The sequence below is a fragment of the Staurois parvus genome, unplaced genomic scaffold, assembly GCF_062004578.1.
Source record: "Staurois parvus isolate SC_StPar_1 unplaced genomic scaffold, SC_StPar_1.0 ptg000470l, whole genome shotgun sequence".
NCBI classification, from domain to species: domain Eukaryota; kingdom Metazoa; phylum Chordata; class Amphibia; order Anura; family Ranidae; genus Staurois; species Staurois parvus.
In genome coordinates this window covers 282,794-354,882 of record NW_028318266.1, presented here as the reverse complement: position 1 = coordinate 354,882, position 72,089 = coordinate 282,794, and the positions used below count along the sequence as shown (strand labels likewise).

Sequence of the window (72,089 nt, the reverse complement as noted above, 5' to 3'; positions counted from 1 at the left end):
GGACTGCAGCACCAGCAACTTGGACAGGAGGACGTTCAGCTTTTGCACCGTCGGGTGCGTGCTCGCAAACTGTTGTCTCTTGGAAACGGATTCCAAAAAAGACTGCTGACGGAATCCGTGAAGAGGAGTAGCAGGAGAAGGAGCATCTGAACGAGCGGAACAACTCCCCTCATCAGAGGTGTTGGAGCCTTGACTGGCTGATAGAGGGCGATTGACGTCGGGTGACGGAGCAAGTAACGGAGCGGGTGATGGAGCGGGGGCTGGGGCAGGCAGAACCGCCGTATCTTTATCACGGTTTTCCCAGGCCACCAAATGGCGACGCTGCATATGCTGACGCAACGCTGTAGTCCCAACATGGGCCCCCTGGCAACGCTTGACTTTCTGGCCACATAGTCGACATACGGCTACGTTTACTTCCTCGGGCGGCTTGATGAAAAATTGCCACACCGCCGAGTAGGAAACTTTGCCCCCGCTACTCCTCAATGGCTGACTGCTACTTCCTCCGTGCACACCGGCACCACTACTGGCCGTGGTGGTAGGCTGCAGTGGAGCTGGTGCTCTACTCCGTGGCCGTTTGCCTCCACTGACACTGCTGCGACCCTGCTGCCTCCTGGGCAACCCACCGACTGTTTTGCTCGCTGCCAAGCTGGCACCCTCTTCTCCTGATGATGCGGAAGCAATAGCCTGATGACAACGAGGCTGCCAAGTGCGATCAGCCTCATCATCATCAATTAGGGTCTCCGCCTCACTACTAGCCCCCTCGGCTGCATGTGGGTCAGGAGACAGACCTGTCTCTAGACCGGCTACCAAGCCACTCTCCTCACCAGTACTTGTTCGCCTGGCTGCTGAACAGGCGGATGTCTCCCCCCGTTCCTGACCGCCCTCTGTTAGCTCTTCCTCACTGTACAGTGGGGCTGAGCCCACAGCATGCGATACTTCACTTGGTGAGGGAACAGCAAAGGACAGGGGCAGGTAGAGGACACGTGATTTCAGTGGGCTTGCTCCCGGGCCATGCCAACTAACGGTTGTGTCTGACGTACACACCGACCGTTGGCTGTAGGTGTAAGAGGTGACCTGGGAAGAGGAAGACGACCGAGCCAACCAATCGATGACGGCAGGGTTGTCGGTGGAGACACGACCGCTGGATGACACCGGAAGCACTGGCCTCTGGCTGCGACTAGTGCTGCCTCGACCCCTTCTTCTGCTGCCACGTCTGCTCGCTCCTAAAACATTGCCTCCTCTGCCACTCCTCTGCGTGTTGTCTGACATACTCTTTAATTCAACGATTCTGTGTCCCTGAGTAACAATTCTGTGTCCCTGAGTAACAATTCTGTGTCCCTCAGTAACAATTCTGTGTCCCTGAGTAACAATTCTGTTTCTGTCCCTGAGTAACAATTCTGTGTCCCTGAGTAACAATTCTGTGTCCCTCAGTAACAATTCTGTGTCCCTCAGTAACAATTCTGTGTCCCTCAGTAACAATTATGTGTCTGTCCCTGAGTAACAATTCTGTGTCCCTGAGTAACAATTCTGTGTCCCTGAGTAACAATTCTGTGTCCCTCAGTAACAATTCTGTGTCCCTCAGTAACAATTCTGTGTCTGTCCCTGAGTAACAATTCTGTGTCTGTCCCTGAGTAACAATTCTGTGTCCCTCAGTAACAATTCTGTGTCCCTCAGTAACAATTCTGTGTCTGTCCCTGAGTAACAATTCTGTGTCCCTGAGTAACAATTCTGTGTCCCTGAGTAACAATTCTGTGTCCCTCAGTAACAATTATGTGTCTGTCCCTGAGTAACAATTCTGTGTCCCTGAGTAACAATTCTGTGTCCCTGAGTAACAATTCTGTGTCCCTCAGTAACATTTCTGTGTCCCTCAGTAACAATTATGTGTCTGTCCCTGAGTAACAATTCTGTGTCCCTGAGTAACAATTCTGTGTCCCTCAGTAACAATTCTGTGTCTGTACCTGAGTAACAATTCTGTGTCCCTGAGTAACAATTCTGTGTCCCTGAGTAACAATTCTGTGTCCCTCAGTAACAATTCTGTGTCTGTCCCTGAGTAACAATTCTGTGTCCCTGAGTAACAATTCTGTGTCCCTCAGTAACAATTCTGTGTCCCTCAGTAACAATTCTGTGTCCCTCAGTAACAATTCTGTGTCTGTCCCTGAGTAACAATTCTGTGTCTGTCCCTGAGTAACAATTCTGTGTCCCTCAGTAACAATTCTGTGTCCCTCAGTAACAATTCTGTGTCTGTCCCTGAGTAACAATTCTGTGTCCCTGAGTAACAATTCTGTGCCCCTCAGTAACAATTCTGTGTCCCTCAGTAACAATTATGTGTCTGTCCCTGAGTAACAATTCTGTGTCCCTGAGTAAAAATTCTGTGTCCCTGAGTAACAATTCTGTGTCCCTGAGTAACAATTCTGTGTCCCTCAGTAACAATTCTGTGTCCCTCAGTAACAATTATGTGTCTGTCCCTGAGTAACAATTCTGTGTCCCTCAGTAACAATTCTGTGTCCCTCAGTAACAATTCTGTGTCTGTCCCTGAGAAACAATTCTGTGTCCCTGAGTAACAATTCTGTGTCCCTGAGTAACAATTCTGTGTCCCTGAGTAACAATTCTGTGTCCCTCAGTAACAATTCTGTGTCTCTCCCTGAGTAACAATTCTGTGTCCCTCAGTAACAATTCTGTGTCCCTCAGTAACAATTCTGTGTCCCTCAGTAACAATTATGTGTCTGTCCCTGAGTAACAATTCTGTGTCCCTGAGTAACAATTCTGTGTCCCTGAGTAACAATTCTGTGTCCCTCAGTAACAATTCTGTGTCTGTCCCTGAGTAACAATTATGTGTCCCTGAGTAACAATTCTGTGTCCCTCAGTAACAATTCTGTGTCCCTCAGTAACAATTCTGTGTCTGTCCCTCAGTAACAACTCTGTGTCTGTCCCTGAGTAACAATTCTGTGTCTGTCCCTGAGTAACAATTCTGTGTCTGTCCCTGAGTAACAATTCTGTGTCCCTCAGTAACAATTCTGTGTCCCTCAGTAACAATTCTGTGTCCCTGAGTAACAATTCTGTGTCCCTCAGTAACAATTCTGTGTCCCTCAGTAACAATTCTGTGTCTGTCCCTGAGTAACAATTCTGTGTCCCTGAGTAACAATTCTGTGTCCCTCAGTAACAATTCTGTGTCTGTCCCTGAGTAACAATTCTGTGTCCCTGAGTAACAATTCTGTGTCCCTCAGTAACAATTCTGTGTCCCTCAGTAACAATTCTGTGTCTGTCCCTCAGTAAATATTCTGTGTCCCTGAGTAACAATTCTGTGTCCCTCAGTAACAATTCTGTGTCCCTCAGTAACAATTCTGTGTCCCTCAGTAACAATTCTGTGTCTGTCCCTGAGTAACAATTCTGTGTCCCTGAGTAACAATTCTGTGTCCCCGAGTAACAATTCTGTGTCCCTCAGTAACAATTCTGTGTCCCTCAGTAACAATTCTGTGTCTGTCCCTGAGTAACAATTCTGTGTCTGTCCCTGAGTAACAACTCTGTGTCTGTCCCTGAGTAACAATTCTGTGTCTGTCCCTGAGTAACAATTCTGTGTCTGTCCCTGAGTAACAATTCTGTGTCCCTCAGTAACAATTCTGTGTCCCTCAGTAACAATTATGTGTCTGTCCCTGAGTAACAATTCTGTGTCCCTGAGTAACAATTCTGTGTCCCTCAGTAACAATTCTGTGTCCCTCAGTAACAATTATGTGTCTGTCCCTGAGTAACAATTCTGTGTCCCTGAGTAACAATTCTGTGTCCCTCAGTAACAATTATGTGTCTGTCCCTGAGTAACAATTCTGTGTCCCTGAGTAACAATTCTGTGTCCCTCAGTAACAATTCTGTGTCCCTCAGTAACAATTCTGTGTCTGTCCCTGAGTAACAATTCTGTGTCCCTGAGTAACAATTCTGTGTCCCTCAGTAACAATTCGGTGTCCCTCAGTAACAATTCTGTGTCTGTCCCTGAGTAACAATTCTGTGTCCCTGAGTAACAATTCTGTGTCCCTCAGTAACAATTCTGTGTCCCTCAATAACAATTCTGTGTCCCTCAGTAACAATTATGTGTCTGTCCCTGAGTAACAATTCTGTGTCCCTGAGTAATAATTCTGTGTCCCTGAGTAACAATTCTGTGTCCCTCAGTAACAATTCTGTGTCCCTCAGTAACAATTCTGTGTCTGTCCCTGAGTAACAATTCTCTGTCTGTCCCTGAGTAACAATTCTGTGTCCCTCAGTAACAATTCTGTGTCCCTGAGTAACAATTCTGTGTCTGTCCCTGAGTAACAATTCTGTGTCCCTGAGTAACAATTCTGTGTCCCTCAGTAACAATTCTGTGTCCCTCAGTAACAATTATGTGTCTGTCCCTGAGTAACAATTCTGTGTCCCTGAGTAAAAATTCTGTTTCCCTCAGTAACAATTCTGTGTCCCTCAGTAACAATTCTGTGTCTGTCCCTGAGTAACAATTCTCTGTCTGTCCCTGAGTAACAATTCTGTGTCCCTCAGTAACAATTCTGTGTCCCTGAGTAACAATTCTGTGTCTGTCCCTGAGTAACAATTCTGTGTCCCTGAGTAACAATTCTGTGTCCCTCAGTAACAATTCTGTGTCCCTCAGTAACAATTATGTGTCTGTCCCTGAGTAACAATTCTGTGTCCCTGAGTAAAAATTCTGTTTCCCTCAGTAACAATTCTGTGTCCCTCAGTAACAATTCTGTGTCTGTCCCTGAGTAACAATTCTGTGTCCCTGAGTAACAATTCTGTGTCCCTGAGTAACAATTCTGTGTCCCTGAGTAACAATTCTGTGTCCCTCAGTAACAATTCTGTGTCTCTCCCTGAGTAACAATTCTGTGTCCCTCAGTAACAATTCTGTGTCTGTCCCTGATTAACAATTCTGTGTCCCTGAGTAACAATTCTGTGTCCCTGAGTAACAATTCTGTGTCCCTCAGTAACAATTCTGTGTCCCTCAGTAACAATTCTGTGTCTGTCCCTGAGTAACAATTCTGTGTCCCTCAGTAACAATTCTGTGTCCCTGAGTAACAATTCTGTGTCCCTCAGTAACAATTCTGTGTCCCTCAGTAACAATTCTGTGTCTGTCCCTGAGTAACAATTCTGTGTCCCTGAGTAACAATTCTGTGTCCCTCAGTAACAATTCTGTATTCCTGAGTAACATTTCTGTGTCCCTGAGTAACAATTCTGTGTCCCTCAGTAACAATTCTGTGTCTCTCCCTGAGTAACAATTCTGTGTCCCTCAGTAACAATTCTGTGTCCCTCAGTAACAATTCTGTGTCCCTCAGTAACAATTCTGTGTCTGTCCCTGAGTAACAATTCTGTGTCCCTGAGTAACAATTCTGTGCCCTTGAGTAACAATTCTGTGTCCCTGAGTAACAATTCTGTGTCCCTCAGTAACAATTCTGTGTCCCTCAGTAACAATTCTGTGTCTGTCCCTGAGTAACAATTCTGTGTCCCTGAGTAACAATTCGGTGTCCCTGAGTAACAATTCTGTGTCCCTGAGTAACAATTCTGTGTCCCTGCGTAACAATTCTGTGTCCCTCAGTAACAATTCTGTGTCCCTCAGTAACAATTCTGTGTCTGTCCCTGAGTAACAATTCTGTGTCCCTGAGTAACAATTCTGTGTCCCTCAGTAACAATTCTGTGTCCCTCAGTAACAGTTATGTGTCCCTCAGTAACAATTCTGTGTCCCTCAGTAACAATTCTGTGTCCCTCAGTAGCAATTCTGTGTCTGTCCCTGAGTAACAATTCTGTGTCCCTGAGTAACAATTCTGTGTCCCTCAGTAACAATTCTGTGTCCCTCAGTAACAATTCTGTGTCCCTCAGTAACAATTCTGTGTCCTTCAGTAACAATTCTGTGTCTGTCCCTGAGTAACAATTCTGTGTCCCTGAGTAACAATTATGTGTCCCTGAGTAACAATTCTGTGTCCCTCAGTAACAATTCTGTGTCCCTCAGTAACAATTCTGTGTCCCTCAGTAGCAATTCTGTCTGTCCCTGAATAACAATTCTGTGTCCCTCAGTAACAATTCTGTGTCCCTCAGTAACAATTCTGTGTCCCTCAGTAACAATTCTGTGTCCCTCAGTAACAATTCTGTGTCTGTCCCTGAGTAACAATTCTGTGTCTGTCCCTGAGTAACAATTCTGTGTCCCTGAGTAACAATTCTGTGTCCCTCAGTAACAATTCTGTGTCCCTGAGTAACAATTCTGTGTCCCTCAGTAACAATTCTGTGTCTGTCCCTGAGTAACAATTCTGTGTCCCCGAGTAACAATTCTGTGTCCCCGAGTAACAATTCTGTGTCCCTGAGTAACAATTCTGTGTCCCTCAGTAACAATTCTGTGTCCCTCAGTAACAATTCTGTGTCTGTCCCTGAGTAACAATTCTGTGTCCCTGAGTAACAATTCTGTGTCCCTCAGTAACAGTTCTGTGTCCCTCAGTAACAATTCTGTGTCCCTCAGTAATAATTCTGTGTCCCTCAGTAACAATTCTGTGTCCCTCAGTAACAATTCTGTCTGTCCCTGAGTAACAATTCTGTGTCCCTCAGTAACAATTCTGTGTCCCTCAGTAACAATTCTGTGTCCCTCAGTAACAATTCTGTGTCTGTCCCTGAGTAACAATTCTGTGTCTGTCCCTGAGTAACAATTCTGTGTCTCTCCCTGAGTAACAATTCTGTGTCTGTCCCTGAGTAACAATTCTGTGTCCCTCAGTAACAATTCTGTGTCCCTCAGTAACAATTCTGTGTCTGTCCCTGAGTAACAATTCTGTGTCTGTCCCTGAGTAACAATTCTGTGTCCCTAAGTAATGGTTCTGTGTCCCTAAGTAACGGTTCTGTGTCCCTAAGTAACGATTGTGTGTCCCTAAGTAACGGTTCTGTGTCCCTAAGTAATGGTTCTGTGTCCCTATGTAACGGTTCTGTGTCCCTAAGTAACGGTTCTGTGTCCCTAAGTAACGATTCTGTGGCCCTAAGTAACGGTTCTGTGTCCCTAAGTAACGGTTCTGTGTCCCTAAGTAACGGTTCTGTGTCCCTAAGTAACAATTCTGTGGCCCTAAGTAACGGTTCTGTGGCCCTAAGTAACGGTTCTGTGTCCCTAACTAACGATTCTGTTAGACAGGTCTGCCTCTCTTGAATGACTGGAGGCTAATGGAGAATTCTAAAATGGCCGCAATTTATAGCTCGACCATTACACAGTGCTGGCTGGCTGGCTGCTGATTGGCTAATGCAATCACATGTCATGAATGAATGCATTATGGGTCAGCGCGCCTTGTCTGCGCGCCTTCCCAGAGATCCCCGCTCCGTCGCCGCACATGTCGCCGCCATTTTAGGAAAAATTCCGATTCGCGCATCCGAAGTCTGCTAATTTTCGGATTCGGTGCGAATCGAAAATTTCCTAATATTCGAAACGAATTCCACTTCGCCTACTTCGATTCGCTCATCTCTAATCTTATATATATATATATATATATATAGATGTAATCTTTGGTTACTGACTAATTTTGTAACATTTATGCAAATTATCTAGGTGTCTATGTGCATCACAATCGGCTATTACCGTATTTTTCGCTCCATAAGATGCACCTGACCATAAGACATGCCTAGGTTTTAGAGGAGAAAAACAAGAAAAAAAATATTCTGAACCAATGGACTGCAGATGTAGTACAGGAGATGACCAGAGACTGCGGACACAGTACAGGAGATGACCAGAGACTGCGGACACAGTACAGGAGATGACCAGAGACTGCGGACACAGTACAGGAGATGACCAGAGACTGCGGACACAGTACAGGGATGACCAGAGACTGCGGACACAGTACAGGGGATGACCAGAGACTGCGGACATAGTACAGGAGATGACCAGAGACTGCGGACACAGTACAGGAGATGACCAGAGACTGCGGACACAGTACAGGGGATGACCAGAGACTGCGGACATAGTACAGGAGATGACCAGAGACTGCGGACATAGTACAAGAGATGACCAGAGACTGCGGACACAGTACAGGATATGAGCAGAGATTGCGGACACATTACAGGGGATGAGCAGAGACTGCGAACACAGTACAGGAGATGACCAGAGACTGTGGACGCAGTACAGGGGATGAGCAGAGACTGCGGACACAGTACAGGGGATGAGCAGAGACTGCGGACACAGTACAGGGGATGACCAGAGACTGCGGACACAGCACAGGGGATGACCAGAGACTGCGGACACAGCACAGGAGATGACCAGAGACTGCGGACACAGTACAGGGGATGACCAGAGACTGCGGACACAGTACAGGGGATGACCAGAGTCTGCGGACACAGTACAGGGGATGACCAGAGTCTGCGGACACAGTACAGGGGATGACCAGAGTCTGCGGACACAGTACAGGGGATGACCAGAGTCTGCGGACACAGTACAGGGGATGACCAGAGACTGCGGACACAGTACAGGGGATGACCAGAGACTGCGGACACAGTACAGGAGATGACCAGAGACTGCGGACACAGTACAGGAGATGACCAGAGACTGCGGACACAGTACAGGAGATGACCAGAGACTGCGGACACAGTACAGGGGATGACCAGAGACTGCGGACACAGTACAGGGGATGATCAGAGACTGCGGACACAGTACAGGGGATGACCAGAGACTGCGGACACAGTACAGGGGATGACCAGAGACTGCAGACAGTACAGGAGATGACCAGAGACTGCGGACCTTTGGGGAGTGAGAGCGGGTACCTTAATTTGAAAGGTACCCGCTCCCACTTACGCGGAGTTGTCCTCCCTTTAGTGTGGACACCCGGCAGTGACAGCCGGGTGCCCACTGCGCATGCGCGAGAAGCGCTGTGCTTTGTGAATGGCCCGGCGTCTTCTGAGACCTGTCATGTGTCCCAGAAGATGCTGTACCATTCACAAAGTACTGCTCTTCTTGCGCATGCGCAGAGTGCACCCGGCTGTCACAGAAGCCAGCGCAGGAAGAAGCCGGCGCGGGAAGACTACCCAGCTCTGGACCGAGGAACAGGTAAGGTCCTACAGCAGAGAAGAGCTGAGCGGCCGGTCCGGTATTCTGACACGGTGACGGCGGCAGCGGCAGCAGAAATACCAGACCGGCTGCTCCATAAGACGCACTGATATTTTCCCCCCTTTTTTTCGGGGAAAAAAGTGCGTCTTATGGAGCGAAAAATATGGTATATTATGTGTTGCAAGTGACTTATGTAAATAAATATTCATTTATTTCATAATCAAATAATTATTCACATAGATCTGATTTGTGTTCTTAAAGGATTTTGTTTGGCTCAAAATTAACTCAGAATTACTAAATAAGCCAGTTAAATTATTATTATAATTTATTGTTAAATTTGGAAACACATTTTGCTGACTGAATTAATTGTCCAGGCGTCTCCTGACATAACAGAATATAATAGAATAGAAAAAATAAAATAGATTAGAACAGAATAGAATAGAACAGAACAAATATAGTTGTCTTCCAAAATGAAAATTTCTAATTGATTTAAAAATAACTAAAAAAAACGAATACGAAACGAATGAGAACATACGAAACGCATTCCAAACACAAATCATTCTAACATAACGAATGTGTTGAAACAAAATTATTAATGAACACATTTTAAAAGAGTTTTTGACATTGGGCACATCTCTACATACCATTACCTGAGCAAATGAGAACATTTACATACATAATATGGAGATCATATCCCCCCTTATGTATTATACATGGAGATCATATCCCCCCTTATGTATTATACATGGAGATCATATCCCCCTTATGTATTATACATGGTGATCATATCCCCCCTTATGTATTATACATGGTGATCATATCCCCCCTTATGTATTATACATGGAGATCATATCCCCCCTTATGTATTATACATGGTGATCATATCCCCCCTTATGTATTATACATGGAGATCATATCCCCCCTTATGTATTATACATGGAGATCATATCCCCCCTTATGTATTATACATGGTGATCATATCCCCCTTTATGTATTATACATGGAGATCATATCCTCCTTATGTATTATACATGGTGGTCATATCCCCCTTATGTTTTATACATGGAGATCATATCCCCCCCTTATGTATTATACATGGTGATCATATCCCCCCTTATGTATTATACATGGTGATCATATCCCCTCTTATGTATTATACATGGAGATCATATCCCCCCTTATGTATTATACATGGAGATCATATCCCTCCTTATGTATTATACATGGAGATCATATCCCTCCTTATGTATTATACATGGAGATCATATCCCCCTTATGTACTATACATGGAGATCATATCCCCCTTATGTATTATACATGGAGATCATATCCCCCCTTATGTATTATACATGGAGATCATATCCCCCCTCATGTATTATACATGGAGATCATATCCCCCCTTATGTATTATACATGGAGATCATATCCCCCCTTATGTATTATACATGGAGATCATATCCCCCCTTATGTATTATACATGGAGATCATATCCCCCTTATGTATTATACATGGAGATCATATCCCCCCTTATGTATTATACATGGAGATCATATCCCCCCTTATGTATTATACATGGTGATCATATCCCCCCTTATGTATTATACATAGAGATCATATCCCCCCTTATGTATTATACATGGTGATCATATCCCCCCTTATGTATTATACATGGAGATCATATCCCCCCTTATGTATTATACATGGAGATCATATCCCCCCTTATGTATTATACATGGAGATCATATCCCCCCTTATGTATTATACATGGAGATCATGTCCCCCCTTATGTATTATACATGGAGAACATGTCCCCCTTATGTATTATACATGGAGATCATATCCCCCCTTATGTATTATACATGGAGATCATATCCCCCCTTATGTATTATAAATGGAGATCATATCCCCCCTTATATATTATACATGGTGATCATATCCCCCCTTATGTATTATAAATGGAGATCATATCCCCCCTTATGTATTATACATGGTGATTATATCCCCCCTTATGTATTATACATGGTGATCATATCCCCCCCTTATGTATTATACATGGTGATCATATTCCCCTTATGTATTATACATGGAGATCATATCCCCCCTTATGTATTATACATGGAGATCATATCCCCCCTTATGTATTATACATGGAGATCATATCCCCCCTTATGTATTATACATGGAGATCATATCCCCCTTATGTATTATACATGGAGATCATATCCCCCCTTATGTATTATACATGGAGATCATATCCCCCCTTATGTATTATACATGGAGATCATATCCCCCTTATGTATTATACATGGAGATCATATCCCCCTTATGTATTATACATGGTGATCATATCCCCCTTATGTATTATACATGGAGATCATATCCCCCCTTATGTATTATACATGGAGATCATATCCCCCCCTTATGTATTATACATGGTGATCATATCCCCCCTTATGTATTATACATGGAGATCATATCCCCCCTTATGTATTATACATGGAGATCATATCCCCCCTTATGTATTATACATGGAGATCATATCCCCCTTATGTATTATACATGGTGATCATATCCCCCCTTATGTATTATACATGGAGATCATACCCCCCCTTATGTATTATACATGGAGATCATATCCCCCTTATGTATTATACATGGTGATCATATCCCCCCTTATGTATTATACATGGAGATCATATCCCCCCTTATGTATTATACATGGAGAAACCGCAGCTTGGCATTGCATGCCATTATTAAGCTTGTGATCTACCAGAACCCCCAGATCCTTCTCCACCATTGACCCCCCCAGATCCTTCTCCACCATTAACCCCCCCAGATCCTTCTCCACCATTAACCCCCCCAGATCCTTCTCCACCATTGACCCCCCCAGATCCTTCTCCACCATTGACCCCCCCAGATCCCTCTCCACCATTGATTACCTCAGATCCTTCTCCACCATTGAACCCCCCAGATCCTTCTCCACCATTGATTCCCCCAGTTGTACTCCCCCAGATCCTTCACCATTGACCCCCCCCCCAGTTGTACCCCCCAGTATGTATGATGCATGCATATTCTTAGCCCCCAAGTGCAGAACCTTACATTTATCAACATTAAACCTCATTTGCCACACAGTTGCCCAATTACACAGAGCATTGAGGTCGGCTTGTAAGTTGGAGACATCCTGTAAGGACGTTATTCCACTGTACAGCTTGGTGTCATCTGCAAAGACTGAAATTTGATTTATAATCCCAGACCCTATATTGTTTATAAATATATTAAACAGTAAGGGTCCCAACAGTGAACCTTGGGGTACCCCACTAATAACACTGAACCTTGGGGTACCCCACTAATGACAATGAATCTTGGGGTACACACTGACACCCCGGGACCATTCAGAGTATGAATCATTGACCACTACTCTCTGAACACAATCTTTTAGCCAGTTTTCTATCCATTTTCATACAGATTTTTCCAAACCTGTAGGCTTTACCTTACACATTAGCCGTATGTGGGGAACTGTGTCAAATGCTTTCCAAATCCACCGCCACCCCTCTGTCCAAGTATACCACATCTGCCGCCACCTCTCTGTCCAAGTATACCACGTCCACCGCCACCCCTCTGTCCAAGTATACCTCGTCCACTGCCACCCCTCTGTCCAAGTATACCACGTCTTCCGCTACCCCTCTGTCCAAGTACACCATGTCCACTGCCACCCCTCTGTCCAAGTATACCTCGTCCACTGCCACCCCTCTGTCCAAGTATACCACGTCTTCCGCTACCCCTCTGTCCAAGTATACCATGTCCACTGCCACCCCTCTGTCCAAGTATACCATGTTCACCGCCACCCCTCTGTCCAAGTATACCACATCCACAGCCACTCCTCTGTCCAAGTATTCCACGTCCACAGCCACTCCTCTGTCCAAGGTTTTTCTGACCTCCTCATAAAAAGAAATCAGATTTGTTTGACAACTTCTGTCTTTCATGAATCCATGCTGTTTGTTGCTTAAAATATTTTTTTCCAGCAAGAACTCATCTATGTGGTCTTTCATTAAACTCTCCAGTATCTTCCCAATTATAGAAGTTAAACTAACAGGTAAACTAACAGAGTCCCTAAAAAAAGTGTGTGAGAAAATACCAATGTGGGGCCGGGAACTAACTAAGAAAATACCAACATGTGTGGGTTGTGGGATCCTACTGTGGAAGACCACTGTATGTGCAGAAGGTGGAAACTCTCACTGGAGAAAGACCAGTCTGTGTTCGAGGGGTGGGATCTCACTGGGGACAGACACATCCGTGTGCTGGTGGTGGAATCTCACTGAGAAAAGACCAATGTGTGTGAGCTGGGTTAGGAATCTCACTGGAGAATTACCATTGTGTTCAAAGGGGTCGTATCTTGCTGGGGACAAACAAATCTGTGTGCTGGAGGTGAGAAAAGACCAATGTGTACATGAGCTGGGTAGGGATTTCACAGGGGAATGGTCTACATGCTTAATACCACTCATTATTCAATTGGCCAACTTGTTTGCTGGGGGTGGAATCTCACTGAGAAAAAAGACCAATGTGTGTGCTGGATTTGTGATCCTACTGCGGAAGACCAATATGTGTGCAGAGGATGGTAAGTCTCACTGGGGAAAGATCAATCTGTGCTAAGTAGGTGGAATCTCCCTGGGCAATGACCAGTCTGTGCTTGAGGGGTGGGATCTCACCGGGAAATGACCAATGTGTAGCTAAACACCAATAAATATGCAATTTGTTAGGTGGATTGTAGTTAGTGTACATCAGGCACATGCTGTGAATAGGATCTCACTGTGGAAAAAGACCAATCTGTGTTCAGAGAGAGGAATCTCATTCGGCAAAGACCAATCTGTCTGTGGTGGGTTGGATCTCACTGGAAAAAGACCAACCTTTGTGCAGGGGTGGGATCTTTTTTGAGAAAACCAGTGAACACTGTTCAATTTATGTGGTGGATTGTGGGTACTGCCTGCCATGTACATGCTGGGGGTGGCATCTCACTGGGGGAAAGACGAATCTATGTACAGGGGGATCTTGCTGATAAAAGACCAATCTGTGTGTATTAGTGGGTGAAGGGGGATATCACTGGGGATAGTATAACGTATGTACACTGATAATTAAAGGAACACTTTGAAAACACATCAGATCTCAATGGGGAAAAAAAATCTCCTGCTGGATACTATACCGATATGGACTAGGTAATGTGTTAGGAACGTAAGGACGTCCCAACGTTTGATGGAAATGAAAATGATCGACCTACAGAGGAGTGAATTCAAAGACACCCTTAAATCAAAGTGAAAAAATGATGCAGCAGGCGAGTCCATTTTGACCAAATTTCATTGCAGCAACTCAGAATGCTACTCAGTAGTTTGTATGGCCCCCACGTGCTTGTATGCATGCCTGACAACGTCGGGGCATGCTCCTAATGAGACGACGGATGTTATCCTGGGGTATTTCCTCCCAGATCTGGACCAGAGCATCACTGAGCTCCTGGACAGTCTGAGGTGCAACCTGGCAGCATCGGATGAACCGAAACATGATATCCCAGAGGTGTTCTATTGGATTTAGGTCAGGCAAGCATGGGGGCCATTCAATGGTATCAATTCCTTCATCCTCCAGGAACTGCCTGCATACTCTTGATGATGGGCATTGCCATGCACCAGGAGAAACCCAGGACCCACTGCAGCAGTGTAGAGTCTGACAATGGGTCCAAGGATTTCATCCTGATACCTAATGGCAGTCAGGGTGCCTTTGTCTAGCCTATAGAGGTCTGTGTGTCCCTCCATGGATATGCCTCCCCAGACCATCACTGACTCACCACCAAAATGGTCATGCTGAATGATGTTACAGGCAGCAGAACGTTCTCCATGGCTTCTCTAGACCCTTTCACGTCTGTCACATGTGCTCAGGGTGAACCTGCTCTCATCTGTGAAAAGCACAGGGCGGCAGCGGCGGACATGCCAATTCTGGTGTTCAATGGCAAATGCAGGCTGAGCTCTATGGTGTCGGGCAGTGAGCACAGGACCCACTAGAGGACGTTGGGCCCTCAGACCACCCTCATGAAGTCTGTTTCTGATTGTTTGGTCAGAGACATTCAAACCAGTGGCCTGCTGGAAGTCATTTTGTAGGGCTCTGGCAGTGCTCATCCTGTCCCTCCTTGCACAAAGGAGCAGATACCAGTCCTGCTGATGGGTTAAGGATATTCTACAACCCTGTCCAGTTCTCCTAGAGTAACTGCCTGTCTCCTGGAATCTCCTCCATGCTCTTGAGACTGTGCTGGGAGACACAGCAAACCTTCTGGCAATGGCACATATTGATGTGCCATCCTGGAAGAGTTCGACTGCATGTGTAACCTTTTGTAGGGTCCAGGTATGGCCTCATGCTACCAGTAGTGACACTGGCCCTAGCCAAATACAAAACTAGTGAAAAACAGTCAGAAAAGATAAGTAGGGAAAAAATGTTAGTGGCCTCCACCTGTAAAACCATTCCTGTTTTGGGGTCATCTCATTGTTGCCCATCTAGTGCACCTGTTGTTAATTTCATTAACACCAAAGCTGCTGAAACTGATTAACAAACCCCTCTGCTACTTACCTGACCAGATCAACATCCCAGGAGTTTAATTGACTTGATTCTATATTCTGATTAAAAAGTGTTCCTTTAATTTTTTTGAGCAGTGCATTATATCTTGAAGCATATTTCACACCAAATGTTATATTTCCATTCAATTTTTATATGTCCCATTCCAGTTCTGTTTATGCTATGTGATACTTATCATATCATATCACTCCTCATTCCATAAAAACCCAAATGAAATATTGAAAACGAGAAAACCCATAATGCCACTAGTGTAATGGATGCACCCTGCACTATTTCTTTGATGTAAAAACAATATAAATAGTAAAGCATTGATACAAAAAATACTTTTAAAACATAAAGATTTCTGTATAATAATAATAATAATAAAAAAGATTTCAAAATAAAGACTGAAGTGTTTTTTTAATTTAGAAGATATGCTTTGAGCTTGGTTTAGGCTTTCTGGTATTATCTATAGTAATCACAACATTGACCATTTCATCTGCTTTCTTTATTAAAGTATAATTTATTTAAAACAGCGTAACTAATTAAATATAATAGTGCAAATTATTTTATTTCAAGCAAATCTTCATGTTCCTCTTCATTTTTTCTTTTTTAGAATTGTGATCCTGAATTTACCAGCATGTGAACCTGACATAATTCAGGGCCGTGTCATCTTCACCTCCTTGAGAAGCCTCCATTTTGGTTTTGAGATCACAAATTCCATTGTCGCAGACATCACTCCACCCTCCAAATGTTCCCTATTGTCCACCATAACCTGTCAGGATCAGAGCATTGGAACATGATATCGTTGGCTGCGGTATCATCACCGTTACCAGGAAGGGAACGTCAACTTGTAGAGCAAAGCTGATGAGATTCCCAGAGAGAAACCATTGAGTACCAGTCCAGCTTCCCCATCTGTATTAAAAACAATATATTATGTATATCATCTCATTTCTGATCTGCGGAGGTATGCTTATTTTGCCCTGCAGCAATACTAGGCAATTTGATTTTTAGATTAGTTAGATTTGGACTTTGACCCTGCTTACACCTGCTGCTTATAGGTGCCTTCCTGTTTGATGTTCTGCTACTCTGAAAAGAAGAGCCCCGATGTAAGTCAATCTAAGGACTGTCTTGCATGGAAAAATCACAAATCCACTTTAATAGACAACCAGACCTTCAGGGAAGTTGTCCTTTAATCAATTCCCCAATCCACTCTGATAATGTACAAACCTTCAGCTCTAATCCAGCAATGCTTGCTGTGTGGCCCAGTCTGGTGCCACATGTCCTTCAAAAAGAAAGTCTCTGGCCAGCTCTTCTTCATACTGTGGATGAGCATCGCACCCCTTTTCATTCTTACAGGGCAGTTGTGCTCTGTACGACCACTGATGGTCATCATCAATTCAGCTATCCCATTGGAATGAATGAGGCTAAGGTCACATGCACAGTGTGAATAGGAGCCAATTATTCATATGCTTATGAAGGCTATGTGAACCTGAACAAAGCCATAAAGCAAAAATGACTGGATTTAGGCTAAAGGTAAGCATGTTATCAGGTAAACTGAACTCAATGGGGTGAGGGGAATAATTAAAGGACAACTTCACCAAACACGGTAACCAAAACTAATTCTATCTGATTGGGGTTGGCATTAGCACAGCAATGAACTAGGGCAAGCAAGTAGCTTGTATCACAATCCACTGCTCACCTTAGATCTGTGATTGAGGGATTCCCCTGGGAATGTTGGAGAAGAAGGCAAATCCAGAATAAGCACTGACCTTGTTGAATATTATTATATATACCTAATAATATTATTTGTCCAAAAAAGTTTGAAAAGCCATAAAATGTGATGACAGGTAAACATAATCCCCTGAAGAAGACCCCAGATGAAATGTACGTAGGACAGGTCATCTCAATGAAGTCATCATGTTCTACTCATGCAGTTAGTGTTTCAGTCCAACACTATCTCCTGGTAGTGCTGCAGTTGAGGTTTGGTTAGTGTTTCTGATCAATGCTACCTCCTGGTAGTGTTGCAGATGAAGTGCTCGTTATTATTAAAATATTATAAATACCTATTAATATTATTCAAAAAAGTTTGAAGACTCATAAAATGTGATAAGCCACTGACGAAGTCCACAGATGAAATGTATCTAGGGCAGGTCCTTTCAGTGACGTCATCACTTTCTACTCATGCATTTGGAATTTCTGGCTAACACTATCACCTGGTAGTGTTGCAATTGAGGTCTATTGAGGTTTACTGAGGTGTTTCCATGTGCAAATGTTAGGGCTGTTGGATGCTCTATGGATTTTGTTTTTTAAATTAAGTATGCATAGTAGTTTTTTGCTATGAGATTTTTTCTTTTCTGGGTATATTGCAACAAATGATTTCTAAACGAACTGAGAGTGTTCCTGCTTACTATAAGAAGTGAAGATTCTGACACCCTGAGTAGGGATGAGCCAATGGTTTGCTCAGAATCTAGGTTTGGACTAAACTTTCTAAACAATTAAAGGGACAATTTTTAATCAGCGTATAGCATCAAGTCAATGAAACTCCTGGGATATCTATCTGGTCAGGTAAGTAGCAGAGGGGGTTGTTAATCAGTTTCAGCTGCTTTGGTGTTAATGAAATTAACAACAGGTGCACTAGATGGGCAACAATGAAACAGCCCCCAAAACAGGAATGGTTTTACAGGTGGAGGCCACTGGCATAATTTTCCCTGCTCATCTTTTCTGACTGTTTTTCACTAGTGTTGTATTTGGCTAGGGTCCGTGTCACTACTGGTAGCATGAGGCCATACCTGGACCCTACAAAAGGTTACACATGCAGTCCAACTCTTCCAGGATGGCACATCAATATGTGCCATTGCCAGAAGGTTTGCTGTATCTCCCAGCATAGTCTCAAGAGCATGAAGGAGATTCCAAGAGACAGGTAGTTACTGTAGGAGAGCTGGACAGGGCCGTAGAAGGTCCTTAACCCATCAGCAGGACCGGTATATGCACCTTTGTGCAAGGAGGAAAAGGATGAGCACTGCCAGAGCCCTACAAAATTACCTCCAGCAGGCCACTGGTTTGAATGTCTCTGACCAAACAATCAGAAACAGACTTCATGAGGGAGGCTTGAGGGCCCAACATCCTCTGGTAGGCCCTGTGTCACTGCCTGGCACCATAGAGCTTGATTGGCATTTGCCATCGAACACCAGAATTGGCAGGTCCACCACTGGCACCCTGTGCTTTTCACAGATGAGAGCAGGTTCACCCTGAGCACATGTGACAGATGTGAAAGGGTCTGGAGAAGCCATGGAGAACGTTATACTGCCTATAACATCGTTCAACATGACCAATTTGGTGGTGGGTCAGTGATGATCTGGAGAGTCATATTCATGCAGAGACGCACAGACCTCTACAGGCTAGGCAATGGCACCCTGACTGCCATTAAGTATAGGGATGAAATCCTTGGACCCATTGTCAGACCCTACGCTGGTGCAGTGGGTCCTGGGTTCCTCCTGGTGCACAACAATGCCCAGCCTCATGTGGCAAGAGTATGCAGGCAGTTTCTGGAGGATGAAGTAATTGATATCATTGAATGGCCCCCATGCTCACCTGACCGCCTAACCTAAATCCAATAAAACAGCTCTAGAAGATCATGTTTCGGTCCATTCGACAACGCCAGCTTGAACCTCAGACTGTCCAGGAGCTCAGTGATGCCCTGGTCCAGATCTGGGAGGAAATCCCCCAGGACAGTATCCGTCGTCTCATTAGGAGCATGCCCCGAAGTTTTCCGGCATGCATACAAGCATACAAACTACTGAGTACCATTTTGAGTTGCTGCAATGAAATTTCAGCAAAATGGACTAGCCTGCTGCATTATTATTTTCACTTTCATTTTCGGGATGTCTTTGAAATCAGTCCTCTGCAGGTTGATGATAATCATTTCCATCAAACGATGGGGCATCCTTATGTTCCTAACACATTACCCAGTCCATATCAGTATAGATATCCAGCAGGAGACTTTTCCCCATTGAGATCTGATATATTTTCTTTTTCTATTTTTTGTTGATGAGTGTGTGTATATGGTGGTGTGTATGAAGATTGTATCTTGTTGGAAAGAACTTAGAACTGAAGAAGTGGCTTGGATGACCTCGGAAACATCTTCAACATTGCAGAACAAGTCTAGTTGAATGTGACTGACTACTACTATATATACCATGACCTGGACAAATGGGAACCTTCACAGATAAACTATGGTAAGACTTTAGTTTTGTTAATTTTGTTTTAAACTTAAGACACTTTAAATAAAAGAATAAAAAAATATGTGCTGTAGGTGGGATCTCACTGAGAAAAGACCAATGTGTTTGTGAGCTGGGTTAGGGATCTCACTGGGGAATTGCCATTGTGTATACTTAACACTGTTCAATATTCAATTAGGCAGTGTCTGTGCTGGGGTTGGGATCTCTCCGGAGAAAGACAAATCTGTGTGCTGGGGGTGGAAGCTATCCGGGGAAAGACTAATCTGTGTGCTGGGGGTGGGATCTCTCCGAGGAAAGACAAATCTGTGTGCTGGGGGTGGGATCTCTCCAGGGAAAGACAAATCTGTGTGCTGGGGGTGGGTGTGACGATTGTGGTGTCAGACCCCCAGCTCTTCTCACCAACTCGTGACCGAAGGACTAGCCAATCTAAAACCACGCTGTCACGTGCGTAACAATGCCACGCCCAGCTGCACCGTGCACAAAGATTTTCCAGCTAATGGACCACAATCTGTGTGCCTGCAGCCTGAGAGCGACTGTTACTGGGTCAGGTTAATTACACAATAAACCCTTCACACTGCCACCACCGCTTTTTGGTACAGAGAAGGAGGAAACTCGCCAATATTAGCAATAACACTGATGTTTGAATAATTGTCTGTATACCACTGTCACCACAGGCAGAGATATATAGAGGTTTAAACACACAGTAGCACTCTTCAGAGACAGGGATTCTTAGTTTGCATTAAAGAGCTTTAGAAACAGTTCAACACTTTTCAGAATATATATATATATATATATATATATATATATAAATACAGAGAGCAAAAACACAGCAAAGAGATAACAGAAAGAAGTTTAGAGAGGTAGAGTACTTGCCAAAAGTCCTGGCTTAAGCAGATCAAGTTTCCTGAGCAAAAGGGTGCCTTTTCTCCCAAAGTTCTTTCTGATGTTAAAAGGGAGAATTCTTCAACTTCAACTTACTGCTCTCAGCATAACAGCCTTTTTCTAGGAACTCAGCAGGGTGTCTCCTTAAAGCAGAGAACCAATCGCCTCATTTGGGGAGGGATGTTGTAGACGGGGAACTCAGGCTATGACCAAACCCCTCACAAATTATACTATGGTCAATAACCTTCCCTAGGTACATGTAACATTTTATCCAAGTGTAGATTAATTTGCAGAATCATTTGCTGACTGTCTAGATATGAGACATGCCATAGTTCACCATTCCAGCTAGAACTATATGGCTTTCTGCTCTCCTGTAGACTTCAACTAGGGGTTGTAAGATATCAGACGACTCGCATTAAACTGAGCTATCCGAATATATGCTTTATGTTTATGTAATTATTTCCAGATTTCCAATCTGTGTGCTTGGGGTGGGACCTCTCCGGGAAAAGACAAATCTGTGTGCTGGGGGTGGGAGCTCTCCGGGGAAAGACAAATCTGTGTGCTGGGGGTGGGAGCTCTCCAGGGAAAGACAAATCTGTGTGCTGAGGGTTGGAGCTCTCCGGGGAAAGACAAATCTGTGTGCTTGGGGTGGGACCTCTCCGGGGAAAGACAAATCTGTGTGCGGGGGGTGGGATCTCTCCGGGGAAAGACAAATCTGTGTGCTGCGGGTGGGATCTCTCCAGGGAAAGACAAATCTGTGTGCCTGGGGTGGGACCTCTTCTGGGAAAGACAAATCTGTGTGCCTGGGGTGGGATCTCTCCGGGGAAAGACAAATCTGTGTGCTGGGAGTGGGAGCTCTTCAGGGAAATACAAATCTGTGTGCTGAGAGTGGGAGCTCTCCGGGGAAATACAAATCTGTGTGCTGGGGGTGGGATCTCTCCGGGGAAAGACAAATCTGTGTGCTGGGGGTGGGAGCTCTCTGGGGAAAGACAAATCTGTGTCCTGGGGGTGGGATCTCTCCGGGGAAAGAGAAATTTGTGTGCTGAGGGTGGGAGCTCTCCGGGGAAAGACAAATTTGTGTGCTGGGGGTGGGAGCTCTCCGAGGAAAGACAAATCTGTGTGCTGGGGGTGGGATCTCTCCGGCGAAAGACAAATCTGTGTGCTGGGGGTGGGATCTCTCCGGCGTAAGGCAAATCTGTGTGCTGGGAGTGGGAGCTCTTCAGGGAAATACAAATCTGTGTGCTGGGAGTGGGAGCTCTTCAGGGAAATACAAATCTGTGTGCTGGGGGTGGGATCTCTCCGGGGAAAGACAAATCTGTGTGCTGGGGGTGGGAGCTCTCCGGCGAAAGACAAATCTGTGTGCTGGGGGTGGGATCTCTCCGGCGAAAGACAAATCTGTCTGCTGGGGGTGGGATCTTTGCGGGGAAAGACAAATCTGTGTGCTGGGGATGGGATCTTAATATGAAAGACCAATATGTGTGCAGAAGGTGACTACTCCCACTGGGGAAAGACTAATCTGTGTTCGAGAGGTGGGATCTCACTAGGGACAGACAAATCTGTGTGCTGGGGGTGGGATCTCACTGCAAAAAGATGAAAAAAATGAAAATGTGAGCTGAGGTTAGGCCAGGGGCATTTCTGCTGGGAGGAAAACAAAGCCTTTGTCTTGAGCAGAATTTTTCAGGGGGGTGGCACCACAGGGGGGCAGTTGTTCCCTAGGCTAATCCTTGCCCCCCCTGCCAGGAGCAAACCATATTGGGAGGGCTTGGCTTGATTAGAGAGGCGATCTCAACCCTGAGTCTGCAGTCTCTGGGCTGTGCTCGTGCAGGGGGGTGGACTTGTCTTGGCGGAGGGGTGGATGTCACGGATCGCACGATCGCCACCCTTAACATGTGACAATCGCACGACCGCGACCAACAATACGTCACGACCGTGGCGTCAGACCCCAGACCTTCTCACCAAACTCGTGACCAAAGGACCGGACGATCTAAAACCACTATGTGATGTGCGTAACAATGCCACACTCAGCTGCGCCCTGCACAATGATTGTCCAGCTAATGGAACGCAATCGACGCACTGAATGCGCTTGTTACTGGGTTGGGTTAATTACGCAACTAACCCTTCACACTGCCACCACCCCTTTTTGTACAGAGAAAGGGGAAACTCTCTTTATCCAATATATACTTTAATGGTTGAAAAGTCGCCTGTCCAATACGGTCACCGCAGGCCGATTGGGCAGAGGAATAAACAAACACAGTAGCGTCTCTTCAAAAGGCAGGAATTCATGAATTGCAAGTAAGCGCTTAGAAACAGTTTAACACTTTCAGAAAGAAAGATTTATTACTAAAAGAGTCAAACAGGTGTAATAAAAATATTTACAAAGAAAATGTAACTAAAATATATATATATATATATGCATAGAAAACAGCTCAGCACAGAGATAACAGGGAGAAGTTAAAAGGTTAAGTTATTAGCCTTAAGGTAAGCAGATCCAAGTTGCAGAGCGAAGGGTCTTTGATCTCCTGCTGTTACGATGTTAAAATTGGGAGATGTGTTTAGCTTAACTTTTTAGTCTTGCCAGCCTGTCTTTTAAACTCCCCCAGCAGGGGGGGTGGCTCTGAGTAACTGGCCAATACCCTGTTTTGGGCGGGATCGTCGGATGGGCTCTGCATTAAAACTGACAGCTTCATAATCCATGATATGAAACATAGGTGACAGCTGACCTGACGAATGTTCATTTAACTTCCGTCACCTGGCTGGTAGGGTTTATGAGGTTCCAACTTCTTTCAAGTCCAGGGACAACTACCTTATCTTGGTTAGGAGGTGTGAGTTTACACGGGCCTTGGGACAAGCTCCATGGGGGGCTTTGTAGCTTTGGGCCTCCTGCTGTTCTAGCCTGCCAGCCACTTTTAACACACACACATCTGTCCCTGTGCCTCTCAGGAAGGGAGGGGGTAGGGAATAAAGGATTGAGAAATACTTCTAATAAAAAAGGGGAACTCCGCATCCATCCCTGATGAGCAAGTTTGCTACAGTGGATATCAGCTGTGCTTGGGCGGGAGGGCAGGCTTGGCTTGGGTGGGGCCTCAGCTCAGCTTGGCTGGGTGAGCAGCCTCGGCTCGGGTGTGGGGGGCAGGCCAGCAGTAATGTAATGGTGCTTTTTATGAATCACAGCAGCCAGGACTGCTGCCTGGTGGCGCTGGGTGCCTTGATGCGTAGTACTGCTTTCCTTGGACTCCTCTGTAATGTGTGACTAGATCAAGTCATCTACTATACAGAGAGGTGAACAAGTATCCTGTCCGCAGTCTCTGACCTTCTCCTGTATCCTGTCCGCAGTCTCTGACTGTCTCCTGTATCCTGTCTGCAGTTTCTGACTGTCTCCTGTATCCTATCCACAGTTTCTGACTGTCTCCTGTATCCTGTCTGCAGACTCTGACTGTCTACTGTAGTATGTCCGCAGTCTCTGACCTTCTCCTGTATCCTGTCCGCAGTCTCTGACCTTCTCCTGTTGTATGTTTGCTGTCTCTGACCTCCTGTACCCTGTCCGCAGTCTCTGACCGTCTCCTGTAGTATGTCTGCAGTTTCTGACCTTCTCCTGTCCGCAGTCTATGACTTTTTCCTTTAACCTGTCGGCAGTCCCTGACTGTCTCCTGTATCCTGTTCACAGTCTCTGACCTTCTTCTGTATTATTTCCGAAGTCTCTGACCGTCTCCTGCAGTATGTGTGTAGTCTCTAACCTTCTCCTGTATCCTGTCTGCAATTTCTGACCTTTCCCTTTATCCTGTTGGCAGTCTCTGACTGTCTCCTTTTTCCTGTTCTCAGTCCATGACCATCTCCTGTAGCGTGTCTGCAGTCTCTGATCTTCTCCTGTAGTGTGTCCGCAGTCTCTGACCTTCTCCTGTCTCCTGTCCGCATTCTCTGACCATCTCTTGTAGTGTGTCCACAGTCTCTGACCTTCTTGTTTTTACTGTTCGCAGTCAATGACCATCTCCTGTAGAGTGTCTGCAGTCTCTGACCTTCTTCTATAGTATGTCCGCAGTCTCTGACCATCTCTTGTATCATGTCCACAGTCTCTGACCATCTCATGTAGTATGTCTGTAGTCTTTGACCTACTCCTGTATCCTGTTCGCAGTCTCTGACCGTCTCCTTTATCCTGTCCGCAGTCTCTGACCGTCTCCTTTATCCTGTCTGCAGTCTCTGACCTTTTCTTGTCTCCTGTCCACAGTCTCTGACCATCTCCTGTATCATGTCTGCAGTCTCTGACCATCTCCTATATCCTGTCCGCAGTCTCTGACCGTCTCCTGTATTCCATCTGTAGTCTCTGACCATGTTCTGTATCCTGTCCGCAATCTCTGACCATCTTCTATATCCTGTGTGCAGTCTCTGACCTTATCCTGTATCCTGTCTGCAGTCTCTCAACTTCTCCTGTAATAAATCAGCAGTCTCTGACCGTCTTCTGTAGTATGTCTGCAGTCTCTGACCTTCTCCTGTATCCTGTCTGCAGTCTCTGACCTTCTCCTGAGGTGGCGCTCTAATAGGAAGAGGTGGAACCTAACACGGAAAGAGTGGAGTTTACAAATGAAAGGGTGGATCTTAAACAGGAAGGGGTGGGGCAAATTTAGTTGAGGGGGGGCCGCCTGATTTTAGTCTTGCCTAGGGCAGCAGTAAACTAAAACACACCACTGGGTAAGGCCATTGTGGATGATTGACACCACTCAGTATACAATTGACCAATGAGTGTGCAGGAGTGGGATCTCACCAATGTGTATTTGTGGTCAATAGGAAGAATTCCCTACTTACAGATAACTAAAACCATCTTTGGGTTCAGTGGCTTCTGATTTGGGAGGCAGAAATTGCTCATTGCCTAAGGAAGCCCTAGCACCTGCGGGGGAAACCCATGTTGAGAATGGCTGCCCTAGTTAATATTTAGGCCTCATGCATACTGGAAGTTTTTTTTCTCCTGGAAGCCTCCTCCTGGCAGCAGCATTTTGGCAAAAAAACTGACGCTTGTAAAAGTGCTAACGTGTTTCGCTGTGTTTACCTGCTGTAGCCTCCCTGGCGGTATTCCCGAGTGTAGCTCGGGGTAAAGTTTCAGCACCACAAGTGGTAACCCTGAGCTACACTCGGGAATACACTGCAGCGTTGCTCCGGGATCCCTCAATCACTTACCTTGTCCTGCGCTCCCGCGTTGTGCCCCCTGCAGTGTCCCCAGCAATGTAATCCGGCGAATGTCGGCATCTGTCATCTGGGTTCCGTCCCCTGCGAGTGTCGGCATGTACGGGGGACGGAACAGCGGGAAATTTGAAAATGATAAAAAGTGACATTCGCTAAAATCACATAGTATTCCATTCCTGTATCAAACCATTTCACATACATTTTGTCCCGAGTGCTTTGTCCGGCGCCCTGCCTGCATTTTTACTGTTCTTTCTGTCTAGAAACTGAGAAACGTCCATGGCGTCCAAAAAGCGTCCCTTTAGGTCAAAAGCGGTTTTAGACCGGCTAGAGAACAGCGATAGTAAATCAGAACCACTTGCAGATTTGAGTGATAATGATTCGTGGGGGAAATTCCTCATCAGACACTGAAAACGATTCTGCGACTTTGCTCAGCGATGTGCGAACTTGGCGCTATATTTCACATTACAGTGTTTTTGGTTTGATTATATTATTGAATTAAATTTATTATTATTATTTTTTATGATTATTTATTAAATTATAATTTATGATTTTCTGTTTCAAGTTTTATCATCCCCGGGATGTTTACTAGACTCTTGTTTGGACAGATTTCAGTGAGTTTTTCCTAAAAATTACAGGCCGACAATAAAAAAAAATACATATTTCCATGCAAAAAAATGTACCGCTTTGAGCACAGAAATACTGACATAATCAGACCGCTAGGGAGGTTAAGCATTTGGGCATTCATTAATTTAAAAAAAAAATAAAATAAAAAATTATTCTAGCAATTGAAATGAATTAACACTCAATCGCTAAACACGCCTAGCGTTGTCGCACAATTAGACACCTTTACGCGCATTAACACGCGTCAGTCATTTTTTCTCCCAAAGCGCCGCTGCTCCTGGACGCACTGGCAGCTGTTTCTATTTCCCTGCCTCTGAACTCTCCTGCTACTAAATGCTTGATTCAGACCAGATGCAGTCCAGTGCGTCCCCCCCCCCCCCCCAGTTCACACCAGTGCAATCAGTTCCAGTTTCCAGTGCAGAAAGACAAAAGTAGAACAGGCTGCTTTTTTTCTGCACAGAACTGTACTGGAACGCAGCAAAATGCAGTAAAAATGCACCGGAATGAAGTGTGGTGTGAAATGTAAGCAAAAACATATCCGAAACGCAACCAGAGTGCATTTTTGTGGTGTAAACTGGCCCTAAGTCACCGGTCACTCCGCTGCAATTTAAATTCGCGTAACTTGTGTGGCATTTCAGCACGATTTCTGAAGACTTTATTGCTACTTGTGAAGATTTTCAATGATTTCTTGCAGTTTTCAGTGTGATTTCCATTGTATTCTATGTATGTGAAATTGCAAGAAAACTGCAGAAAAGTCACGTAAAAGCACCTTTAGGAATCACGCTGCAGCAAATCGCATGTTAAGACACTGACCTTCACATTCATTAGATGCGATTTCAATTCCCAAATCACTCTGGTATGTGACCGGGCACTTAGGGCCGGTTCACACCATAAAAACGCAGTCCGGATGCGTTCCGGACGCGTTTCTGTATGCACGTTTTTGATGTGTTTTTGATGCATTTTTTATGCGTTCCAGTTCATTTTCCCCTCCTTTTCTTCAACTTACATAGGGACATGTGCGTTCCAGTGCATTTTTAGTGCATTTAGGTGTGTTCTAGTGCATTTATGGTGCATTTTAATGTGTTTTACTGTGTTCCAGTACAGCTCAGCGCAGAAAAAATCCAACCTGTTCTACTTTTTTTTCTGGAGCAGTGGAACTGACTGCCCTGGTGTGAACTAGAACATTGGAAACCATGTAACCTACTATCTATGCGTTTTGGTACAGAAAAAATTGCACTGGACTGCATTTGGTGTAAACTGGCCCTAAGGGTCAGTTCACACCATAAAAATACAGTGTGGATGTGTTTCTGTATGTGTATATTTTTTGCATTCCGGTGCATTTTTGATGCGTTCCAGTTCATTTTTCCCCCTCTTTTTCTTCAACCTAAATAAGAACATGTGCATTCCAGTGCATTTTTAGTGCATTTAGATGCTTTCCAGTGCGTTTATGGTGCATTTTTAATATGCTTTACTGCATTCCAGTACAGTTCAGTGCAAAAAAATGCAGCATGCTCTACTTTTTTTTTTTTGGAGCTGTTACGCACTGGAACTGACCTGCACTGGTGTGAGCTATGCCATTGGAAACCATGTAACCTACTATCCATGTGTTTGGTGCAGAAAAGAAAAAAACGCACTGGACTGCATGTGGTGTGAACTGGCCCTAAAAGTTCATGTATGAATGGAGACATAGGCTAGCATGCAAAAAGATTTAGAGATAAGCAGTAAAAATACGCCAGATGGCTAGGAGCAGCTATAAAAACATCCAGTGTGTATGAGGCCTCACATGTACCCTTGCAATTCTCTTTATGCTACGTGTACTATTTGTTTGATTGTAATCCAGGTTGTAGATAAATAGAAAAACTTAGATACAATATACAGCGCCTTGAAAAAGTATTCATACCCCTTAAAATGTTCCCCATGTTACAACCAAAACAAAAATTTATTTTATTGGGATTTGATGTGACCAACACAAAGTGGCACATAATTGTAAAGTGGAAGGAAAATGAGAAATGGTTTTCAACATTTGTGACCAATAAATCTGCAGAGATCCACAGCTCAGGAGGGAGAATCTGTCCACAGGACAACTATTAGTCATGCACTCTACAAATCTGGCCTTTATGGAAGAGTGGCAAGAAGAAAGCCATTGTTGAAAGAAAGCTATAAGAAGTCCCATTGGCAGTTTGTGAGAAGCCATGTGGGGGACACAGCAAACATGTGGAAGAAGGGGCTCTGCTCAGATGAGACCAAAGTTGAAGTTTTTGGCCTAAAAGCAAAATGCTATGTGTGGCGGAAAACTAACACTGCACATCACCCTGAACACACCATCCCCACCGTGAAACATGGTGGTGGCAGCATCATGTGGTGGGGATGGTTTTCTTCAGCAGGGACAGGGAAGCTGGTCAGAGTTGATGGGAAGATGGATGGAGCCAAATACAGGGCAATCTTAGAAGAAAACCTGTTAGAGTCTGCAAAAGAGTTGAGACTGGGGCGGAGGTTCAACTTCCAGCAGGACAACGACCCGAAACATCCAGCCAGAGCTACAATGGAATGGTTTAGATCAAAGCATATTCATGTGTTAGAATGGCCCAGTCACAGTTCAGACCTAAATCCAATGGAGAATCTGCGGCAAGACTTGAAAATTGCTGTTCCCAGATGCTGTCCATCCAATCTGACAGAGCTTGAGCAATTCTGCAAAGAAGAATGGGCAGAAATATCCCTCTCTAGATGTGCAAAGCTGGGAGAGACATCCCCAAAAAGAATTGCAGCTGGAATTGCAGGGAAAGGGGGTCCTACAAAGTATTGACTCCGGGGGGCTGAATACAAATGTCGCCACACTTTTTACAGATTTATTGGTCACAAATGTTGAAAACCATTTCTCATTTTCCTTCCACTTCACAATTATGTGCCACATTGTGTTGGTCTATAACATCCAATCCCAATAAAAAACGTTGTAACATGACAACATGGGGGACATTTCAAGGGGGGGTAGAGACTGTTTCTACTGTAAAAAATATAGACTTACAAATAAAAGAAGGTGACTAAGAACCCGAAACCAGTAAAGTTGCTCTCTGAATACACTGTTTTTTTTATTGATAAGATATACTTTAGGTTTGTTTTAGGCTTTCTGGTATTGTTTATATTAAACACAACGCATTGGCCATCGCATCTGATTTCTTTATTATAGTATCATTTAATTAAAACAGATTTTTTTGTAATTAAACACAATCACATTCATCATTTTATTTCAAAAGCAATCTTAACATTCTTCTTTTTTTTTGTTATAATTGTGATCCTGATTTTACAAGCATAGAAATATGACGTTATTCAGGGACGTGTCATCTCCAGGTCCTTGGGGAGGCTCCACTCTGGTTTTGATGCCAACAATTCCATTTACGCAGATTGCACTCCACAGTCCCCATGTTCCCCATGGTCCTCCAATACCTATCAGGACAGTGTTATCGGAGCATCGGAACCTGATATTGTTGGCTGCAGTATCGTCACCGTTACCAGGAAGGGGCTGTTCAACTTGCAGAGCAAATTGTATGATACGCCCTGAGGGGCACCACTTTATAGTAGTCCAAGTTCCCCATCTGTAGTGAAAAACAAAAATGTATATCATCTCATGGTTTATGGAGATCTGCTTACTTTTCCCTGCAGCAATGCTAGGCAATTGGCTTTCCGATAGATTTGGACTTTGACCATACACTTAGATGCTTACAGCCACTGCTTGTGTAACCAGGGCCGTTGATAAGGGGGTACATCCGGGCCTCCTGTAGGGGCCCAACCTCCTCACTTTAACAAGGGGGCCCGCCAGCAGCAGCGTCCAGCCTCATAATGTAGTACACATGGGCATAAATAATGTGAACACCTATTGTTCCCCTGGGGCTCCCAAGTAATAAATCCTATTCCCTGGGCTGGGGGGCCATCAGTTCATCCAGTGGGGCCCGGGAGACTGTAAGATAAAGGGACTTTTTTTTCTTTTTTCGGCACAGACGGACTCACACAGCAGCCGGTGCGCTATTGACTCATAAATGACCGACTCACACTCCCTGCTGCTGGCAGAGTGATATAATTTTCTTTCCTGCCTGCTGAGAAGAGGGCGGGCTCTGGCTGAGAAAAGGGCGGGCTCTGGCTGAGAGGAATTCATCAGGAGGAGGTCTTATGTTGGAGGGAGGCGGCATACAATGAGTGACAGGAATATCTGGGGGAATCCTCCCTGTGTGTTCTCCTCAGCAGGTGCGGTATGGCTTTGTCCCTGTGTGTTCTCCTCAGCGGGTGCGGTACGGCTCTGTCCCTGTGTGTCTCCTCAGCGGGTGCGGTACGGCTCTGTCCCTGTGTGTCTCCTCAGCGGGTGCTGTACGGCTCTGTCCCTGTGTGTCTCCTCAGCGGGTGTGGTACGGCTCTGTCCCTGTGTGTTCTCCTCAGCGGGTGCTGTATGGCTCTGTCCCTGTGTGTCTCCTCAGCGAGTGCGGTATGGTTCTGTCCCTGTGTGTCTCCTCAGCGGGTGCTGTATGGCTCTGTCCCTGTGTGTCTCCTCAGCGGGTGCTGTATGGCTCTGTCCCTGTGTGTTCTCCTCAGCGGGTGCGGCTTGGCTCTGTCCCTGTGTGTTCTCCTCAGCGGGTGCGGTATGGCTCTGTCCCTGTGTGTCTCCTCAGTGAGTGAGGTATGGCTCTGTCCCTGTGTGTCTCCTCAGCGGGTGCGGTACAGCTCTGTCCCTGTGTGTCTCCTCAGCGGGTGCGGTACAGCTCTGTCCCTGTGTGTTCTCCTCAGCGGGTGCGGTATGGCTCTGTCCCTGTGTGTTCTCCTCAGCGGGTGCGGTATGGCTCTGTCCCTGTGTGTTCTCCTCAGCGGGTGCGGTACAGCTCTGTCCCTGTGTGTTCTCCTCAGCGAGTGCGGTTTTGTTCTGTCCCTGTGGGTTCTCCTCAGCGGGTGCGGTACGGCTCTGTCCCTGTGTGTCTCCTCAGCGAGTCCGGTATGGTTCTGTCCCTGTGTGTCTCCTCAGCGGGTGCTGTATGGCTCTGTCCCTGTGTGTTCTCCTCAGCGGGTGCGGTTTGGCTCTGTCCCTCTGTGTTCTCCTCAGCGGGTGCGGTACGGCTCTGTCCCTGTGTGTCTCCTCAGCGGGTGCTGTATGGCTCTGTCCCTGTGTGTCTCCTCAGCGAGTGCGGTATGGTTCTGTCCCTGTGTGTCTCCTCAGCGAGTGCGGTATGGTTCTGTCCCTGTGTGTCTCCTCAGCGAGCGCGGTATGGCTCTGTCCCTGTGTGTTCTCCTCAGCGGGTGCGGTATGGTTCTGTCCCTCTGTGTTCTCCTCAGCGGGTGCGGTTTGGCTCTGTCCCTCTGTGTTCTCCTCAGCGGGTGCGGTACGGCTCTGTCCCTGTGTGTCTCCTCAGCGGGTGCGGTACAGCTCTGTCCCCTGTGTGTTCTCCTCAGCGGGTGCGGTATGGCTCTGTCCCTGTGTGTTCTCCTCAGCGGGTGCGGTACAGCTCTGTCCCTGTGTGTTCTCCTCAGCGAGTGCAGTTTGGTTCTGTCCCTGTGTGTTCTCCTCAGCGGGTGCGGTACGGCTCTGTCCCTGTGTGTTCTCCTCAGCGAGTGCGGTACGGTTCTGTCCCTGTGTGTTCTCCTCAGTGGGTGCGGTTTGGTTCTGTCCCTGTGTGTTCTCCTCAGTGGGTGCAGTATGGTTCTGTCCCTGTGTGTTCTCCTCAGCAGGTGCGGTATGGTTCTGTCCCTGTGTGTTCTCCTCAGCAGGTGCGGTACGGCTCTGTCCCTGTGTGTTCTCCTCAGTGGGTGAGAGAGGGGGGGTGAGGGAGATAGAGGGGTGGAGAAGGTGAGATGAGAGAGAGGGGGGAGTGAGAGAGAGGGGGGAGGGTGAGAGAGGGGTGAGGGGGGGGTGAGAGAGAGGGGTGGGGGGTGAGGGGGGGTGGGAAAAAAAGGGGGAGGATTATTGAGAGAACCCTAGCCCTGTCTGTAGTTCCTCCTGTGCCTCCCTGTCCCAGTCCCCTTCTGCGGGTAGGTGTGTGTAAGACCTTGTACCTGGCATGACAGCAGTGAGCAGGGTCAGTTCTCTCATTCTGGAGCGATGGAGCGATCTGCTCCTTACTCTGATCTGCAGTCTCTGGTGGTCTGCTCTACCGCTGTCCTTGTCCTCCGGGCCCCTGGTCAGCCTGTCCTCCAGGCGGTCGTTACTGTTACTGTTGCAGCCGCAAGCTGGGAGGTTGGAGGAGTCGATGCTCTGGGAGGCACCACCACCGGTAATGCTGCTTCCGCTGCTGCTCGCCTCTCCGGGTGTCAATGGAGGTCGTCTCACTCACGGGCTCTCAATCCTAGGGGCCCTCTATTACTGGGAATTTATTTATTGCTGCACTGATTCAGAAGTAGGTCCTAAAGTGTATTTCCACTTTTGCAGCCAAACTGAGATAACACCAACTATATATTTGTAACTTAAAAATATATTTAAAATGATACTAAAGGTTCTTTTTTTTTTTTTGTAAAATAACAAACATGTCTATACTTACCTGCTGTGTGCAGTGGTTTTGCACAGAGCAGCCCGGATACTTCTCTTCTCGGGTCCCCCACAAGCTCCCCTGGCTGCTCCTTTCTGTCAGGTGCCCTCATAGCAAGCAGCTTGCTATGGGCGCACCCGCTACTCCGTGTGTCCATTCACACACGGAGCCGCAGCTTGACCCCACCCAGTTTTTATCCTCATTGGCTGGCTGACTGTGATTGACAGCAGCAGGAGCCAATGGCTCCTGCGTGCTGTCTCAGCCAATAAAGAGGGCAGAGACCCGGGAGAGCAGAGTCTGTTGTGCATATCGTTGGATCGGGATGGGGCTCAGGTAAGCATTGAGGGCGTTGGGGGCGCTGCTGCACACAGAAGGTTTTTTTTACCTTCTTGCATAGAACGCATGAAGGTAAAAGACCTTCAGCCTTTACAACCACTTTAAAGATTTACCTACCTAACAAACTTTACGTTTCCCTGCTTTGTGATGTTTAGATATGGGGCTATGGAGTAATGTTTACCATAATGAACCCTGTCTGTACTGTGTTCACAGTTCTTCATTATCAGTTGGATTAGATTTGAACACTGTCTGTCCTAACAAAGGGTCAGAAATTTAGAAGTGTAGCTCAGCCTGTGTGGGGACAAAGACAATATATGACTGTCCAGAAATACTGGGTGCACATGGATCAAAATTCGGCCAGGTCAGCAGGGACTGGACAACTTTCGATCTGTGTGTGGCCTTTCCTGCTCACCAAAAGTTGATTGGTAGATTAAATTGTCTTGGATTGGACTGTTGGAAAGCTTTTATATGATCAGTAGCTCCAGCCAATCATTTGCAGCACTGATCAATGTGTTCTGACAATGTGTTCTGACATGGGTGGAATCTCCAATAGTCTTGGGCTTTGTCACAGAGCTTTTCTGCTGCCTGCCACACCCCCACCCCCAGCAGCCCCTCACTCTTCTGTTTCTGGCAATCTGGCCCCCTGCCAAGGGAGCATCCTGTTCCACTGGCCGAGCACTAGACAGTCAGTCCCCCTGCTGTGGGAATCCACATGCAGGCTCCCTCCTTCCCCCCCTCTCATTGTCCTCATGTGCACGGCATGATCCCGTCCTCCCGCGCTCCATGCGGCAGCGCTGCCCCCGTGTATTGGGTGTGGGCAGGTGCAGCTTGGCTCGGGCGGGGGGTTTGGTCTGTGATCGGGTGGGCGGCTCCTCTGTGCTCAGGCTGGGGGGAAGGTTTATCTGTGCTCAGGTAGGTGTCGGGTTCGGCTATGGTCAGGTGAGAGTGGGTGGGCTTGGCTCGATTGTAGGGGCGGGCCCGCAGTGAAAAACAGAGGTTTTCTATATATTTCACAAAACTGGCATCTGATGGGTCCTCACAGAGGCATTTTTTTTTGCTCCTTCAATACATCAATAGGATACTGACCGTCTTCTGTATCCTGTCCAGTCTCTGACCATGTCCTGCATCATGTCCACAGTCTCTGACCATCTCCTGTAGTATGTCCGTAATCTCTGACCATCTCTTGTACTATGTCTGCAGTCTCTGACCATCTGCTGTAGTATGTCTGCAGTCTCTGACCATCTCCTGTAGTATGTCTGCAGTCTCTGACTGTCTCCTATACCATACCTGCAGTCTCTGACCGTCTCCTCTAGTATGTCTACAGTCGCTGACCATCTCATGTAGTATGTCTGAAGTCTCTGACCATCTCCTGTAGTATGGCCACTAACACAACAAACACTTTACTCCTGCCCTAGGAAAGGACTCAGTAGACCCAATAGGAATGTTCTGGAATTTTCTGGAATATGCTCGCTGCCCTCAACAGACCGGGGTGGTCCAAATGCACTGGATACAAATGAAGAAACAGAAAAAGGGCGCACCGACCTAGTGCATTATCGTTTAAAATAATTTATTGAAGAAACAAATTAGGTATCATACTCACAATGGACAAATTAACACAGGCATGTCAAACTGAACAATATGTATGATCCAAACAACATCTGAGTCCATACGATGGAACCCTGGATGACCAACTTGCTTCGAGGACACAACCTCTTCCTCAGAGCCAACACTACAGGAGTCTGCACTTCTTCTGAGGAAGAGGTTGTGTCCTCGAAACGCGTTAGCAGGTTGTTCATCCAGGGTTCCATCGTATGGACTCAGATGTTGTTTGGATCATACATCTTGTTCAGTATGGCCACTAACTCTGACCATCTCCTGTACTATGTCTGCAGTCTCTGATAATCTCTTCTATCCTGTCCACAGTCTCTGACCAAATCCAGAGATGGAGCTCTAATAGGAAGAGGTGGAACCTAAAGAGGAAGGGGTGGGGTTAACTGATGAAGGGGTGGATCTTCAACAGGAAGGGGTGGGGCTCCTGATTTTAGTCTTGCCTAGGGCAGCACAAAACCAAAATACATCACTGCTTCCAGCCCCACTTTGATCTCTCCTGGACCCGCTGTTTCCTCTCTCCTGGCCCCACTGTTCTCTCTCCCATCCCCGATTTGATCTCTCCCGGCCATGCTGTTTCCTCTCTCCTGGCACCACTGCGCTCTCTCCCGGCCCTCCTTGTTCCCCCCCAGATCCCCTTCAGCAGCTGGCAGGAGAGGAGGGAAGCAGAGGTGTGGGGAATCCATCGGGATGGATAGTGGGTAAAGAGCTGGTAAATATGTAATTTACCAGCCCCTTTGTTGTCTGAAATGAAAGTACCGATCACTGACTGGTTTTTTTTTTTTCATTCATAATTGAGGTATAGTAATCTGTGTTTACAATGCCTCAGTTTATGAATGAACAGAAAGCCTCTGTACAGAGTTATTCCTGTTCAGCCATTCTGTTCTGCTCAGGCTGCAGAGATGGAGAATGAGGGCTGTGTCCTCAATCTCCTTTCTCTGTCTCAATGGTGAAACATCAGAGGTCTGTTTAGACCCCTGATACCTCACCAAAACCCCCCTGCTTCCCACTGGCGCCCATGTTTCCCAAACACTGCGCCCATGTTCTGCATACTTCTGGGTGCTGCAGGATTGAAAGATGTTATCTGGAGAAATTTAGCAGTTTCATGTTTTGTTGATTTTTTACTGTTTTAAAAAATGTTGATGTTTTGGCGGGCAGTGATGCAAGTAGCTGGTCTTGCCTAGGGCGCAAAATAGTCTAGCACCGGTCCTGCTCAGAAGTAGAAGTAGAGTGGCTTCCCTCTTTGCCTTCAGGCTGGACAAGGTTAATAGTACAGTGTGGTGTGCCATGAGGAGCTGGTGGAGACAAGTCCGTTTTCTAGGCTACTTTTCTCAAAATGATTTTGTAGGGCTCTGGAGTATGGTATGGCCTCCAACCATAGAGTTCTGCTGACCCACAAGGAACTAGTGTAAATTCCTAAAGACCTATTGTTCCCCAGTAGGCTTTGGAGGCACCTGCTAACACATGTGTGACCAGCTTTGCTATCTCAGAAAATCACACATGTATGTGCACCAGCTATTGGAATATCTTCTGATCCTTTCTGCACATTTTTAATTGTTTTTTAGAGTAATAATAAACTTATCTTCAACCGTTTAGAATCCAAGGGAACTGTGGGGATTATGTGATTCCCAAATTGCCCTGAAGAGAAAATATCAATTATTTTATGGTTGTGTTTTGCATAAGTTATGTAGGTTTATGGACATACCCTCCAACCGTCGACATTATTTGAGCTTCAATGACTCTGGAACCAGGTTTTGTACAGAGCAGTCTGATGGCATTTAGCGCTGTGTCATCTCCTGCTCCTTGAGGTGGCTCCACCTTAAGAGGAAACAAAAGATTTATGAAAATACATTTTTGTTTAGTTCAGGGAGAATTATTTTTAAGTGATATAGATGTAGCGCTGCCCTTGTGAGGATAATAAGGGAGAAAACAAAAGAGAGGCGCCTTCTAAGTGCAGTATAAAAGTAATTTAATAAGCCACAAATGATAAAACTCACAATGCGGAAGTGTTAAAATAGCCCATCAGTATGGCTGTGATCCTAGTAGAGGCTGTGACCCTTCTAGAGGCCTGTAGGAGGAGCAATCAGCTCTGAGCGCGTAGCCTAGTTTCTCTCTTTCTGTCGGCGAAACTCTTCCTGTATGATGTCATGTCCACCTGGCTTGCAGTTCACGCTGCTTACAGGCACTTCTGGTTCTGGAAGGACGATGGTGCCTGGGATTCTTGACCATCCAGAGCAGCCTGGGATCCCCTCTACCATCCACAGCGGTTAGAACCCCACCGGACAGATTCCTGCAAGACTAGGATCACAGCCATACTGATGGGCTATTTTAACATTTTTTTTTCTCTCTTTTTTTTTTTCCTTGTTATACATACAGAGTTGGCTCACTCTGGGACGGCTGCCACCTAAAGCGGTTACCAGCCATAGACTTTATTGGGACTTATGGACTCATTACAATATACATTTGTGCGCTGATATTTTCTTTATTGTTGCTACCTTTGTGAGAGCAGCTGGAAGATGAGGGTCCCCAAAGGTTGATCCAATCTTAGTAGTGCTACCCTTGTGAGGGCAGCTGGAAGATGATGGTCCCCAAAGGTTGCCCTGATCTTAGTAGCGCTACCCTTGTGAGGGCAGCTGGAAGATGATGGGCCCAAAAGGTTTCCCTGATCTTAGTAGCGCTACCCTTGTGAGGGCAGCTGAAAGATGATGGTCCCCAAAGGTTTCCCTGATCTTAGTAGCGCTACCCTTGTGAGGGCAGCTGGAAGATGATGGGCCCAAAAGGTTACCTTGATCTTAGTAGTGCTACCCATTTGAGGGCAGCTGGAAGATGATGATCCCCAAAGGTTGCCCTGATCTTAGTAGCGCTACCCATGTGAGGGCAGCTGGAAGATGATGGTCCCCAAAGGTTGCCCTGATCTTAGTAGCGCTACCCTTGGGAGGGCAGCTGAAAGATGATGGTCCCCAAAGGTTTCCCTGATCTTAGTAGCGCTACCCTTGTGAGGGCAGCTGGAAGATGATGGGCCCAAAAGGTTTCCCTGATCTTAGTAGCGCTACCCTTGTGAGGGCAGCTGAAAGATGATGGTCCCCAAAGGTTGCCTTGATCTTAGTAGTGCTACCCTTGTGAGGGCAGCTGGAAGATGATGGGCCCAAAAGGTTACCCTGATCTTAGTAGAGCTACCCTTGTGAGGGCAGCTGAAAGATGATGGTCCCCAAAGGTTTCCCTGATCTTAGTAGCGCTACCCTTGTGAGGGCAGCTGGAAGATGATGGTCTCCAAAGGTTTCCCTGGTCTTACAAGCCTCCCAACACCTCTGACACCCTGGGTTCATAATTCACAAGAGATCACAGTTGCAATGAAACCAGACTATAGTAAAGCAACAAAGTATTTACTAAGGGTTCTTCAGTCAACACACAGTAAAGATTGTTAATACAGATACTGTATCTCCCAATGTAAACCTTTTTTTTAGTCACGGGATACAGAATATAGTTACTGTATATAATGCAAGAATGAAACACAGTAGATCAAACCTTGATTTAAATATGCTCTGTAAGAACCTGTGACCCCAGGTTAGAAAAGGGAAGAGAAATACCTTTTTGTGTCAGACTACCCCCTTAGAATCCTGATGCCATGGGCCCAGAAAATAAGAGCGCAATTTATAAGAGTTCAATATGTGAACCATGTAATTTGCAAATTCTGAGTAAGAGTTCCCTTTAACGCACACAGATGTAGTGCATTGAGTTCTTTATTGAGAAAGGAAAAGAAAGAGAGAAAAAGGAGGTCTTAGTGATGTAGGTGTTAAGAATCTTCAGCTAGATCAACAAAGGCCCAGAGGAATTGCTGTGCAATGGCGACCAGCAATAGCGGATAACATATGCAAAGGGTTTCCTGTTGAGGGATTTGTTTGTGCAGAAGTGTTGGATAAAGGCGTCTGCATGCAATATCCCTTTTGTAGGATGTACACAGTGTAGGCCTCTGCCCGCTCACCAATCCTGATGGTACCGTGGCTCAAGGGATTGGGATGTCCTGGAATAGCCTCTTGCAGAATCTGTAACCAGAGAAGGGTGCCTGTCCAAGCACCTAGCGATGCTGGGATTCAGCTGTGATGATGGAAGTGACCCTGGACAGCTACTGAGCTGACAGGAAGCTAAAGATGGATGATCTGCCTGCAGATATGTAGCACTCCGGCTGAAGATTCTACACCGTCTGGACCGCAAGGCCTGATCAACTCTCCAGAGCAGCTGAGTCCCTGCTCTAAGCTTCAGTCCGTGGTCCCAAAAGTGAGAACTTTTCCCGAGCCGGGCTATGCAATACCTTGGAAAAGTATTGACACACCTTGCAATTATCCACATTTTGTCATGTTAATCAAAAACATCAATGTATTTTATTGGGATTTGATGTAATAGACCAACACAAAGCGGCACATAATTGTGAAGTGGAAGGAAAATGAAAAACGGTTTTCAACATTTTTTACAAATAAATCTGTGAAAACTGTGGTGGCATTTGTATTCAGCCCCCCGGAGTCAATACTTTGTAGGACCCCCTTTGGCTGCAATTCCAGCTGCAAGTCTTTTTGGGGATGTCTCTACCAGCTTTGCACATCTAGAGAGGGACATTTCTGCCCATTCTTCTTTGTAGAATCGCTCAAGCTCTGTCAGATTGGATGGAGAGCGTCTGTGAACAGCAATTTTCAAGTCTTATAAATACAAATATGCTCAGTGATAATCAATAAAATAACTTTTCTTATGTAATAATCTCCAAAAAAATCCAAAATCTGTAATTATTCAAATAAAGTCCAAAGTCTAAACGCTAAGTCTAAACGCTATGACGTAATCATAAAGGGTACGTCCAATGACGAAACGCGTCAAAGGGAGGTGACGTCAGACGCATACGAGAATACCGGAAGTAGAGTGGCGGCCATCTTGGAGAGGGCAAAATCTCGGCTGTGAGTTGCGATTAGGACTCTCCTGGATTCCGGATGGCAGACAGGTCTTTATATGCTATGTGCGATTAAAGATGTTTTTAATGTAAGCAGGATAATTAAAAGCTTTTGATCTGAGTATGTGGCAGTATTACGCTATGATTTGTTCCTTGTATATGGGTATCTGGCTGACGTATATGGTGGAAGCATTTCTCAGTTGCTAGGGTGGAAGGATCCATACAAAGCAAACCCTGAGGACATCTATAAAAGGATTTATATCACCAGACAAATTTTCTGTGGATTAAGATCAAAAACATAAATTGCTTTGAACATTGGTAAGGGTATTCATTCCTTACCTCGATAGAAGTGTGCACTGTGTTATGAGTTTCTAGCACAGCAGAGTGTTTCACATGCATGGTTTTGCACAGTATATCACATGTGTATGTGGTTTTGATATATACACGTGTTTTCACTTGGGTGAATATTATTGGATTGATTTTATATGTTAATTTTTATTTATAAAGGATAATGCACTATGTATATTTTTTTGTTTTTTTGAGGTAATCAAGGTTTTGCAAGCAGCGGAGAGTTTGTTACATTTGAATCAATTTTTGGACTACACGTATTTGTTTATTGGACTTTAATTTAAAATTGGACTTTATTTGAATAATTACAGATTTTGGATTTTTTTGGAGATTATTACATAAGAAAAGTTATTTTATTGATTATCACTGAGCATATTTGTATTTATATTTGTACACCTCTAAGGGTAGAGGTGAAGCGTGCTTATAAATAGTTGGGAAAATTAGTGATTTACATATATTATAATTTTCAAGTCTTGCCACAGATTCTCCATTGGATTTAGGTCTGGATTGTGACTGGGCCATTCTAACACATGAATATGTTTTGATCTAAACCATTCCATTGTAGCTCTGGCTGGATGTTTCGGGTCGTTGTCCTGCTGGAAGGTGAACCTCGGCCCAAGTCTCTTGGGGCTCTTTTGCAGATTCTAACAGTGTTGTTCCAAACAGGGGGTGGACTGACAACTCATGGGACCCCCGGGCAACAGGGGATCATGGGGTCCCTGTGTTCTTGCCCAAACTCAAAAAAGCCTATGAAAAAGGTTCCAATGGCATCTCATGGGGCCCCCTACTGACCCCGGGCCCTCGGGCAGTGTTCGAGTTTCCAAATGGTCAGTCCACCCCTGGTTCCAAATCAGAATTCGGACTAAATGTTTATTATTTGGTGATTCGGTTATATCTAAATTTCTGAATTATAATAGGAATGAATTTTAACGAATCCAAAATAAGAAAACTAAATTCTGTCTGAAATAACACATTAACTGAATTTGAATCAAATTTGAAACAAATTAAAAAATGAAATTGAATTCAAAAACAAATTCGAAATGTAAACATATTGCTGACTATTGCAGATTTCTTTCAAAGACTGTGTGTATTAGTGTTAATATAGCCGTAGTCTGAAATTTGAATTTTGAAAAGAATAGAATGGAATAAAACAGAATAGAAAAGAAAAAAAACTAGAATAGAAAGAATATAGCCATCTTCCAAAAATCAAATTTCAAATAAAATGAAATAGAAAGAATTTATAAGTCTTTCAAAATTTGAAATTCCAATTTCGAATACAATAGAACCAGCTATTTGTCCCAATGAATTTGGATTGATTCAATATTTTTTAATCGAATCCATTGAATTTGGTCGTAAATGAGCAAACAAAACTAAACTAAACGACTTTTATTACGAATGCAACAGAATAAAATTAGTAACTTAAACCAGAACTCCAGGAAAAACTTCTTTACATAATTTTATTGCTGCTTTCCTACCTTCCTAGAATATGTATTCCATCCTCTGATTGACTCTGTAGTTTCTGAGAAACAGCATATGCATGTTTTAAATTCGGGGTCAATCCCCTGTGTCCTCCTGTTTGTAAGACCGGTGGCTGCTATGCCTTTATTCCCCCAGTCACTGGTCTTGGCACATCCCTCCTGTAGTTCTCATGTCAGCAGCAGTGATGCAATTCCTGCTGGCTGAAGGGGGCAGACCAGTCTGAGACTCCCGGTCTGAACCTGCCCACAAAGGCAGTGTGCCCCTCCTCCCATCCAATAGTAACAGCTGTTACCAACCCTGGAGCTGAAATCACTTAACCCCATACATGCCTGACAACAAGACAGGCAGGCTTGGGTACAGGATTTCACAGGGGATTCAGAAGGCATTGGACTGCCCAGCAGGGAGACAGACATCAGTCACCGATCCCAGGACAAGCAGGTAGAAAGAAGGGATTCCATGGCCATTCTGTATAAGCAGAGGATAACAGGGGAGAGAGCTGAGCTGCTATACAGACTTAACCCCATAGCTGCTGGGGAGGGAGCTGAGCCTGTGGCTAACAGGTAACCCCTCAGTTGCCAGACACCTTTACATTGTACTACTAAAAGCACCCATTAGCCATAGGCTCAGCTTCCTCTCTGTCAGCGATAGGGTGATGGAACATCTGTGCAGAGGGGGTACAGGGATGGAACATGTGTGCAGAGGGGGTAGAGAGATGGAACATGTGTGCAGAGAGGGTACAGGGATGGAATATGTGTGCAGAGGGGGTACAGGGATGGAACGTGTGCAGAGAGGGTACATGGATGGAACATGTGTGCAGAGAGAACACATTTTTGTAAATATTTAATTCTATCTTTTCATGTGACAACACTGAAGAAATGACACTTTGCTACAATGTGACGTAGTGAGTGTACAGCTTATATAACATGTAAATTTGCTGTCCCCTCAAAATAACTCAACACACCGCCATTAATGTCTAAACCGCTGGCAACAAAAGTGAGTCCACCCCTAAGTGAACATGTCCAATTTAGGCCCAAAGTGTCAATATTTTGTGTTACCGCCATTATTTTCCGGCACTGCCTTAACCCTCTTGGGCATGGAGTTCACCAGAGATTCACAAGTTGCCACTGGGGTCCTCTTCCACTCCTCCATGACGACATCACGGAGTTGGTGGATATTAGAGATCTTGAGCTCCTCCACCTTCCGTTTGAGGATGCCCCACAGATGCTCAATAGGGTTTAGGTCTGGAGACATGCTTGACCAGTCCATCACCTTTACCCTCAGCTTCTTTAGCAAGGCAGTTGTCGTCTTGGAGGTGTGTTTGGGGTCGTTATCATGTTGGAATACTGCCCCGTGTCCCAGTCTCCAAAGGGAGGGGATCATGCTCTGCTTCAGTATGTCACAGTACATGTTGGCATTCATGGTTCCCTCAATGAACTGATGCAGTGTGCGGTGTATGGTCTGAGCACTGACAAGCTGACCCCCCCACCCCTTCAACCTCTGCAGCATTGCTGGCAGCACTCATACGTCTATTTCCCAAAAACAACCTCTATATGACGCTGAGCACGTGCACTCAACTTCTTTGGTCGAGCATGGCGAGGCCTGTTCTGAGTGGAACCTGTCCTGTTAAACCAGTGTATGGTCTTGGCCACCACGCTGCAGCTCAGTTTCAGGGACTTGCCAATCTTTTTATAGCCTAGGCCATCTTTATGTAGAGCAACAATTCTTTATTTCAGATCCTCAGAGAGTTCTTTGCCATGAGGTGCCATGTTGAACTTCCAGTGACCAGTATGAGAGAGTGATAACACCAAATTTCACACACCTGCTCCCCATTCACACCTGAGATCTTGTAACAGTAACGAGTCACATGACACCGGGGAGGGAAAATGGCTAACTGGGCCCAATTTGGACATTGTCACTTAGCGGTGGACTCACTTTTGTTGCAAGCGGTTTAGACATGAATGGCGGTGTGTTGAGTTATTTTGAGGGGACAGCAAATTTACATGTTATACAAGCTCTATACTCACTACATCACATTGTAGCAAAGTGTCATTTCTTCAGTGTTGTCACATGAAAAGATATAATAAAATATTTACAAAAATTAGAGGTGTGGACTCATTTCTGGGAGATACTGTACATATAGAGATTTGTTGGAAAAAATATTATAGATTATAAAACATTACAAAATTGCAAAATTTGTTAAATTCAGACTACTCTCTATATATGTTTAGCAAAAGCCACAGGTGGGTGCCCACTTACAGGGAGACTAAATTATCAGCAACACAGAATCAGGTGAAAGCATAAAAAATGTCCTGTAAAAACAGATTTAATCACTGCATTTCAACAGTTATGGACTAAAAAAGTATTATATAATTCCCGAGAATTAAATATTATAAATAAGGCAGGACCTCAATCAATGCATTACTCTTTAAACATATCCATTCACAGAGAAACACAGTCCAGTGTGAAGTATAGCCACAACTATGAAGGACCTGCTCCTGGCACAATACATTTAAAAAGTATCAAAGATTCCATGTTTAGATTCCATGTTTAGATTCCATGTTTAGCAAAATTAAAGTCTAACCAAGCAAGCTCGAAGTTGATCTAACAGGACTGACCTCGTGGCTCCAACGAGATGGCCACCAGAGATGTCAGCCTTTTATACCCCCACCCAGCATCTGACATCACCAGCAGGGCATGGACGCAATTGGCTGGCACTGTGCATGCACCGGGGAAGCTTAACCATCCCCGCAGGGTAGCAAGGCACATATTTTGGAGATGTTGCCAAGGTTGAGGAGGAAAGCTTTAGACAGTGATTGAATGTGGGTCCAAAAGGATATTTCAGAGTCCAGGACAATATCTAGCACCCTGCAATGGGGGGACGTTTTGAAAGTTGTGCCATCAATTTTAACAAAGAAATCAGGGGAAGAGGCAGGTGGGGGAGGAAACATTATGACCTCAGTTTTGGACTGATTGAGTTTGAGGAAGTGGTGTGACATCCAGTCTGATATGCCTGTTAGTAAATTAGTTATGCCTGTAGAGACTGATGGAGTGAGCTGAGGGGCGGAAAGATAGATTTGAGTGTCATTGGCATAGAAATGGTATTGAAAGTCATGGGAGGCTATTAACGGACCCAAGGAGGAGGTGTAGATCAAGAATAGGAGAGGTCCAAGAACAGAACCTTATGGTCCCGACACAGAATGGAAGAGGAGAGGAGGAAGTAGAATTGTAAGTGACACTTAAGGTGTGGTGGGTTAGGTAGGCTGAGAACCAACAAAAAGTACAGTCACAGAGACCAAAGGAGTGGAGTTTTTGAGGAGAAGGGGGTGGTCCACTGTGTCAAAGGCCACAGAGAGGTCCAGGAGTAGGAGTAGAGAATAGTGCCCTGTGACGATCGCGGCGTCAGACCCCAGCCCTTCTCATCAAACTCGTGACTGAAGAACTAGCCAATCTAAAACCGGGGATAGATTTTCCAGCTAATGGACCACAACCTGTGTATTTGCAGCCTGCGAGCGATTGTTACTGGGTCAAGTTAACCCTTCACACTGCCACCACCTCCTTTTTGTACAGAGAAAGAGGAAACTTGGCAATATTAGCAATACACTATGATGTTTGAATAATCGTTTGTATACGCAATGTCACCGCAGACAGATGTATGCAGAGGTTTAAAACACACAGTAGCGTTCTTCAGAGACAGGGATTCTCAGTTTGCATTAAAGAGCTTTAGAAACAGTTCAACACTTTTCAGATAATAGGATTTATTACTAAAAAGGTCAAAAGGGTGCAATAAAAATATTTACAGCCTTGGGTTAAGCAGCTTTCAGGTTTTCTGAGCAAACAGGGCCTTTTTCTCCCAAAGTTGATTCCGATGTTAAAAAAGGGAGAATCTTCAACTTCCACACCCCTCAACTCAGCTTAGCTTAGCTTTTTCTAGGAGCTCCACAGGGTGTCTCCCTGAAGCAGAGAACCAATCGCCTCATTTGGGGAGAGAGTGGAAGGTGGAGACCCAAGCTATGACCAAAGCCCTCAGAAATTATACTATGGTCAATAACTTATTCTCGGTGCATTTAGCAGCCTGGCCACTAGTAGAGTAATATGCAGATGCATCTGCCGAATGGGTAGATATGAAATATGACATACCTGCTTGAATGGTTAAGGAGATATAATTTTCTGCTCTCCTGTGTATGCCAGCTAGGGGGTGTAATATACCAGGTGATTTGTATCAAAGTGAGCCATCCGAATCTGTGCTCCATGTTTGTGTAATTATTTCCTATTTGGAGATATAAAATGATATGGAAAACTGGGTTTTAAAATGTAAGTCTGTTTTTACGACTACCTGGAATGTCTTTTGAAGCTCAGTGAGGGCTCGGTTTATGGCTTTACGACCCCTTCTCCAGCAAGAGTCTTGCAGACAGAGGGACACCTAGCTTGTGTGGTTTATAGCCATGACGCCCTCCAAATGCGTTTTCTGCCTGTGATCTCTGTCATCAAACAGACCACATGTCACTCAACAGAGAGGGAGGGGGATATCGGAGGAATCTGACTTGGGAGAGAGAGATACAATACGGAGCAGTTTGGAGCAAAATGGATGACCGTGTCCATCTCTGTGTGCATGATGCTACATGCCCATTAGTAGACTTTGAGTTTTAAGAGAGCAGTTTCTGTGAAGTGTTGAGGTTAAAATTCAGGCTGAAGGGGATCAAGAAGGTTGTACTCAGTGAGATAATCGCTCAGTTGGTTGCTACCTAGATGTTCAAGAAGTTTGGAGGAAAAGGGGAGCAAGGAGATGGGGCATAGGTAGTTAAGACTGGTGAGACTTTTTAAGTATGGCGGTGACTAGTGCATGTTTTAGAAATTTGAAGAGGATGCCAGATGAGAGAGAGAGATTGAAAATGTGAGTTATAGAGTGTAGGATAGAGCCAGAGAGTGACCTTAGCATTTGCAAGGAAACAGGATACAGGGGGCAGGTGGTTAGGTGGATATGATGGATCGCCTGGCACCCAGCTTGAGTGCCTCCATCAGAGAACTACTTCCTTGCCACTGGGACACAGGACCAAGGTATTATAGCTGAGCATTGCACATGAGGACTAGACGACACTAGCTTAGGTTTTTATACACTTCAGAAATAGGGGCAGTCCCCACATGAACAATAGAAACAAATATTACACATTTGGATAAACATTCCACACTGATTAGATAATGAGGTGAAGCTGACACCAGACTAATCCCATCATGTAGGAACCTCCAGGAGAACTAGGCAACATACAGAAACAACAGGGGACTCAATTAATTCAATTAACAATGGGAGAAAGTCACAGTTAACACCTCACACCTTAACAAAGTTTACAGCAAGAGACTTCAGCATCAGGTTGTTTTGAGCTGATTACATTAACATCTGCTTAGAGTCTTTGAGTCTAGGAGTGGGGTTGGAACAGTCAATGCTAGGTTGGGCACAGAGGACTCAAATCTGTATCCTGGTCCTCCATTTCTCAGAGTCTATGTGTTTTGGGGAGACATGGACTTGAATCAAAATTGAATTAAAAATACTCCAAAAGGTCCCCCAGGCACACACCTCCCAAAGAATAGATCCCCCTCAGATGCCAGGCACAAACCTCCAAAGAACAGAGCCCCCTCAGATGCCAGGCACACACATCTCAAATAATAAAGCCCTCTCAGATGCCAGGTCCTATGGTCAGCAGGCAAGAGTCTAGCCTGCAGTCCCTCCCAAAAGATCCTGTCCTGGCTGGGTCTGTCACAGTGGGTGTTAAAACATAGTTTAGCAACTTTGTCTGTGGTAGGGAGGTTGAACGAGGGATTTAATGATTGCACCTTTGGACATGAAGTGTTAAGTGGGGGAGGTATCTGTGCAGCAAAGATCTCCTCATGAATTGTATTAATCTTATTTTTTAGGTGACTGGCGATCTTCTGAGCAAGGAATGCATTGGTAGGTGGAGGCAGTGGAAGACAAAGTAGAGCGTTGAAGGTAGAAAGGATTTGATGAGAAATTAATGGGAGTGATAAAATAGGTCTGTTTGGCAGTTTGGAGACAGGAATTGCATTTTCATATTGGTTGAAATCTTTCTGATACTTAATCTTATGCCAGAGGTGCTCAAGAGCGCGGTTACATTTTTTGAGACTTCTAGTGCCATCTGTTTGTCAAAGTTCTAGGGGTCAGGGCAGGGGCGGACTGATCATTTGGAAACTCGGGCACTGCCCGAGGGCCCAAGGTCAGTAGGGGGCCCCATGAGATGCCCCTGGTACCTTTTTCATAGGCTTTTTTGAGTTTGGGCAAGGACACAGGGGCCCCATGATCCCCTATTGCCCGGGGGCACCATGAGTTGTCAGTCCGCCTGTGATGGATTTGGTAAAATGCCTATTCTGTTTCCTGTTTAAAATATACATTTTATTCATATTTACTTTATTCTTTTATACTTTTTCATATGTCTAAATATACAGTATGTGTTGTGCGTATATATTTTTGTCTGCTGGGCTTTGCAGTCCTCCTTAACTTGTTTGTTCAGAGCGATGTTCTCAACCCCTCCCTTTGCACTGAGAGGATTTTACTTAGGCTTTGAGTATGTGAGGGGGAGTGAAAAGATAACGGGCGAGAAGCAAGCTTCAAGTTTCTATATTTCTCCCATATTTCAGCCAAGCAAAATGTGCCTTTTAGAATGTGACTGTATTTACGTAATAGTGACGTATACTCTATTGTTTTCTATGTATAAAAGGTTAAGCACCACCAGAAAATTTGAAGAAATTTTAAACTAAACAGGTCAGTCAGTCTGACATCGATAGTATGTAAATTATTGGAGGGAACGGCAAAAGACTATATCCAAGAATTTTCTGATGAAAGTCTTTAGCAGTAATCAGCATGGATTTATGGTCTATTGTTCTTGCCAGACCAATCTGTTAACATTCTATGAGAAAGTGAGCTGCCATCTAGATAAAGGAAGGCCTGTGGATGTGGTGTATCTAAATTTTGCCAAAGCATTCAATACAATTCCCTATAAGTGCTAATTTACAAATTGAGGTCTGTCGGCATGGACAGCAATGTTCAGTATGTAACTGGATAGAAAACTGGTTACAGGGACACGTCCTAAGGGTGGTGATAAATAGTGTGAACTCAGAATGTTTTGGAGTTGTAAGTGTGGTACGCCAAGGCTTTATTCTGGGACAAGTTCTGTTTAATGTTTTCATAAATTATTTAGAGGTTGATACAAATAGTTCAATCTCAGTGTTTACTGATGATACAAAGCTAAGTAGGGCAATAACTTCACCGCAGGTTAAAGAAACTTTTCAAGAACAGCTCAATAAAATAAAGGGGTGGGCAACTCCATGGCAAATGAGATTTAATGTTGAAAAATGTAAGGAATGCACTTGGGGGCTAAGAATATGAATGCAGGTTGCATGCTAGGGGAGAATCCAGGATGGATTGATGGGGGTCCTGGTAGATCTCAGGCTCAGCAATAGCATGAAATGCCAAGCTGCAGCCAGCAAAGCTAGCAGACTATTAAGATGCATTAAAAGGTATTTACTCAAGAGATAAAACCATAATTCTACCACTTTACAAAACTGGTTCCGCCACATCTTGAGTATGCGTCCAGTTCTGGTCTCCAGTCCTCAGGAAGGATATGCTAGAACTGGAGAGAGTCCAGAGATGGGTGACAAAGCTAATAAGGCAACTGGAGGACCTCAGTTATGAAGAATGACTACAAGCATTAAACGTATTCTCCCTGAGAAAAAGAAACTTAAGAGGGGATAAAATAGCAATATACAAACATCTTAATTGTGATTCTAGCAGAGGGAGAACTCAGAATCAGTCTCACTTCGCTTAACAGGACACGTGGCCACTCAAAGAGGTTGGAGGAGAAATGTTTAACCTTAAACTGCATAAGGAGTTCTTTACTGTTAGAGCAATACAGGTTTGGAACTCCCTTCCATAGTGGGTGGTGTCTGTGGGGAATATCGAAAATTCCAAAAAACTCTTAGATGGACATCTTAGCAAATGCAATTTACAGAGATATTGGAACTGGTATTAACATAAACACACACACCCACACAGGTTGAACTGGATAGAATGGTGTCTTTATTCAACTGAACCAACTATATACAGTATGTATATTACATCATCACCAGACAATTTCACTTACAGCTGGCACAGAAAGCTACAATGGCCATGTAGAGCCCTGTTACTCCAGTACTGTGACACTGTCCTTCCATCTTCTCCTTGTCTTCTTCTGGGTCAAGTCTTTTATTTGAAAATGACAGCACAGCAGTGTCAGTCTCACAAGCATTTAACAGGCAGCATGAAAAATGCAAACAATAAATAAAAAGCTTTGTGGAGTTATGTTACATAAGTACTTGCTAACTGAGCACTTTTACCTAGTATGGGCAGATTTTAAAAGGGGGTAAAGGGCAAGATCCACTTTAATATATTCCTGGAGCTTGAAAACAAAAGGTGTTTAATGGCTCTTCAGTTGGTTTTCTTTCAATGCCCAAAGCCTAATTAGAAAAGCCTGTCTCCTGCCAGCATTCTTGGAGAGATAAACCCTTGTTCTGTGTGAAAGCAGTGGTCCCGTTGGCCCAACTTCCCCTCATATTTTATCATCTTCCAAAGACCCATAAAGGTTTAAATCCCTTACAGATAGATCCATTCATTTGGGTATAGGCTCCCTCAATAAGGGACTGGGACAGTGGTTGGATAAACAGCTGCAACTGTTGGTTACTAGACTTCCCAGTTACCTCAAAGATACCAATCACCTCTTGACCATCATGAGTGAAATACGTTGGGATTGTCAGTTGATGTGGTTCACTTGTGATGTACCAGCCTTTAATCATCCATTCCACACAAATTGGTTAGAGATGCAGTAGATTTTTACATGGAACACTGTACCAATTTGGTGGTTGAACATCGTATGTTTACTTTCCTGGAGTATCTATTAGCCCATAACTATTTCATTTTCACTGGGGATTATTACCTTCAAGGGTGCAGGGCCCCGATGGGGACCAAATTTCACCCTCACTCGCCAACCTCTACAGTGGTTGGTGAGAGCAGTCCTGCATCTTTGGGGGTGAGAATCCCTTCATATCTTATATCGAGATATACTATCGGTACATAGATTATGTGATATTTGTTATGGAAAAGGTATGGATGATCTTGATAGCTTTCTGGAATATTTAAATGATAATGATAGAAATTTGCATTTCACGGGACAGGCGAGTAAGAAAGAAATTTGTTTTCTGGATGTCCACCTTACCAGGAGAGTGAGCGGTGTTAAGACCAGCTTGTATAGGAAACCACTCTCTGGAAATACTTTATTGATGGCTAAATCAGGACATCCTAAACATACTATTAAAGATATTCCAGAAGGACAATTTCTTCAGGTGCGACGCATCTGTAGAGACCAGAAGGAGTTTCAGAATGAAGCCCTTTTGCTATACCAACAGTTTTTCCAAAGAGGTTATCCAAGATGGATGTTGGACATGGCTCTCTCCATTGCCAATTCCAGGCATAGAAATGATTTGTTGAAGGGTAATGCATATAATAACAATAATGTTAATAGACATAATAGTAGTAGTAAATTAACCCTTTCAACACCACTCAGTCTGGTATTTGGGGAAATCAGAAGCACTGTCAATAGATATTTGCTAGCTTTGTTAGGATCAGACATGTACTGCACTTCTCAAGGAAAGTGTAAATATATTTCCTAGAAGGGCACCCACATTAGTTCAGTCTTTATCCCCCAATTTTTTCAATCAGGTGGGGGTACAGTCCACTACATGGCTTCACTTCAAGGGCAGCTACAGTTGTGGCAGCTCTGGTTGCCCATACTGTAGACATATATTGAGAGGTGATATTGTTCACTCTCATTCAAATAACGAGGAACATAAAATTGATTCACTCTTTAATTGTAATACCAGTTATGTTGTTTACCTTATCACTTGTGAGATCTGTCATGTGCAATATGTGGAACGAACAACTAGGCAGTTAAGAGATCGCTTTTATGAACATCTGTAAAGTATTGAATAAAATCTCTCCTCAAATGTTGCCCGCCATTTTAACACGTATCATGCGGGTGACATAACAGCAGTGGGAAGCCAAATCATAGTTTTTGTTCATTATTACTAGAGATGAGCGAATTTCTCAAAAATTCGATTCGGCTGATTCGGCGAATTCCAGTGTGAAATTCGATTCGATGCGAATTTCTTCGCTACGAAGATGACTTATAAAAAGGGTTTCTAGGCTTCAGAGAGCCTTTAAATTAGTGCAGAACACTGTACCTTTAATTTAAATGCCCTTGGAGATGAGGAAAGAGAAGGAGAAGGAGAAGGAGAAGGATGAGAAGAAGGAGAAGGATGAGAAGAAGGAGAAGAAGGATGAGAAGGAGAAGGATGAGAAGAAGGAGAAGGAGAAGGATGAGAAGAAGGAGAAGGAGAAGGATGAGGAGAAGGAGAAGGATGAGAAGAAGGAGAAGGATGAGAAGAAGGAGAAGGAGAAGGAGAAGGATGAGAAGAAGGAGAAGGATGAGAAGAAGGAGAAGGAGAAGGATGAGAAGAAGAAGAAGGATGAGAAGAAGGAGAAGGATGAGAAGATGGAGAAGGAGAAGGATGAGAAGAAGGAGAAGGATGAGAAGAAGGAGAAGGAGAAGGATGAGAAGAAGGAGAAGGATGAGAAGAAGGAGAAGGAGAAGGATGAGAAGAAGGAGTAGGATGAGGAGAAGGAGAAGGATGAGAAGAAGGAGAAGGATGAGAAGAAGGAGAAGGATGAGAAGAAGGAGAAGGAGAAGGATGAGAAGAAGAAGGATGAGAAGAAGGAGAAGGAGAAGCAGAAGGAGAAGGATGAGAAGAAGGAAAAGGAGAAGGATGAGAAGATGGAGAAGGAGAAGGATGAGAAGAAGGAGAAGGATAAGGATGAGAAGGAGAAGGAGAAGGATGAGAAGATGGAGAAGGAGAAGGATGAGAAGAAGGAGAAGGAGAAGGATGAGAAGAAGGAGAAGGAGAAGGATGAGAAGAAGGAGAAGGAGAAGGATGAGAAGAAGGAGAAGGATGAAAAGAAGGAGAAGGATGAGAAGAAGGATGAGAAGAAGGAGAAGGATGAGAAGAAGGAGAAGGAGAAGGATGAGAAGAAGGAGAAGGATGAGAAGAAGGATGAGAAGAAGGATGAGAAGAAGGATGAGAAGAAGGAGAAGGATGAGAAGGACAGTTCTGTGACAGTTTCTGTCTATTTCTGACAGTTCTGGGACATTCACTCCATACAGCTGTTTCAACCGCTGTATGGAGGGAATGTCATGGAACTGTCAGAAATAGACTATTAATGACAGTTCTGGGACTGTTCTTCCATGCAGCGGTTGAAACATTGTATGTATTTGTTTCCATAAATGGATCCATTTATGGAAACAAATACATACAATGTTTCAACCGCTGTATGGAAGGACAGTCCCAGAACTGTCATTAATAGTCTATTTCTGACAGTTCTATGACATTCCCTCCATACAGCGGTTGAAACAGCTGTATGGAGTGAATGTCCCAGAACTGTCAGAAATAGACTATTTATGACAGTTCTGGGACTGTCCTTCCATACAGCGGTTGAAACATTGTATCTATTTTTTTCCATAAATGACATTCTGCAAATACACTTAGAGGAGCGCTGCAGATACACTTTTTGCCGGCTTGGAATTAATCTTATTTTCATCCTACTTCTTCTTCTTCATCCTCATCCTCATAAGAAGAAAAAGAAGAAGTAGGATGAAAATAAGAATAATTCCAAGCCGGCAAAAAGTGTATCTGCAGCGCTCCTCTAAGTGTATCTGCAGAATGTCATTTATGGAAAAAAGTAGATACAATGTTTCAACCGCTGTATGGAGTGAATGTCCCAGAACTGTCATAAATAGTCTATTTCTGACAGTTCTGGGACATTCACTCCATACAGCTGTTTCAACCGCTGTATGGAGGGAATGTCATAGAACTGTCAGAAATAGACTATTAATGACAGTTCTGGGACTGTCCTTCCATACAGCGGTTGAAACATTGTATCTATTTGTTTCCATAAATGGATCCATTTATGGAAACAAATAGATACAATGTTTCAACCGCTGTATGGAAGGACAGTCCCAGAACTGTCATTAATAGTCTATTTCTGACAGTTCTATGACATTCCCTCCATACAGCGGTTGAAACAGCTGTATGGAGTGAATGTCCCAGAACTGTCAGAAATAGACTATTTATGACAGTTCTGGGACATTCACTCCATACAGCGGTTGAAACATTGTATCTATTTTTTTCCATAAATGACATTCTGCAGATACACTTAGAGGAGCGCTGCAGATACACTTTTTGCCGGCTTGGAATTATTCTTATTTTCATCCTACTTCTTCTTTTTCTTCTTATGAGGATGAAGAAGAAGAAGTAGGATGAAAATAAGATTAATTCCAAGCCGGCAAAAAGTGTATCTGCAGCGCTCCTCTAAGTGTATTTGCAGAATGTCATTTATGGAAAAAAATAGATACAATGTTTCAACCGCTGTATGGAAGGACAGTCCCAGAACTGTCATAAATAGTCTATTTCTGACAGTTCTGGGACATTCACTCCATACAGCTGTTTCAACCGCTGTATGGAGGGAATGTCATAGAACTGTCAGAAATAGACTATTAATGACAGTTCTGGGACTGTCCTTCCATACAGCGGTTGAAACATTGTATCTATTTGTTTCCATAAATGGATCCATTTATGGAAACAAATAGATACAATGTTTCAACCGCTGTATGGAAGGACAGTCCCAGAACTGTCATTAATAGTCTATTTCTGACAGTTCTATGACATTCCCTCCATACAGCGGTTGAAACAGCTGTATAGAGTGAATGTCCCAGAACTGTCAGAAATAGACTATTTATGACAGTTCTGGGACTGTCCTTCCATACAGCGGTTGAAACATTGTATCTATTTTTTTCCATAAATGACATTCTGCAAATACACTTAGAGGAGCGCTGCAGATACACTTTTTGCCGGCTTGTAATTAATCTTATTTTCATCCTACTTCTTCTTCTTCATCCTCATCCTCATAAGAAGAAAAAGAAGAAGTAGGATGAAAATAAGAATAATTCCAAGCCGGCAAAAAGTGTATCTGCAGCGCTCCTCTAAGTGTATCTGCAGAATGTCATTTATGGAAAAAATAGATACAATGTTTCAACCGCTGTATGGAGTGAATGTCCCAGAACTGTCATAAATAGTCTATTTCTGACAGTTCTGGGACATTCACTCCATACAGCTGTTTCAACCGCTGTATGGAGGGAATGTCATAGAACTGTCAGAAATAGACTATTAATGACAGTTCTGGGACTGTCCTTCCATACAGCGGTTGAAACATTGTATCTATTTGTTTCCATAAATGGATCCATTTATGGAAACAAATAGATACAATGTTTCAACCGCTGTATGGAAGGACAGTCCCAGAACTGTCATTAATAGTCTATTTCTGACAGTTCTATGACATTCCCTCCATACAGCGGTTGAAACAGCTGTATGGAGTGAATGTCCCAGAACTGTCAGAAATAGACTATTTATGACAGTTCTGGGACTGTCCTTCCATACAGCGGTTGAAACATTGTATCTATTTTTTTCCATAAATGACATTCTGCAAATACACTTAGAGGTGCGCTGCAGATACACTTTTTGCCGGCTTGTAATTAATCTTATTTTCATCCTACTTCTTCTTCTTCATCCTCATCCTCATAAGAAGAAAAAGAAGAAGTAGGATGAAAATAAGAATAATTCCAAGCCGGCAAAAAGTGTATCTGCAGCGCTCCTCTAAGTGTATCTGCAGAATGTCATTTATGGAAAAAAATAGATACAATGTTTCAACCGCTGTATGGAAGGACAGTCCCAGAACTGTCATTAATAGTCTATTTCTGACAGTTCTATGACATTCCCTCCATACAGCGGTTGAAACAGCTGTATGGAGTGAATGTCCCAGAACTGTCAGAAATAGACTATTTATGACAGTTCTGGGACATTCCCTCCATACAGCGGTTTCCGGCAAAAAGTGTATGTGCAGAGTTCCTCTATTCTGCAGATACACTTAGAGGAGCTCTGCAGATACACTTAGAGGAGCTCTGCACATACACTTTTTGCCGGCTTGGAATTATTCTTATTTTCATCCTACTTCTTCTTCTTCTTCTTCTTCATCCTCATCCTCATCCTCTTCTTCTTCTTCTGAGGATGAAGAAGAAGAAGAAGAAGTAGGATGAAAATAAGATTAATTCCAAGCCGGCAAAAAGTGTATGTGCAGAGCTCCTCTAAGTGTATCTGCAGAGCTCCTCTAAGTGTATCTGCAGAATAGAGGAACTCTGCACATACACTTTTTGCCGGCTTGCAATTATTCTTATTTTCATCCTACTTCTTCTTCTTCTTCTTCATCCTCTTCTTCTTCTTCTGAGGATGAGGATAAAGAAGAAGAAGAAGAAGAAGAAGTAGGATGAAAATAAGATTAATTCCAAACAGGCAAAAAGTGTATGTGCAGAGCTCCTCTAAGTGTATCTGCAGAATAGAGGAACTCTGCACATACACTTTTTGCCGGCTTGGAATTATTCTTCTTTTCATCCTACTTCTTCTTCTTCATCCTCATCCTCATCCTCTTCTTCTGAGGATGAAGATGAAGAAGAAGAAGAAGTAGGATGAAAAGAAGAATAATTCCAAGCCGGCAAAAAGTGTATGTGCAGAGTTCCTCTATTTCTGACAGTTCTCTCACAGCTTCTTCACATGAACAGTGGTTGAAACATCTGTATCCTAAATGTAAACTAATAGATACAATGTTTCAACCGCTAAACATGTGTTCCTTCTGTCAGAGAACTGTCAGAAATAGCGGAGCTCACTGCAGGGACACTTTTGCCGGCTGATCGGGAAATGTTCGATTCGCGCACCCGAAGTAGGCAAAATTTCGGTTTCGCCGCGAATCGAATATTTCCTGAAATTCGACTCGAATTCCGGTTCGCCTGGTTCGATTCGCTCATCTCTAATTATTACATAGTGGACATTTTTCTATTTCTATTTCTTTTCCTTTTTTCTTTTTCCCTTAGGCCATTTATTTGTGTTATATTTTTGTTTATTATTGTATGTTGTGCATATTATTTTAGTACATTATGTTACTTCATTTTTGATTGTAGATGGCTGTGTTGAGATGGTCAGCAGGAAAGGGCTTAAGATCCCTAATTGATACATGTATGCAATTGTCAGGTTGTCTATTAATTCATGTGTGCTCTTGATAACCCTGTTGTTATGAATAAGTACATATTCTCAGTGTGAAACACGTTAACAGATTGTCCTGTACTGCTTTCCTGTATGTGAAGACAATAAAAGACGTGTGGATTTAGTTCCGTGGTGGAGTGCAGCCATTCATTCATTTTCTCTTCTCCCCATGCTAAGTCAGACCTATAACTCTGAAATCAGAAAAGCCTATATACCCACTTGTCCACCACCCAGAGTACTTGTACTGTGGATGGGCAGCATGTACAGGCAAAGTACCCGCACATAGCTCTGACTGTACAGACACAGAGGGCGTGCAGTGAAAATTGTGCAGCAAAAATTCAAGGAAGTGTATTTTTCTCAAAACAATTGCATTTTAAAAATCTCCCCAATTGGATACAGGTGGCAAAAAAAAAACCCTCCTTTACTCTATCCAAAATGAAAACAATTATTTTTTCTTCAGTTCTGCTTTAAGACTGGACCTTCATACTCTGGCACATGGTTCTCTTTCAGTCAAATCTAAAATTTTGGGATCACTTACCTTTATTTGAAAGCCTGTTGCTAATGTTCCACGTGGACAGGTTTGAACAGATCCCCAGGTACCCCAAGGACAACCATTGCTCACAGAAATCTCTAAGCCGTGGATCAGCGTGGAGTGGAGGAGGGTCAAAGTGTCCATCCAGCTCAGCATCTTCCTCACCATGGCTCTCAGACTAGACCAGATATTCTGGGACCAGGCTATGGAGCTCCCATATTTATAGCACTGATACAATGTCAGCCAAAGGATGCTGGGTGGGGCAATTGCTGAATTTATTAAAGATTAATTAAAATGTTTAATTTCCAAGAACAAATACAAACACAGGTATTGTTGTAACTGTAAAAAAAATTCTATGGGGAATGTCAGCTGAAGATTTACTGTCTGGGATTTAAAGTACACTTAAAGGCCACTTTGTTAGGTCCACCTTGCCAAGGAAACCTCCCTCACACCATGTGGCATCAAAGCCATATCAAAGTAGCACAGGAACCTTTATATGTTCAAGGTTGCATATTTGGGTTAAGGGCGAGAGTTAAATGTTAGGGTTAAGAGCTAGGGTTAGGGTTAAATGTTAGGGCTAAGGGCTAGGGTTAAATGTTAGGGTTAGGGCTAAGGGTTAGGGTTAAATGTTAGGGTTAAGGGCTAAGGGTTAGGGTTAAATGTTAGGGTTAGGGCTAAGGGCTAGGGTTAAATGTTAGGGCTAAGGGCTAGGGTTAAATGTTAGGGTTAGGGCTAAGGGTTAGGGTTAAATGTTAGGGTTAAGGCTAAGGGTTAGGGTTAAATGTTAGGGTTAGGGCTAAGGGTTAGGGTTAAATGTTAGGGTTAGGGCTAAGGGTTAGGGTTAAATGTTAGGGTTAGGGTAAGGGCTAGGGTTAGGGTTAAATGTTAGGGTTAGGGCTAAGGGCTAGGGTTAAATGTTAGGGTTAGGGCTAAGGGTTAGGGTTAAATGTTAGGGTTAAGGGCTAAGGGTTAGGGTTAAATGTTAGGGTTAGGGCTAAGGGCTAGGGTTAAATGTTAGGTTAGGGTTAAGGGTTAACACTGAACGTTAGGATTAGAATAATAACCCTACAATTTTACTATAACCCTAAAATGTAACCCTAGCCATTAACCCTAACATGCAACTTTGGACACAAAAAAGGTTCCCGCACTACTTTGATGCAACTTTGAGTCCTGGCCAGTAAGAGGCATGGCAGGTTTTTAAGGTGTAATTTTTTAGCATCATTTTTTTGGAAAATGAAGACATTTTTAATTTTTTTTTTTCACAATTTCTTTTTCCATGCTGTCACCAGTGCAGTGCAGTGTCATGATATAACTGGTGTGGCGGTAGATACTGTGACCAGAGCAATACCATAATATCCCTGTACTACTCTGGGGAGGTGATCAGGATTTTTTTATACATTATGATTGCTTATAGCAGTGACTATCACTGTTAAAAACAACCATTTTCACCAAATGAAATTAAATAATTAATTCAGTGTGCATTATTGTGATTGGAACTGGAAAAAAAGGCGCTGTGGAAAATGCTCTCAGACAAGCACCTTAGTGGAGGTGCATCTTTATTGGGTGAGATAAAGTAGCAAGTATAATAAAATTAACCAGCCTGAAGTGGACAGTGTGATTCCAATGGACGGCCCGTCCGCTCTGCGGGGAGCTGAGATCAAAGAATGCTCCTGTCGGCTTAAAATCACGTGGTGTCAGCGTACCAGCGTCCTGGGTGGTGTCACCATGGCAAACGAAGGCAGTGTCCGGCGTTGGCTTCAGCTGGGAGCATATGTGGGGTTACCAAGACTACATGTTTCGCGCAGTTGCGCTTTGTCAAGTCTCTGGTAACCATGGCCGGCGGCCATTATATAGAAGACCATTAAAGGGAAGGCTGGCTGAGTGTAATTAGCAGGGGATGGGGTGTCAATCAGAGCGGACGGCTCGTCCTGAAGCAATGCTGAATACAAATTTAAAGGTACAGATTGCAAGTTATAAAAAATGATATGTATAAAAACAATAGCATTGGAAAGCATGATATACTTTCATTTTTAGTAAAATAAAGGTAATACAATAACAAAAAAACAAAAACAAAAAAAAACCACACAAGTTAAAAATGACATCGCTGGTTCATGGAAGCTATGTCAAAAATTGCGTTTACAGTGAGGTAATTATGGGTATATGGGCAAAGAAGGGAGTAGGGAGAAGTGAATGCTAGGCATATGAAAATGACTGTATCAAAGGTATATGAAAATGACTGTATAAAAGGTATGACTAAAAGGAATATAATAAAATCAATCCTGGTATCAAATTAGGTAGCTCATATGTTCATAATTAAATAAATAAAATATAATAGATGCGTAATAACATGTATTCGTAATTGAGTGCACAGAATATATACATGGTGACAGTGCAGATTAAAAAACAAGGATTAAAAGAAGACAATACTGTATGTAATAAAAAACACACTGGAGGATCCTAGTTCCGGGGACTAGAAGTCAAACTTGTTAAATGATGCTATGGATTTCAAGATCCTCATTGAGACCATTGGGGGTCATAGAACCTAATTTGTAGATCCAGAACGTCTCTCTCTTACACAAACGGGCTAGTCTTTCATTGTCAGTAAATGTACCCTTTGGAATATGTTCGATTGCTAAGACCTCAAGAAGACTGAAATTATTTTGATGGGATTGCAAAAAGTGCCTAGGGACACTATGCTTATCGCATCCATCTCTTATAAGTCTTCTGTGCTCCCCTATGCGTTTGCGTAGAGGGCGTGTGGTTCGGCCTACATATAGGAGCTTACACGGGCATGTGAGAACGTATATGACGTGGTCAGTTGCACACGTTATAAACTGACGAATGTGGTAGCTGTTGCCCTGGGAGTCCAAAAACTGTGATCTGCCATGGGTGATGGACTGACAGGTGAGACAACCTCTTTTGTTGCATCTGTAGATACCAATTCTGTCGTCAAATGTAGGAAGGGGGCCGTTGTCTATGTAGGTGGACAGTGACATTTTGCTTGGGGCTAGAATGTTTTTCAAAGAACGGGCTCTCTTGAAAGTTACTTGTGGGGCGCGTGGGAGATTAGGTGCTAATCTAGGATCTAATTGTAAAATGTGCCAGTGTTTGCGAATGATGTTTGTAATATCACGATGTGATGTGTTGAAACCAGTGATGAACCTAACCGAGTTAGACTGATCACGGGCCTGAGTGTATGTTCGGTCTATCAATACGCTATGTTTGGTATATGCGTTTTTTATAAGGGAAGGGGGATAGCCTTTCTCAGAAAACTTTTTTGAAAGGAGAGAACCTTGTTCTTGGTAATCGCATAATTTTGAACAGTTCTTCCTTAGTCTTTGGAATTGGCCACTGGGAATATTATTTTTCCAGGCTGGATGGTGACAGCTAGAATAGTGTAGATATGGGTTCCCACTAGTGGGTTTGGTGTAATTTGTACTACAAATTTCATTATCTGTGACTGACAAAACCAAGTCTAAAAAGATTATATCTTGAGAGTTAAAAACATGAGTAAAAGAAAGTCCAAGGTAGTTTGAATTGCAATATGCGACAAAAGATAAAAATTCATTCAAATCACCATCCCAGATTAATAAAATGTCGTCAATATAGCGCCCAAAAAAAATGATATATTTGGCAAAGGGGTTGTTTATTTGTATATATTGTTTCTCCCAAAAGCCCATTGTGAGATTAGCGTAACAAGGGGCGAAATTCGCTCCCATCACAGTCCCTTTAGTTTGCAAGTAAAATTGGTCAAGGAATGTAAAACCTATCAGTTATAACATGAGCAATTCCGAAGCACAAGCCCTAAAAGACTTAGAGAACAATAAAAACATTGTCATCAAGCAAGCTGATAAAGGAGGAAGTCTTGTTGTACAACACACCAGTGATTACATCAATGAGTCCATTCGTCTCCTTTCTGATATCGATACATATCAGTTACTAAAGGCAGATCCCTTACCAGAATATCAAATAGCCCTCAAATTACTCATTGACAAAGCCTATAATGATAGCGTAATTAATAAGAGAGAAAAGTCTTTTCTCCTTCCCCCTATTTGTAGTACCCCATATTTTTATCATTTGCCAAAAATACACAAATCTACTACACATCCCCCTGGCCGCCCTATTATTGCAAGCACCAATAGTTTTACTAATGGCCTTTCTAAATACATCGACCATTTTCTCCAACCATTAGTTGTACAATTGCCGTCATACATCAGAGACTCCAGTCATGTGATAGAAATCCTCAGCCATTATCAGTGGAAACATGGGTATCATTGGGCATCACTTGATGTAACTTCCTTATACACATCAATCCCCCACCACATAGGCCTACAGGCTCTTCAATATTTCTTATCTTCTGAAAGTTCTATCAACTCCACCCAAGCCAAATTTATTATTGAATGTACAGAATTTTGCCTTACCCATAATTATTTTACATTCCTTGACCAATTTTACTTGCAAACTAAAGGGACTGCGATGGGAGCGAATTTCGCCCCTTGTTACGCTAATCTCACAATGGGCTTTTGGGAGAAACAATATATACAAATAAACAACCCCTTTGCCAAATATATCATTTTTTTTGGGCGCTATATTGACGACATTTTATTAATCTGGGATGGTGATTTGAATGAATTTTTATCTTTTGTCGCATATTGCAATTCAAACTACCTTGGACTTTCTTTTACTCATGTTTTTAACTCTCAAGATATAATCTTTTTAGACTTGGTTTTGTCAGTCACAGATAATGAAATTTGTAGTACAAATTACACCAAACCCACTAGTGGGAACCCATATCTACACTATTCTAGCTGTCACCATCCAGCCTGGAAAAATAATATTCCCAGTGGCCAATTCCAAAGACTAAGGAAGAACTGTTCAAAATTATGCGATTACCAAGAACAAGGTTCTCTCCTTTCAAAAAAGTTTTCTGAGAAAGGCTATCCCCCTTCCCTTATAAAAAACGCATATACCAAACATAGCGTATTGATAGACCGAACATACACTCAGGCCCGTGATCAGTCTAACTCGGTTAGGTTCATCACTGGTTTCAACACATCACATCGTGATATTACAAACATCATTCGCAAACACTGGCACATTTTACAATTAGATCCTAGATTAGCACCTAATCTCCCACGCGCCCCACAAGTAACTTTCAAGAGAGCCCGTTCTTTGAAAAACATTCTAGCCCCAAGCAAAATGTCACTGTCCACCTACATAGACAACGGCCCCCTTCCTACATTTGACGACAGAATTGGTATCTACAGATGCAACAAAAGAGGTTGTCTCACCTGTCAGTCCATCACCCATGGCAGATCACAGTTTTTGGACTCCCAGGGCAACAGCTACCACATTCGTCAGTTTATAACGTGTGCAACTGACCACGTCATATACGTTCTCACATGCCCGTGTAAGCTCCTATATGTAGGCCGAACCACACGCCCTCTACGCAAACGCATAGGGGAGCACAGAAGACTTATAAGAGATGGATGCGATAAGCATAGTGTCCCTAGGCACTTTTTGCAATCCCATCAAAATAATTTCAGTCTTCTTGAGGTCTTAGCAATCGAACATATTCCAAAGGGTACATTTACTGACAATGAAAGACTAGCCCGTTTGTGTAAGAGAGAGACGTTCTGGATCTACAAATTAGGTTCTATGACCCCCAATGGTCTCAATGAGGATCTTGAAATCCATAGCATCATTTAACAAGTTTGACTTCTAGTCCCCGGAACTAGGATCCTCCAGTGTGTTTTTTATTACATACAGTATTGTCTTCTTTTAATCCTTGTTTTTTAATCTGCACTGTCACCATGTATATATTCTGTGCACTCAATTACGAATACATGTTATTACGCATCTATTATATTATATTTATTTAATTATGAACATATGAGCTACCTAATTTGATACCAGGATTGATTTTATTATATTCCTTTTAATCATACCTTTTATACAGTCATTTTCATATACCTTTGATACAGTCATTTTCATATGCCTAGCATTCACTTCTCCCTACTCCCTTCTTTGCCCATATACCCATAATTACCTCACTGTAAACGCAATTTTTGACATAGCTTCCATGAACCAGCGATGTCATTTTTAACTTGTGTGGTTTTTTTTTTTTTTTTTTTTTTTGTTATTGTATTACCTTTATTTTACTAAAGATGAAAGTATATCATGCTTTCCAATGCTATTGTTTTTATACATATCATTTTTTATAACTTGCAATCTGTACCTTTAAATTTGTATTCAGCATTGCTTCAGGACGAGCCGTCCGCTCTGATTGACACCCCATCCCCTGCTAATTACACTCAGCCAGCCTTCCCTTTAATGGTCTTCTATATAATGGCCGCCGGCCATGGTTACCAGAGACTTGACAAAGCGCAACTGCGCGAAACATGTCGTCTTGGTAACCCCACATACAGTTGTGTCCAAAATTATTCAACCCCCAATGCTGTAAAGGGGTTTAGGGACTATAGTGTACATTTGGAATTGTATTCAGAATCAAATCCTACAAGGACGTTGTAACTACCCAAATGCAACTAAAATGACATCAATTGTTTATGTAATACAGTAGTAAATGGTTCTTATGTGGTTTCTTCATTGCCACAATTATTCAACCCCTTAAAGACTACCACTCTGAAGAACAGAGGTTCATACAGGTGCTTTCCATCAGGTATTGAAAACACCTGTGGATGTCACCGAGCAGCAATCAAGCATAATAAGCACCAATTAGGCAGCTTTAAAATGACTGTGATACTCAGCTCCTTCTAGACATTTACTGGTGTGGTTACAAACATGGTGAAGGCAAGAGAATGGTCCAGGAAGACAAGAGAAGAGGTGATTTCTCTTCACAGGAAGGGCAATGGCTATAAGAAGATTGCAAAGATGTTAAACATACCAAGAGACACCTTAGGAAGCATCATTCGCAAATTCAAGGCAAAGGGCACTGTTGAAACGCTACCTGGTCGTGGCAGAAAGAAGATGCTGACTTCGACTGCTGTGCGCTACCTGAAGCGTAGAGTGGAGAGAAGTCCCCGTGTGACTGCTGAGGAACTGAGAAAAGATTTGTCAGATGTGGGTACAGAAGTTTCAGCCCAGACAATAAGACGCACACTGCGTAATGAAGGCCTCCGTGCCAGAACTCCCAGGCGTACCCCCTTGCTGTCTCCAAAGAATAAGAAGAGTCGACTGCAGTATGCCAAAAGCCATGTGGACAAACCACAAAAGTTGTGGGATAGTGTTCTGTGGACTGATGAAACAAAATTAGAACTGTTTGGGCCCATGGATCAACGCTATGTTTGGAGGAGGAAGAACAAGGCCTATGATGAAAAGAACACCTTGCCTACTGTGAAGCATGGTGGAGGGTCAATCATGCTTTGGGGCTGTTTTGCTTCTGCAGGTACAGGGAAGCTTCAGCGTGTGCAAGGTACCATGAATTCTCTTCAGTACCAGGAGATATTGGATGGAAACGTGATGCAGTCCGTCACACACCTGAGGCTTGGGAGACGTTGGACCTTTCAACAGGACAATGATCCCAAGCATACCTCCAAGTCCACTAGAGCATGGTTGCAGAGGAAAGGCTGGAACATTTTGGAGTGGCCATCGCAGTCACCAGACTTAAATCCGATTGAGAACCTCTGGTGGGACTTAAAGAAAGCAGTTGCAGTGCGCAAGCCTAAGAATGTGACTGAACTGGAGGCCTTTGCCCATGAAGAATGGGCGAAGATACCCGTAGATCGCTGCAAGACACTTGTGTCAAGCTATGCTTCACGTTTAAAAGCTGTTATAACTGTAAAAGGATGCTGTACTAAGTACTAAGATTGAATGTCACTTGGGGGTTGAATAAAACTGATAATGCTGTGAGCACAGAAAAGACATTTGTGGTTATTTCATTATAACTGTTATGTTATATTTGTCTGACCTACAAGTGCCTCTTTAATGTAAATGTAAGCAAGATGACTGAATGATCAAAAGCAATGTCAAACTGGCCAAAACACTCAATTTCAGTGGGGGTTGAATAATTTTGGACACAACTGTATGCTCCCAGCTGAAGCCAACGCCGGACACTGCCTTCGTTTGCCATGGTGACACCACCCAGGACGCTGGTACGCTGACACCACGTGATTTGAAGCCGACAGGAGCATTCTTTGATCTCAGCTCCCCGCAGAGCGGACGGGCCGTCCATTGGAATCACACTGTCCACTTCAGGCTGGTTAATTTTATTATACTTGCTACTTTATCTCACCCAATAAAGATGCACCTCCACTAAGGTGCTTGTCTGAGAGCATTTTCCACAGCGCCTTTTTTTCCAGTTCTCTTCATCATGCATATGATTAACAAGGCAGCAGTGGTGAGCTCATGATTAACTGTTCACATGTTTCCACCTGGAGTGGCCTCTCTGCGCTCATTTGTATGAGTTTTCCTTTCATTATTGTGATTGGCCCTGCCTGTACCATGTGAGCACTATAACCAATCACAGCAAACAACACAATAGTACACAATGATTAGCATGAGTGGAAGCCATCCATTGTCATGTGATCTGCTGTGATTGGTCACAGCTGTGGCACGGTCAGTGGGGCCTGCGCAAGGCATGTTCTGGGGAGTACATCATATGCAAATTGTTTGAAAAAAATACAGTATCATGAATTTTAGTGCACACAAACACGATATAATGCCCATTTTTGTGTAAAATATGAAAATAAGTAAATAGATATGTAACATGTCAAGCTTTAAAATGTGAGTGGAGCGGCGACAAACTAATGTAGATTACTGATTTTACAACCTTTATAGTACGGATTACCAGTTTAGAGTTAAACAGGAGGTCTGGTGCTAGAATTATTGCTCTCACTCTGACCTCCATGCCAACACCTCATGCTGTAAATGTGGTAAATGTGCATTCTCATTTGTGCCTGAGCACAAAGGTCAACTACATCCCTAGCATCGACAGTGACCTCTTTATTGAGATCTGAGTGGGTCTATTAGACCCCAGATCCTTCCCCTGCGCTCAAAAGCATCTGATCAAACTGAGATGAGAGTCAGGAAGACCCACCGCTGGCTGGAAGGGCTGGAAAGGTCCATCACCGTCCTAAGGGCTGGAAGTGGTTAAGTATGATGTTGTTATGGTATGATGAGTGTACAGTCCCATGTCCTGTAATGTGAGCCAGATGTTCAAATGTCGTTCTGGATCACTGGCTGCTGGACTTAACAGCGACCTGTGATCCAGATCGGCTCTGGCTTAGCCCTGTCTCATTCCAGACCTTAGGACAGTAAGTCATGTGTAGACACGACGTACTTAGGTTCAAGTGTGGTGGCAATGGTGTAGAGGCTCTGTGAGCCTGCAGATCATTGCCACCACAGGTGAGTACACCAACAGGTGAGTACAGGGTGCACTGCCAGTCATTTATTATTTATTATAAATTAAGAATTTTTAGATATGCCAAGGACAATTATTAGGAAGGGTTTTAATAACTTTTTTCTTTCTTTTTTTTAGTTTTGTGACATTTTAAGTCTTTTTAATTAACCACTTGGCCTCTCACCCCCCCCCCCCCATGGCATTTTTACATTTCAGGTATAACTTTGTCATTACTTAAAATGTTTGTACAGTCCAAATTGCATTTTCTTTTTAACCCCTCGCCTACTGGGCACTTATACCCCCCTCCTGCCCAGGCCAATTTTCAGCTTTCAGCGCTGTTGCACTCTGAATGACAATAGCACAGTCGTGCAGCACTGTACCCATATGAAGTTTTTAGTATTTTTTTCACACAAATAGAGCTTTCTTTTGGTGGTATTTAGTCACCACTGGGTGCTTTATTTTTTGTGAAAGAAAATTTTTTTCTTTGTTTCTATTATAAAATTTTGCAAACACGTAATTTTTCTCCTTCACTGATGTGCATTGATGAGGCTGCACTGACAAGCAGCACTGATGGGCACTGACAAGCAGCACTGATGGGCACTGATAGGCAGCACTGATGAGATGGCACAGATAGGCAGCACTGATGAGCACTGGTAGGCATTACTGATAGGCGGCACTGATGAGTTGGCATTGATGAGACAGAACTGATGAGGCGGTACTAATATGCAAAAATTATGGGCACTGATAGGCGACACTAATGAGGTGGCACAGATAGGCAGCACTAATGGGCACTGATAGGCAGCAGTGACAGGTGGCACTGATGATGCAGAACTGATGAGGCGGCACTGATATGCAACAATGATGGGCACTGATAGGCGATACTGATGGTTACTGATAGGTGGCACTGACTGGCGGCACGGTTGGGTGGCAGTGATGGGCAACATTGATGGGGGGCACTGCTGGGCACAGGTGGGTGGCACTACTAGGCACTGCTGGGCACAGGTGGGTGGCACTACTAGGCACTGCTGGGCACAGGTGGATGGCACTGCTGGGCAAGGTGGGCGGCACTGCTGGGCACAGGTGGGCAGCACTGGTAGGTGGCACTGCTGGGCACTGATCATCAGGACACTGATGATCAGTGCCCTGATGATCGGTGCCGATCCATCCTCTGAAAATTATTATTTACAGGTGATCTGCTGTGTCATTGGACACAGCTGATCATGTGGTATAAGGGCGCTGTGATTGGCCTTTTACCATATCACATGATCAGCTGTGTCTGTAAGACACAGCTATCATGGAGATCGCTGGGTGTACGCCCCCGGGTGTGCGCGGGAGGGTGCATTCTGGGAGGACGTCATATGATGCCCTCTGAGAACTGGACAACTGTGCTGTAGCCGTCATCCAGGTATAGCGCGGATGCCAAGTAGTTAAATTAAATAAATGTGATTTTTCACACTTGCACTGTATTTCATTCTGAGCAAGCATGAGATACAGCGGGTAAAATAAGTATTAGTACACAAAATGGCCACTGCCGCAGTCTATAACTGGCTTTCACAAAAAGGAGCACATGGAAGGGCAACGCATGGCAAACAATAAAAGAGAAAAACTCCCAGCTCAGCTTACCAACCAGCTTGCAATCAAGCCAAATTGTCCTGTCTAACAGTAGGCGTTAAAAATGGGTTTAGTTAGCACACATTTGCAAATACATGCGCAAGCTGCAGAGCCTCTTCACGGCACCCCGATATTCTGCAATTCCTAACTCTACAAAGGCTCTGGGAGTTTTTCTCTTTTATTGTTTGAAAATAAGTATTAGGCCCCCTGCATACTAGAGAAGTTAAAAACTGTTTAAAACGCCGGACAAAAAAAAAGGTTAGTGGTTTTTGCCGACATTTAGCCTAGCGTGTAAGCTAAAAAAGTGAAAAAAAACGGCGTGTGGGTGTCCCCCACCCAATCAATACCAAACTCTTTGGGTCTGATATGGATTTTAAGGGGAACCCTATGCTAAAATAAAAAAAAATGGTTTGGTGTCCCCCTCAAAAGTCATACCAGACCCTTACCTGAGCATGCAGCCCAGCAGGTCAGGAAAGGGGCATCCCCCCCTCCAGAAGTATACCAGGTCACATGCCCTCAACAGGGGGGGTTCTTTGGGGCATCCGGGGCCCCCAAAGCACCTTGTTCATGTTGATAAGGACAAGGGCCTTTTCCTCACAACCCTGGCCGATGGTTGTGGGGGTCTGCAGGTGGGGTGCTTATCGGAATATGGAAACCTCCTTTAACATGGAGGCCCCCTCCCTATTTGGATGAGTATACCCATTCACCCAAAAAAGTTTAAAAAGAAATAAAAACACAATATAAGTCTCTGACAAGTCCTTTATTAAAAAATCAAAAATCAAATAAAATGTCCCCTAGTGTAGATCCATCATCAATCACGCCACCCGCCACCATCACCGACCCGAAAGAAGGAAAAAAAAAAGATCTCTGGTTCTAACAAAGGCTCCCGCCATCTGCCAGCTCCTCCATCTGACAGCTCTTAAATAACCAAGGGGCGGGACTGGCCAGTGAGGTCATCGGGAGACCTTGCCCCTCAGTGATTTCACTCCCTCGGGGACGTCACCTGGCCTGGTATGGACTGGGGAGGACCCCCACACCATTTTTTCAAATTTTTTTTATTGCTGGCAATTAGAGATGAGCGAATTATTCAAAAATTCGGTTCGGCTGATTCGCCGAATTCGCCGAATAAATTTGCTTTGAGCCGAATATATTCGCTGCGAATTTAACTTATAAAAAGGGTGTTTCTAGGCTTCAGAGAGCCTTTATATTAGTGCAGAACACTGTACCTTTAATTTAAATGCCCTTGGAGTCTGCTGGGGAAGAGAAATAATACTGTCAGTCAGTATGACATGCAGATGAGTGCCGTCGATCTTAGAATCACCGCACACTTCACTCATTTGGGCAGTCACGGGGCCAAAACCAGAGTGTGGAGCCACAGTGTGGTGGTGGAGGCAGCAGCAATGGGAGGCCATACAGCACCCTATGACAAAATGGAACCCACCAGCAGTGTGAGGAGACCTGAAAGTGGCACATGGCAGAGTGTGGCGATGGAGACAGCAGCAATGGGAGGCCGTACAGGGACCCATGACACACTCTGGACCTGGCAGCAGCATGAGGAGGCAGTACAGGGGCCCATGACAGATTACGGGCCTGGCAGCAGCATGAGGAGTCGGTACGGGGGCCCATGGCAGATTACGGGCCTGGCAGCAGCATGAGGAGGCGGTACAGGGGCCCATGGCAGAGTGGCGGAGCGTAAGCAGCTAAAATTGAAGGCCATACAGAGGCCTATGTTAAAAAGTCCCCCCAGCAGCAGCGTGGGGAGACGACTATCAAGAGTCCAATGGCAGAGTGGCGGAGCAGAAGCAGCTTCAATTGAAGGCCATACACAGGCCTAGGTTTAAAAGTCCCTCACAGTTAATTCCAATAACGAACTCTACTCCTCCGTGCAATCTACTTACGAGACCCTGGGCAGGTCTGGGTCCAATTTGTGGTAGAGACTGGTTTTGTTCAGCCATGCTTGAGCGAGTAATAACAGGTCTGTGCTGCCCTTTGGTGTCTGGCTTAATGCGCACAACACTGAACGTCCCAGCGTTTGTCAACGATTTGCCGTTAAGTGATGCAAACCCGCTGAACCACGTTCATGAGGAGCCGGTACAGGGGGCCATGAATCAGTATGGACCTGGCAGCAGCGTGAGCAGACGACAGAGGCACATGGCGCAGGGTGGCGGTGGATGCAGCAGTATTCGGAAGCCAAACACAGGCCTCGGTTAAAAAGCGGAAGCCGCAGCAGCGTGAGCAGACGACAGAGACACATGGCGCAGGGTGGCGGTGGAGGCAGCAGCAATGGAAGGCCATACAGCACCCTATCACAAAATGGAACCCACCAACAGTGTAAGGAGACCTGAAAGTGGCACATGGCAGAGTCTGGCGATGAAGTCAGCAGCAATGGGAGGCCGTACAGGGACCCATGACACACTCTGGACCTGGCAGCAGCAAGAGGAGGCGGTACAGGGGCCCATGGCAGAGTGGCAAAGCGTAAGCAGCTTAAATTGAAGGCCATACAGAGGCTTATGTTAAAAAGTCCCCCCAGCAGCAGCGTGGGGAGACGACTATCAAGAGTCCAATGGCAGAGTGGCGGAGCAGAAGCAGCTTCAATTGAAGGCCATACACAGGCCTAGGTTAAAAAGTCCCCCCAGCAGCAGTGTGGGGAGACGACTATCAAGAGTCCAATGGCTGAGTGGCGATCCGGGAAGTCAGTGTTGTGATTGCAGATGCAATGCAGAGATTCTATGAGGTGATGCCGTGGGTGCGAAGAAGATCATATACCGTCGTACTTCCATCCATAAGACGGAACAACCTGCGAACCGGGAGCTTTATTGCCCTGACCCGCTGAGCAGCTTCTGGGATACCCAAGAGGCCCATGGCAGAGTGGCGGAGCGTAAGCAGCTTCAATTAAAGGCCATACAGAGGCCTATGTTAAAAAGTCCCCCCAGCAGCAGCGTGGGGAGATGACTTATCAAGAGTCCAATGGCAGAGTGGCGGAGCGGAAGCAGCTTCAATTGAAGGCCATACACAGGCCTAGGTTAAAAAGTCCCCCCAGCAGCAGTGTGGGGAGACGACTATCAAGAGTCCAATGGCTGAGTGGCGATCCGGGAAGTCAGCGTTGTGATTGCAGATGCAATGCAGAAATTTTATGAGGTGATGCCGTGGGTGCGAAGAAGATCATATACCGTCGTACTTCCATCCATAAGACGGAACAACCTGCGAACCGGGAGCTTTATTGCCCCGACCCGCTGAGCAGCTTCTGGGTTACCCAAGAGTTTGGCTTCTGTGGGGAATATGGTTGAAAACTGAAACTTAAAGGCATGTTGACGGAAGGGCACCAGTGTCAGTGCTCCGGAGGGAATATAGCTTCAAAGCTGACACTTAAAGGTATATCGACGGTCAGAGACCACAGGAAGTGGAGCTTGCGTCTTAAATCGACTGAATGTGGCAGACGTGAAACGTCTACGGGCCGTATATGAAACGGGTTGTTCCTCTTTAGAGATGAGCGAATCGAACATGGCGAAGTGGAATTCGTTTCGAAGATCACGAAAAATTCGATTCGCGCCGAATCCGAAAATTAGCAAATTTGGGATGCACGAATCGAATTTTCCCAAAAATGGCGGCGACAAGTGT

At 44.3% G+C, this 72,089-nt stretch overlaps 1 protein-coding gene across 1 annotated transcript; it reads right to left on the bottom strand.

Moving 5' to 3' along the window:
* Positions 1–29,690: 29,690 nt before the first annotated feature.
* On the bottom strand, positions 29,691–57,670 carry LOC149452472 (vitelline membrane outer layer protein 1-like). Its single transcript, XM_089689159.1, has 3 exons — positions 57,509–57,670; positions 36,679–36,791; positions 29,691–30,122 (listed from the first exon to the last, which is right to left on the bottom strand). Exons 1-3 carry the CDS (start codon positions 57,668–57,670, stop codon positions 29,831–29,833), a joined length of 567 nt encoding a protein of 188 aa, XP_089545285.1. The 3' UTR covers positions 29,691–29,830.
* Positions 57,671–72,089: the final 14,419 nt, after the last annotated feature.

Coding starts and splice junctions, on each gene's coding strand:
- LOC149452472 (XM_089689159.1), bottom strand. CDS start 57,670: ATGGTGAGGAAGATGCTGAGCTGGATGGACACTTTGACCCTCCTCCAC. Junction 36,792..57,508: donor CAACAGGCTTTCAAATAAAG/GTAAGTGATCCC, acceptor TTTCCTCTTAAG/GTGGAGCCACCTCAAGGAGC. Junction 30,123..36,678: donor ATAATGTCGACGGTTGGAGG/GTATGTCCATAA, acceptor TTTTCACTACAG/ATGGGGAACTTGGACTACTA.